Genomic DNA, 70733 nt, shown 5'->3' on the forward strand with positions numbered 1-70733 from the left:
ATTCTCACTAACACTGTACTGTGCCCGGCGGTGCTTAAACACTTCAATACATCCTTTGATGGCACGTGCCAGTTCTGTGGGGAGGTGTCTGACACCTTCCACATGGTTTGGGCGTGTCAATCTAACCCATCTATCCCCCCCAACCCCAACCCCACCAGAGAGGACTGGGAGGCGGCCCTGCTCGGCTGTCAAGACCTGAAGAGCCAAAAGGCCTTGGTTCAACGGACGCGGGCGGCGTTGCTTGCCAATGGGGCCCCGGAATAGGGGCTCCACCTAGTACTGTGAGGGGAAAGGGCCAATAGGGTCCTACCCCAATCACCTTTCTGTAAAAAATTTATTGCTTATAAATGTTTTTCACCACCACCATCCACCTGTTGTACACAGTCAAAGCCTGATGTATAACGTTTTGTGAAAGGAATATTGCCCACAATTAAAAAAAGTTTCGTCCGCCTCCTCGGCTGCGAAAGTATGAAAAGAATGGGAAATAAGTTTTTTTTTTTTGACGTGGAGGAGGTAGAGGCGAGGCGAGCGTGCGAGTATTATATATTAAGACCTGTTGTTGCAATAAAATATATTAAGTTAAAACGTGCCTCATCCATGTTTGTGTCTTTGTACCAGGGCTTCTCTGTGTATGTTTTGTAGCGAGAGCTACACTACGCTAGAACTTCGAGCCTTCAGCGTGGAACCCCTTGAGCTCGATCGTGGCACCCATTGAGGTCGGTCACGTGGTGCGGAGCAGCTGCTGCTGCCGGCGGCGCGGCGCACCGGCGAAACTGAGGGGGGGGGGGGGGGGTGGAGAGGAGGAGAGGGAGGAGAGAGTGAATCCACGACCAGGGACGAAGATGAAGAAGGAACGGCCAGCCAAACGGAGCGGCGAAAGACTGAGTTTGCAACTCCACTGAGCGAGTTCCACTCGGCCAGATGTAGCTCTCGCGTCACTTTAGGTTCAACCAGAGCTAAACCACAGCCAATTTTTCTTTCTCCGTGTTCTTATTTCCTTTCTTTTGGGGAGGGGAGGGGGGCTGTGTGGAAAGGTAGACAAACAGGTCGTAAACTCCGTGCTCTCAAATATGGCCATTCGGGGGTAAGCGGGGGGCTTAGTAGCTCTCTAAGAGTGGTTTCATTCTTCATGACATTGCTTCTCATGTTTTTTTTCCCGGGGCGGCTTTTATCACGTCGTATAAGGCTATCCGCGCGGCTTATACGGCGCATTTAAAAGCTGACCCCTGCCTCCCTGAATCTTTTCACTTACGTCTCACTGGCGGCTTTCTTGCTCCTCGAATTTGTGAAGCGGCGGGCAGCCAGTGATGCGTTCATTTGACGAATTCACTGCTGCTTGCAGTGCTGGTAAGCTCCAGTTCATTTATAACGGCTCGCCTGTGACAGACTGGCGGGGTTTTCGTCATTATTTTTAGTTTTTATTTATGCCTTACCGACATTACCGGTATGGCATTAGATAGAGTAAGGGGTTAATAAATGCGACAATACAAGTGATAGTGCCGATAAATTTCATAGTGCGACAGTGAGCAGATAAATTTGATAGTGCGACAGTGAGAGGTGACAATAGCAAAATCGTTTACGAAAACACAAAATAGTAAATTTTACATGGTCTTAGCTGAAATGCAAGATCAATGAAAGTCGGCAACAAACCGCATGGCTATGAAGCTACAAATGATGCTTTATACACGAAGAAAGCCAACAGTCACTGAAAAAAAAAGAGCACAAGTGAATGTTTCCATCGTTTTTTTTAAATTCTGGTATTAATCAATAGCAAATGAATAGCGTAATCTATTGTCACGCACGCACTCTCACTCACTACCCGGAACCCTCCACTACGGTGTCTCCATAGCCTAAGTCGCTTTGGGACGTTAAAGCCATGAACAATAAGCACACGCACGCGTGCGCACGCACACACACAAAAATAACCATTGCAGATCTCAAACAGCCTTCGCAGTGTTTTCTATTTAGTTTAGTGCATAATTCAATTACTATTTCGGCCGACACTTTCGCTTGCGGGGGACAATATCCCGGCGTATCAAACGTCCCACACGCTTTCAATTTTTTCTTTAAACACGGAAGGACCTCCTTGGCTAATATCGTGGCGAAACGCAGCTAAGTGATTGATGCCTCCGCTCCTGCATTCTTCTCTCCCTGTTTTCTCTCTTCTTTTCGAATTTCGTTCAACCTCGAAGTAACGAGAAGCGAACGCAGAACGGCAACTGACACACACACACACACACACGTACAAAAAAAAGAAGAAGAAACAATGGGAGCAGTGAATTCCGAAACTATAGAGCCACCGGCAAAAGGAATAGGACATTCGTTGCCTATTAGGGAGAGAAGGGTAGCACGGGAGGGACGACGCTGAAGGCTTAAATGACGCCGACGCGGTGTTCAAACGACCCAAATCACTTCGTGCCTGCGCGCACGCCCGTCTGTAAAGAGCCCGTTTCGTTCCCGTATTTTTCTTTCCCCTTTCTTTCTTCACCTCGCAGCAGAGACAAAAGGCTGCCGCGCGAAGGCGGCGCGAAACGAGAAATGGGGAAAATACTGGTCATTCCTTTCTTTCCCCCTTCTTCTTTTTCTCTTCTTCCCCAATGGGCTGCCGCGCCACCCGTCTTTTAACTGCGCTGACTTCCCGCGGAAGCGCCGACCCATTTAGACGCGCTCTCTTTTGGCAGTGGCTCCCGCTTTGCGTGGGCCCGCCAGGAGGATCCCCACGTTGGAGGCGGCCGTATACCGCTGGCGTTCAGGCACTCCTAAGCATTGGCTCGCCAGCGCTCTACAAATGTTGGCAGTGTAGCGCTGCGAGTTGGGAAAGAGAGAAAGGAGCAAAACTGACGAATAGAAGGAAGAACAAATGCTGCAAATGTGTAGGAGTGGAGCATGTTATTTATAGCATCGATTTCTCTTTTGCCGATTTCCAAGGATTTCGGGCGTGTCGCGATGTTTTTGTCGAGTTTGCCCGCTGTTTCGCAGTCGGGTTTCAGGTTCGAGAGGCATCCCCGGCAACGAGGGTTTGTTTTTTCGACGTGCTTTGTTTTTGGTTCGTTGGTTATAGGCAGTCGGCTGGTTCGGTTTTTCGACTTGGTTCTCGTTCTTAGCGACCGCGTTTCCCACTCAACTTATCTATGTCCGCGTGGTTCTGGTCGTGCGATGCGCAGCTTGGAAAACGTATGGAGTTGTCTACCGGAAAACCGGGCCCGTCTTCAATAAATATGCGATGTCACTATTTAGCGTACAAAGTGGTGAAAGTAATTTTCATTTAAGCAGTTCGCAGAGGCTTCTCAGCGCCGTTGACGTAAGCATTGTCACATTAAGCGAAGTAGGGACGGGAACGAGTAAAATAGCGCAGATAAAAAAAGACAACATGGATAATAGCATACAATTAAGTATGAATTTTAATCGCTATTCGTTTTTTTATAACAATATGCCATTTTTGTTTTCAGTTTCTTTCGTCCACCAGACACTTAGCTTCTTTTGGGCTCTTTCATTTTATTCCACGATTTACTCATCCCTGCAAATTTTTGTGCCACTGTTCTTAAACAAACGTTCCCATGATGCATTACGAAGCTTAACATGCAGAAAAAACTTAGTTTGAATACACTGAAGCAAGTATGAAAACGGTAAACGGCTGATTGTTTAAGGTGGCTAAGGCAGTGCGTTAAGATAGGTAGTGGTTAAGGGGGGGGGGGGTTAAGGTAGTGTGTGTCAGTTAGGGTAGTGCGTATGTGTGTGTGACTGTGTGTGTGTGGGGGGGGGAGGTGCGAAGCATGTGCGCTAGAAGGGGTTCAGCGTCTGCCCTCACCAGCGAGAAAGGAGAAAAATAGAAAATTCGGGGGGGGGGGGGGGAAGGCACTTTGTTGACCTAAAGTGCGGTGAGGCGAAAGCCTTTAGCGCGGTGTTGCTGCCTGTGTCACTGATGTGTGGTTAAGATGTTAATTAAGTACCCAATGCTTACTACATACGCAGTGGCAGGTAGTAGCGTAGTCGTTAACACGCTCGGCTGCGGGACAGAAGGATGGTGGTTCGAATCCCGCCATGCGCAAGGATTTTTTGGTGCCAATCGACCAACGTCAAAGTGTGGGTTAAGATGTTAATTAAGTACACAATTGTTACTACATACGCAATGGCAGGAAGTAGCGTAGGATTCCACTTCCGGGCGCCGAAGCGAATGGACGTGTTATCATGTGCTCCGACGGAGCGGTGCCGGCAGTCTATGTCTGGCCTCGGAAACAGGTATTTTGCATGGGATGAGGAATATCAGGTGATTCTGCCTACCCTTCCGACAGGACGTGTTGTGTTAAATAGAGTTTTTTTTTTAAAGTACGCTGACGTGCGGGTCCGCCCTCACCGTGTCGAAGATTTCAGGGATGCTTTGGCTCAGCTGATGCTGCTCCCCGAGGTTATCGCCTTGGGGGCGATCGCATAAGCCATGTGTGGGCTATTATTACCTTTGTGAGTGCTGATGCTGTGATGAAAATTCTTTCTGGCGGCGAACTAAAAGTCAAGGACCGCCACTGTCTGGTCGTCGACCCGGCAAACCAGGACGTCCGCGTCAAGCTACACTGGCTGCTGCACAACGTGCCCGCCGAGGACGTGAGGGTAGCCTTCGCTCCGTACGGCAAGGTGAGCGAAGTCACCGAGGAACGATGGCGCGTCCAGGGTGTCGCCAGCAAGGGGTCGTCGCGACGCGCTTGGTTTAAGTGAAAATTAATCTTGGCGTGGAACTGGAAGACCTCCCTCACGACGTCAGGGTTGGCGGTGAGCTGGTTCTCGTGGCTGCGCCGGGCAGAGCTCCTCTGTGTCGGCGCTGCCACGCTACTGGACACATTCTCCGTGAGTGCAACGTTCCACGGTGCGGCGCCTGTCGCCGCTAGGGGCATCAAAACAGCAGCTGCGTACGCACTTACGCGAGTGCTGTCGTCCCAGTGAACACTGACATCTCGTCCGAGCTTGCCATGGACGAGGCTGGACTGGGAGTGGGTGGCTTTGACGTCACGCAGATGGCCTGGCGGGCTTCCTGGAAGGCTGTCTCTGCTCCACGTGGGGAGGGGAGGGCTGCCGAAGGCGAGCTGCTCCGTGCATCGCGCTTTGTTGCGGCTCCATGTTGTTGGATGTTGCGGCCATGGCCGCCATCGGTGAATCCCCTCGAGGGAGAAGGCGACCGACGGCGCTTACGATGAGCTGACTCATCCATGGCCTTGCTCTCTATGTCCAGGCCCGCCACTGGATTGCCGGAATTAGTCACCTGGGCCCCGTGGGTGGGGGTATAGAAAGGCCCGCTGTCGCTGCCATGGCCGCAGGGAGGTGGGCAGTAGAAGGGCCACGTGGTGGCTGTTGCCGGTTCGAGACAGGTAGGTGGAGGGCCTGTACCTATGCAACCGCCTGCGCCGGGGTCAGATTGGCGTGCTGGACCTCTTGCGTGGCGTGTTCCAGTGCCACCAGCAGCTTTCTAAGGGTGTCTGCATCACAGGGCCGGGCGTCGAGGCTGACGGAGCGTGACTCTGTTCCGGTCCTCAACGAGCTCGGTGGCCGACTAACATGCGCGACGCTCGTGCACTCCGTAACGGAGCCCCTCGGCGCGGCGAAGCCTTAGGCTTAGCGAAGGAGCGGAGAGCTTCGAGAAACACGTCTACTCTCTTCGGGCGCCCCAACCAACCCATCCGTAATGTGCGTTTGTCCTTAGTTCCTCGTTGTGCATCCATTTCTCGAGTGTTCCCGCAGTCACATCGCACAAAACTAACTTCACTTGATTCTGTCAATGCCCCAGACTGTATTATGTGTCCGGTGAGCATCTGACACTGCGACCATCCACAAGGAGGGTACTGTCATCAGCAGCAGTATGGAGACAAAGCTGTGATCTGAATAAACGAAGAGGGGTTGGCCGAAGGAGCAAGTATTTGTACTGCCATTCCAGACTAAAAGAGAGGATGTGTTGTGTTTTGTGGCATATAAGCAACTAAGGCCATCATGTGCCAAACACAAATCCAGGGAAGAAGAGGTGAAATCCCAGTGGAATAACATAACAAAATTTTCTGTCGTCACAACAGATTTCCTGTAATGTACTTGTATTCCCATGAACTTGTATAACAACAGACAACTTTGCAGTTGCTATAGAAAAGTACTACGGAACTACAGACTACAGAAAAGTACTACAGAAAAAATTACAGTGCTACAAAAAAAAAATTTGCGGTTACGACAAAACTTTCTGTCTTACTTTTGACTTTCTTCTGACAAAAACATGGACAGAGTTCAGATGTGAGGTGATGACATAATACAATGAAGTCCACACGCGATGTTCACAGTAAGACCCCCACGCATACACGCACTCATAACACACACGCAGCACCATACACATCTTCATAAATGCTGCCGGGTTGGGCCCCCAGGTCGGCCTCGCGCATGCTTTGCAAAAAGTGGTGGAAAATGCAGCGCCACAAAAAAAAAAACAAAGGAGCCCGCGTGCTGTTTCAACACCAAGCCGCTGACCTTGAATGCTTTGATGTCATTCCATTCGGTTTTATCATATTATACGCCTGCATAACGTGATTGGAAGTCCATTACAGCGATGGCGTGTGCGCTTGTGGGTGATCCTATCGCGACACTACGTTGCAATGCTAGGATGCCCCTGACCATTCGACAAAAGCATAGTTAAAGGGTACTACTAGGTTCGAGTAAACAACGTTGCGTGAAAAACTTCAAAGTTACAAAATAGCCTGCCTAATCTCTGATAGCTGGCGCCAGATTCCATCAATCTTATTTACGCCAGGAGACCTCTAGTCGGGTCGCTAAATTTGTCGAAAGCAAGCCCTACCATCTCCACAAGTCAGATAAAATTGCATGGCACTGCCTGCTAAACACGGGGTAGTAATTCTATCATCTTGCTCCGAGCAGCTATTAGACCTTCAATAATGGGCTTCAAGGATTGCGGCAAGGGAGGCAGCCCTAATGGCACACTACGCAAAGGCAGTCGTCGTGTAGCTACGCTTTTGCCGATGGACTTTCGCTGTGTGCCCATTGGTCGTTGTCGATGGCAGCTGGTGCTGAGCCGACGGAGAGCTATCAGAGTTGCGACCCACAAGTCAGCGGCGTACGCTAATGGTCGAAAGTACGTGGATACGAAAGTGTTTTGAAATATTACATGAGGCACTATGCGTCCGATCTTTTTTAGGTAAATATAAAGCCATGTGCAGGCTTAGAGGCTGTAAACGGCTACGTTTGTCAGAATAATGTGTGTGACCTCGGAGATGTCGTTATTTCTTCCTATCTCGCGGAGGGAAAAAAAATCAATGCAGATTAGTTTGCCTACTGTACATTTCTTAATTCCTGCGCTCATCAATTGCCGGTAAAACGTACCATAAAGAATACTGCAGTGGGAAATCAAAACGAACAGAAACTGTCACATATGCCGCTTGGAGCTACGCTTACAGTGGCTAAATATAGTTTGAATAACAATCTGTCTGAATTCATTTCAACGCATTTGTATTAATTCTATGTGTCTGTGAATCTCATTCAGCAGTTCTGACAAGGGCTGCGTATAGAGTACCTGTGAAAATGAAAGAAAGTAGAACGACTTGAACTTGACTCACTTTTGTGAAAGCGCCAGAAAAATGAGAATGAGATGTAGCGCTTTTAGCAGGTTCTCTCAGATCATAGATGGCAGTTTACCAATATCCTTCAAGAAAATGATAGGTGTAACGTTAACATAGAGGAAGAGGACAGAGTGGGTGAGGGAAATAATGTCGGGAAATGACATCCTATAGTCGAAATGAAGACGAAGAAATGAAAAGGGCGTGGGCAGGCCATGTAATGCGAAGACAAGGTAACCTATGGTTCTTAAGGATAACGGAGTGGATTTCAAGAGAAGGCAAGCGTAGCAGGAGACGGCAGAAGGTTAGGTGGGCGGATGAGATTAAAAAGTTTGCTGGGATAGAGTTGCTCCTGTGAAGTTTCTGTGGAAGATTTATAGCTTTCCTTTGTAGCCTTATGTCTGCGCTTAGGCGGAGGCCAATATGTAATTAGTCCCTTATTATATAACGATATTGCAGCAGCACTAGCGTTGTGACTGAGAACTGATACTAACTTCTGAGACAGGTTTTAATATTCAAATAACACTTTTGAGCGTTTTAAATGCCGCAGTGCAAGAAGTTCCGGATCGTTCATGAACGACACTCGGCGAGTGCAAGACGGAGGCCGCTGGAGCGGCGAAAAGTGAGATCTTTTTCATTACTTTGGTGAAATTCCGTCTCTTCTTTCTCTTCCAAATCTTTTACTGTCACTTCTAACTTTCGTTGCGGAAAAGCAGCGGTAACCTATGATCAATATCGTGTCCTTCAACGTATTGAAGGACTACGTTAATAATATTCATTGCTTGATGTCAGTTTGGGCGGGCCACTCGACAAGCTCTCAACCATACCAACGTCCGTCTCTCCTCTTACTTCGTCTTACAGCACTGAGTACAGAGGTGAATACCGACGGCAAAAAAGTTGAGAACAAGTCTGTGTCATGAAAGTCCAAACGAAGAACATTTAATCTTTCACGCTTTGTAAAGAGCCTTCCTTGCATGTATTATATTGATCGAATGTGGCTTTTGGTCATTTCCCCCCGCTTTAGCTTGAATCGCTGCAGAAGGTAAAAAACACTAGACTCAACCTTGCGAGAATACTGCTTTAAAATTCCCCAAATTTCTTTATTTTTTTTATCGTCTCCAGCCACCAAAATTTTCGCGTTGTGCGCGTACTGCGCGAGCTGCAGAGCCGAGATTGGGACCAAAGGGCGCTATCTTGCTTGTTCGTTGAAAGTTTTTTTCTGAGTACGAAAATAGGAGAACAATACAGCAGTTGTTTCAGTCGTTTGCTTATCAGTACGCTGCCACCTGTGTGCTGCGGTCATAACTAAAGATATTTCACCTGCCTCTACTCCGTGGTCCTATATTTGCTTCCTGGAAGAAACAAAAGGTGTTGCGATATTTTCTTTTTTTTCCACAATTTCCACATGACATACTGAAGGGAAGGGGCTAAGTGATGCAGGTTAGGTTGGTGCAGCTACTGCATAGAATGTTGTGTTTCTCATCCCCTCTGCTGGCTTGCTGTTCTGGATAATCGGTCCCATGATCTAGCAAATTCGAGCATCTCATCCCCTTTAAGCTTTGTTCGTGAACGCAGGGAGACAAGAGTGTTCATTGTTAGGCTAGTTGGTACGGTAGAGTAAGTGTTTGTCACCGTTTACTCAAAACAACAAACAAAGTTTCTTTAACCCACAAGTCGTTTTAATGAATGCATACACTAGGCCCACACACAAAAAAATACGCTTTTCGTCTCCTTTCACATTCAACAACTCTTATAGCACAAGTTCACGGTACATGCATTTGAAACGCGGAATTTTCTTTTTAGCCCTGGTTAATCTCTCAAGGCTTAACATAGATATTGTATCAATGAATAGAAGTTTGCTGAAAAAATGAAGTTCAGTTGATGATGAGGACAATGTGTCCAAGCCACATAATACGACCCGCTGCTACCAGGTGCCAGATTACAGTTGGTATCATTGTTAGGCGGACCAATAGTAGGTCGCTAATGTCGGCTTCGACTTCTCAAAAAACGTGCTCTGGACGCCCTGGGTGAGGAAATAAGCTTCGGAAGTGAGGCCATTTCCGAGTGACAGCCGGAGCGAGGGCCACACTAATTCGGATCCTCTGAGCACGGGTAACATCGTGGGCGTTGGTCTCTGCACATGGGTGCTCAGCTCTTAACATACCGAGCTGAGCAGCCACAAATCCTGGGTCACCACTATACCGTTGAGATCGGATATTCGGAGATATTGAATTTTCACAGAGGAAGTAGGATTAGATACTCTCCTCCGCATAAGTCTCTAACACAGCAAGAAGCAGCTAGTTGGCGGAGGCTGCAAACGGGAGCTTTCTTTAACTTACACTTCCTACAATGTATCCTACACCAGTCAGGGACACATGCCAGTGGCGTGGGGCAACCCCCACGCTATACCATATTACCTGGGAGTGCGAACGCAACCACGCATTCCACCAACACAAAACCCTGAGTGCGGAGCATTGGGAGAGCCTGCTCACCAGCTGCGAGCTCACTGCCCAGAGGGCACTAGTGCAGCACGCAAGCGAAGCAGCTAGGCTCAGTGAAGCCCTGGAATAGGGGCCCAACCTTGCTGATAGAGGTCAAGCGTCGACAGCGATGAAGACGAAGACCGAACCGCCAATCTCTTAAGAGACCTCAATAAAGTTTTATCTCTCTCTCTCTGCACATGGGGAGACCAGAGCACGTGTGCGGCGCCGGAGGCGCTCCCTTTGCGCCAAGAGGAGGGTTATATCGGCTGGAGAATTTTTATAGAGAATTTTTCGGTCCATACAGGGCGAGAGGAACCTATATGATGGTCACAAGAGTTTTGTGCTGCGCCACAGAGGCATCTCAAGTCATGTGCGCTGCGGCCTCGCCATTTGCCACGAAGATCGCAGCCGCTCTGCAACGTCGCAACAACGAACGCCAGACAGTTGAAATGAGCCGTTGGATAGCACATACAAAATGGCTGTGTCGTCTTTCCCCACATGTTTAGAACGGTCCAACGATCTAGCATTGAGACACTACCATTGGAACTGCAGGGAAATATAGATGCTTTCGAAAGCATCACTTCTGCAACAGTTGCGATAAGTGCGCCTTTCAGACGTGTTTCATGTCTTCTTTCACCTCTGTAGCGACTACACTGGGCAGGCACAACAGAGAAGAAACAAGAGTAGCAGGACTTACGTGTTGCCTTGGGGTTGCAACGTTCCGGCAGTCATGGGAGAGCCGTAAACAGGAAACGACGTCATAGACTCTCTTTCCGCTTACGTGAAGGGCTGCTATCTACAGACTGGCGATACACATCTTACCGAAGCAACAACAAGAAGAGCAAGTACGACAAGCATGACAAGAAGGAAGACTGGAGCAAAACAGGAAGCAACATGAGCAGTGCTTCGAGTAGGAGGGCATGCTCTTCGAGGAAGCGTTTTACTGCTCCGGAACCATTCGCATCATTGTATTTGTTTGTTTGTTTGGCGCCCATGACATAAGAGAAACGTGAGATATGTCCGGCCTGTCAGCCGTGGCGCCATCTATCGTCTGACAGGAAAAGCAAACGAGATGAAGTACTGTTTCTCAATTTCCAAGCAGTGCTATCAGAGATACCGGAGGCTTCTGGAGACGCTTCAACAAATGATCAGCGCAGTACTCGGCCAATGTTCGCAAGAGCTAAATATTGGCTAGCAAAGATAAGCAATCATAGACAATGTTCGATAAACTTATATGCAGTATTGGCGAAAATATCTCAAGGTTGCGGACTCGAATCCCGGCCGCGGTGGTTGCATTTCGACGAAGGTTAAATGCAAAAATGCACGTGTGCTGTGCGATGTCAACGCACTTTAAAGAATCTCAGGCGGTCAAAATTAACCCGGAGCTCTCTACTTCGGCGTCCCTCATAGCTCTTGTGTCACTTTGGGGCGTTAAACTTCGTATACTAATACCAATACCAGTATTGATGAAAAAGTTCTTTTCCAGAGATATGTGCCCCAGTTAAGGACTGACATCTCTAAACCTACCCCCGGGATATTTATTTCACCGCACATACAGACCTAATATTGCTTGACGGTTAAAATTCATTAAGAAAAGACACCAAGTCATGAGTGCAATACGAGTAGTAAAGTATAACACATAAGTAGTGGCTGGACAGATCACGTATATCGTATTATTCAATTCCGCAGTTATTCGCTCAGAAGCTCATCATGCAATCTTAGTACTATTCTTCTCGCTAATTGCATGGGCTCATTTTACCCTCATTTTGTCTCTCGACAGCGATCTAATTAAAATGTTTGCGTCAGTGTCAAATTTGATGCGTCGCGAGAATGCCAACGAACTTTATCGCGCTGAGAATTTCCACAAAAACGAAGGCATCACAGTCGCCGAGAAGGGACCCTCATCTGTGCGCAGTGCACATTTCATTACGCAGTCATGCTCTCCTTCTATCTTCTTTCTATGTAGATAATTTTACGCAATGCGAGAATATAATTATGCTCGCAACCTCCTGGCTAATCGACCAAAATGAGAGAAGCTTTCTACACTGCAGCGTATCGAAGATACGTCGACAGTGAAAACTTTTCAGCAACCAATGTACAAAGCTCACTCATATTTTATAATTTCACTTACCACACAGGACTAATCTAAAATTAGGAAGAGAAATAGCATCGATATTTCTCCGTATAGTTAGTGTCGCCATCCCGTACGAGAGGTTTCGCAACCAGCTGTGCCACGCACCGGGCCAGGCTCCCTTCTTCGATTCGGCGTGGGAATCCGAATTGCCGCAATCACTCATGTTCTTTGTTTCAGTCGACAAGCAACGAAACTGAAGTCCCAACTACTACTGGTTGCTCAACGATATAACACGCTGGCCTTTGTCGTGTCGTCGTCTTGCGCCACATGAAAGTGGTTAACTTCCTCCGGTTAACTTATCTTTAACTTTCTCTAACTAAATTTCATTCCCGCCTAACTCGCATGTGACATTTCTGTACTCACTGCAGTCTGGATCAGTCTGGGACGAGCGATCTGGGACGAGCGTCTGGTCGCTTTCTCATTGGTTGTGCTGGTACAAAAACCAAACACTTGAAATTAAACCGCAGTCTCTTCGATGCGGGCCATAATTAAGTAGATAAGGCACGGACTAAATAAGAGTATGCAGAGAGAATAAGCATACCAACGCATTAGATGCGCTTGAGATCTCTCTCTCTCTCGATCTCGAATTTGATGCACTAAACTGTGAACGACTCCTTTTATGAAATGTTTCTATTTACATCGATCCGTGCAGGATTGGAATGCTGAGCATGCAAACACAGCAGAAAACCCGATTTTGTCATCACTGACAAGCACAACCCCTCTAAACTATTATTCTATTAACTCTGTCAAACTGAACGTTTCTTTTTCTTTCTCCGTGTAATGTTAAGGATCTAGTTTATTGTTTCCTATTTCTTTGCATTTTTTTGTTTTGAATACTTGCTCCTCTCAGGTCTCTTCTTTTGAAATGAGTGTTCTAGTGAGGCATTTGTTTGTGCCCATTGCATTGCTACCCTTTGTATTCAATGCGAGGAGCATTCCTGATTTCGACGCTGCCTCTAACTAATCAATACGCGGGCGTTTTCCCTCCCACATGCGTACACAAGTGCTGCGCATTTCTTTGTCTACGTCGGTGTAGCAGTAAGTATTCCGCACTGCCGTCCCGAACCTTTACACAGTTTTGGTGGACCGGCAGTGCCATGCGGCATTTTGCTATCCTGTTTTAATGTGAAAATTCCTCTTGACTTCCGCCCTTTTTTTTTTTTTTGCACTTACCTCAGCGTTGTGAAAATAGGTTAAAAAAATGACGGCCAGTCCGAATGTTCAGGGCGAAACGGTTAAGTAGGAACTAAGAAACGTGAGAGACAGCGTCTGCCGCGCACGGGGTATCGCAGCCAGGGCTGGATTCCTAAAACAAGGCCAGGATCGACGCAAATCTTTGTGATGAAATTTCCTGTATTTGTATCCCCGTTCCTTTACCATAGAAATTAGCACAAGTCCTATAGTGCCAGGTGAGTGCTTTTAAGTTGTGTAAGGAAAAAAAAATCGCTCTCATTATCTTACGACGGCGTGCCTAGCACAAGCGTGACGGTAATAGAACTTAATCGCCGCTGAAGAGAGTGAGGAGCTTTATAAAAGGTGATGCTATCCTGGGAAAGACAGTGTTTTAAAGTTTCATTTGAAGGTAGCATCTTAAATCCGGTTGCCTAATTAAAATAATGCCAGATCTCAAGAGAGAACACTTACTGAACACCCGTTGAATGTTTATCAACCGGCCTTAAAAGGAAAACGAAAGAAAAAAAAAGCGAGCTCGTAAGACGTAAAAGGGTGCTTTGCACGCGTCCCTATTTAACGCCCGGCCCACGCTCATTTCGAGAGAGACAATGACTCAGGCCGAGCAGGGAGTTCCATTAGCCCAACCTGACGTGTACTCTTCCCTCCCTGATTGGAAGGAATGAAGGCTTCCACGAAGGCCACTGGGACGCCTTATCCCTCGACCCCGTGACACGTATTTCGTATACGGCCCCCCGCACTCCCGCGCTAGATGCGGACCGTGGCGGGGCCGTTCGCGACGAGAAAGGAATGCACGAGGCTCTCGGGACAATATCGATCCCCATAGCCGGGGAAAAGGGGCCAACGCTACGACGTCGGATAGACGGCCTTGGGTAACGTCGCGTCGGCCGGCTCCGCACTCTGAATGGGTCCTCGGCTTCCCCTGCAGCTGCGGAAACATAAAAAAAAAAGGTATACGTACGTGGGAAACCGAGCCTGCGCAAAAAGCTCAGAAGCAGTACACCCATCTCTAAATCCTTGGAGAGAGGTCTGGATGTCCTCCAAGCAGCACTGGGTGAGGTCTTGGTAAGTGGAGTTTGTTGAACTCTCGCGGTACGCGCCAGATAAGTGCAGTAAAAGGAGGCTTGTGATTTTTTTTTCTCGTAATTCCTTGTTTGAGACGCGATTCTTTCGCAGCGTCGAGCCTCTTGACTCACCCAGCCTCAAGTTTTTATAAGTGCAACTTAGCCCACAAGAATAACGCGCGACGTGAGCCCGCGCTTGGTCTCAAACTTATACACCCGATTCTTCACTCACCATTTGCCTTCCTTCTTGCGTCAGCTAGCCCCTCGCAACGTCGCGAGTGTTAGTGAAGTCCATTTTTCAAAGACTCGGACTGTACTTCCAACTGCCGTCATTACGATGCCCAAGAAATGTTTCACACGCCTCAATGACACCTGCCAACACCGGCGCTCGTAATTCCTGGGCTTCTGCGAGACATACCCTTCGGCATCCGAGCATTTAGCATAAAGATATGAATCAGATAAAGTTTGTGCAATTTGTTCTCGACAATGAGGTTCCAACTGGCTTTTATTACTTTTCTTTTATACAACGGCGGCCCTAGGAAAAAAACTGCGGCAATCATAATTTTCTTCTATTCCTGAGATAGTTATTTTGCACCTGTTATTGACAGCGTGGGTCGCGGTTCACACGATCGCAACTAAAACTATGCGGGCGGAAGTTTGCAAAATGGTACCTAAGGCTTGCAAAACATTGGTGTCCTAAATTCTTACGGCACTTTGCAACTTCGGGGTAGGGAGCCCACCTTCAAGTTAGCGTAAATAACTGCAGAATAATCAAATAACTCGTGCAATTAACACATCAGCGTTCTAAAAGCGCGTACTAGAACCGCAGACGCAAACGGAAATGACGTATGCAACACCAACGAATTCTATCGTTTAGGGCATTGAAAAGTTTTAACGCTAGCTAGTTGCTGCGTTAAATCCGAAGCGTGCACATGGCTTGCGCACATACAGCACGTATACAACGCCTCCCTTTCCGAACGTGCATCGTGAGAGCAGGCGCCGAACGGCCTGGTCTTCCTCAGCCGCTCGTAAACTCCGGACGGTCTCAAAAACAGCGACCAGCGAGGCTAACGCAGGCAGAGCAGAGTGGAGAGGAGGATAGGCCGCGTGGAAGGCACGCGCTGTGTTAACGAGGCTCACACAGGAAGGCGTTAAAAGTACACCCTACGATGCGAACGAGAAAGAAGAAAGAAAAAGTTTCGTTTCCAGTCAACACCGTGGACCTCAGAGTTGAGTCGTGGCGCAGCCGAGGTCGTAAAGACGGCGGCTCGCACTCGCAAAACGACGAGGCCGACACCGTGGCGACTGGGGCCGCGTTGTGCTCAGGGCGGGGCCGAGATTGGGGTCGAGTTCCGTGGAAAGGAGGACGCTTGCTTTGGAGACGCGAAAAGCGCTGCCTCAAAGCTCATTAAGAAGCTGGATTTCTTCGAGATGAAGGATGCACTGCCGCGCTCTCTTTCTCCTCCCTTCTCCTCTCCTTCTTTTCACCTTCTTAGCGATACGATGGTTTATGGTTTATGGGTGATTAACGTCCCAAAGCGACTCGGGCTATGAGGGACGCCGTAGTGAAGGGATCCGGAAATATCGACCACCTGGGATTCTTTAACGTGCACTGACATCCCACAGTACACGGGCCTCTATAATAATAATAATAATAATAATAATAATAATAATAATAATAATAATAATAATAATAATAATAATAATAATAATAATAATAATAATAATAATTGGTTTTGGGGAGAAAGGAAATGGCGCAGTATCTGTCTCATATATCGTTGGACACCTGAACCGCGCCGTAAGGGAAGGGAGAAAGGAGGGAGTGAAAGAAGAAGGGAAGAGAGAGGTGCCGTAGTTGAGGGCTCCGGAATAATTTCGACCACCTGGGGATTTTTAACGTGCACTGACATCGCACAGCACACGGGCGCCTCAGCGTTTTTCCTCCATAAAAACGCAGCCGCCGCGGTCGGGTTCGAACCCGGGAACTCCGGATCAGTAGTCGAGCGCCCTAACCACTGAACCACCGCGGTGGGGCAAATCTAATTTCGCCTCCATTGAAATCCGACCGCCGCGGCCAGGATCGAACCCTCGTCTTTCAGGTCAGCAGCCGAGCGCCATAACTATTGAGCCACCGCGGCGTCCCTTAGGGGTTGCTGTCGTTATCATTATATTATTATTTATAATAACATCAACGAAATGGAGTAAACCTCTATGTCGCAACCCTTCCTAACATGCTTTTGTTTCGAGAAAAATCCTTTAGAAACCTGTGTTTTCATAGCGAAACAGAATAAGGAAATGCGTACTGCTATAGTTCCCGTCTTCTGGCCTTAGTAATCCTTTGCTGTGCTTGCGCTAAAAAAGGAAAAGAAAAAAGGAAAACGTGAGTTAAAAGAAACAGAAAGAAAAGATCGCCCTTAACAGGAGGGCATATTCGCGCGTGGTGCCGTACTTAGCGTGGGGCTTGCACTTGCTCCTCGAATTTTGTACGCTCGTTTTCGCAAGGCTTAAACCGAGCTGACTTTGGGACGCAAAACCGTCCAGATTAAAAGTTTACGGAGCGTAACTCAATTTTCGTCACTCAGCCGCGTTCTTTAATAAATGCTCCGCTTTCCAGCAAAAGCGCGGGTCGGTACAGCTGGTTAGACACGTTTGCGTCGTAACTTTTTCTCTTCCTTGAGGATGGAGATTTATCGCTTCTCAGGCCGCGCAGACAGCAATATAGGCGTTACCCAAGCCTGCTGTGCAATATCCTTCGCACATCGCCTATATGTTTTGTCATCTTCGCATGGTAAGATAATTTTAATGGCTCAAATGCTTCAGCGGCTTATTAACTAAGATCCAGTGACGAGCTATAATCTTTAGAGAAGTTATCTTCTGCAGCACTTTAATATCCTCTGTAATATATTTTTACGAGAAAGAAAGAGAGCTATGTGCAGATGAAAGCTTGCTGTTAGAGTTAAAAATTATTGAAAACAAATCTAATGTTTAGCAATCTGGCAAAGCAATACATTTTTTGTATGTAGCAAGATACTGGAATTAGTGAAGAAGGATATTAGAGCCAGACAAGTAGGGGGCAGAAGATCAGACTCAGATGATGATACAAAAAATCAGAATAAAAATGAGTTGAGTGCATTTGTCAGGCGCCCTCAGGTTATGAGCCAGGCGCACCTGTTCACCTAACTACACATGGGCACTGCAGTGAAGACAACTCATCAAAAAACCCACTTATCCTAGGTAATTGTTTTTTTTTTTTTGATAAGTTGGTTTCACTGTATAGTACTCGATTGTAGTTAGGCGAACGGGTACGCCAGACTCACAACTACCATATGACCGCACCGCTGGTATAAAACCCGTGATCGTGGGATCAGCAGCCCCACGCCAAAGACACCGAGCCACCGCGGCGAGTGTCCATCTTCCTTGCTGTCCACGGTGTTAGAAATGCCAGTGACACCATGTCTGCCGGCCACGAACGGTACCTGTTCGAAATTCACGCGCAGATTTGTGGAAAAGATGCTCTCATCAGTCGCCCAGTCGGCGTGATTTCGTGGCTTCCCAAGGCTATCCACGCGGCTTAAGAGCGTCGAAACTTCGCTTTGACGGGGCGGTTGACGCACATGTCGAGCAGCTGCAGCATGCCTTCAGGGATTATAGCCCATTATAGCCCATTATATCGGCAAGTCGGGTGCTGACCTGATTAGTCAGGCGCCGTCGAAATCTGTCGAGGATGAGAAGAATCTTGCTTCTCAGTAGACGTCCCGATCTGTTCTGCCACTCAGCCGTTATACGGTAAATGACCACTTCATGCGACATTCAGCCTGTAAGGTTTCTGGCGACAGCCGGTGGTCTGATTCAGCTGCGTATTCGGCCAGGACACCTGCAACCGGGGTCACTGCACGGCGATAGGCATCTTCTTTCCCACGGCCGGTCCTCGCGTGGTTTATTGGATTCGAGACGGAGGATTCCACTGCCGTTTGTAAACCTTGTTCCCGGAAGATCGTGCGGCACGGAGGCAGTTAGCGACCGCCAGAACCGAGCAGGGGGTGACTCACCCCTTCAACTGTGCCTGCTCGCCGGCGCCTCGCCCATTCAGACTTCCCGGAAGACGTGTCCGGCTGGAGCGTGAAAACTGTCGTTCGGACGCGAAGACAACGCTCTCTCTGGTGGGGGCGATTGTCCAGCGGCACCCTCTTTCTCCGGCGAGGCATGCGGCGGGGGCGTGTCCCTATGTGCAGTGGTGTGTGTGTGTGTGTACGACAACGCAAGTTAGGCCACGCCCAACCTGGCGAAGACTTCCTCGAGCCTGGGGAATCCTAGGGACCGGACCCTTTTTAAACCGGACGACGAGTGCCGTGAGAGAAGAATCCTCGATCATCCTCAGATCTTCTCAGATCCTCCGACCTTCCCCTATCACCCTCCAATGGGTTCCAAAATCTTGTAAATAATGTAAAATAAACCCCCTGTACAGTTTCCTTCATAACCAAGTCCGACAACGTCATTCGGAGAAGGGACCTGCGGCGCTGAAAGAGTCAGCTCACTCAAGGACCCCTCATCTCTAACAACTGGTTGGCAGCAGCCGGGATGGACCGTGCGACATCGTGATTTATGAACCGGTAAGCGTTTCGGCATTTTGCTATAGGATTCGCCAGGCTTCAGATTTTGAGAGAATAATCTAGAATCACTGGGAAGTGTATGTCAATTGAGAAAGGGTAATCTCACGACATTTTGAAGATAGCATTGCCAAAGCGGAGAAGGCATTGTCATGGACCTTATGAAATTGTCAAAGTCGGACTTGCTGTTGTTATGCGAGGAACTGTCAATAGAAGTACAGGGAAAAATTGCAAAACTTGAAATATGCAAGACAATTCAAAAGCACGTAGATGACGATCAGCTGGTAGATACGTGGAATTTGGTACAGGAAGAAAAAAGAAAAAGGGAAGCGGAATGGGAAAAAGAGAAAGAACGGCAAAAGTGGGAAGCTGAAAAAGAGGAAAGAAATCTAAAGCGATTGCAGCTTGAAAGCGAAAATCGAAAAAAAAGGCGACAGTTGGAGAGCCGGGTCTCCTGAAAGAGCAAGCGATGTACAATCATATAGAATGAACAGATTCATGCAGCCCTATGAAAGTGGAAGGGACATAGGATTGTACCTGGGAAACTTTGAGAGAACTTGCGAAAGGGAGAACTTTGCTCGCAGTACATGGCCGCAACGGCTTCTGACACTCTTGCCATGTGAAGTAGCTGAAGTCATAGCGAGACTTAGCACACAAGACGCAGCTGACTACGAAAAAGTCAAAGCCAGCCTGCTAAAAAGGTACCGGCTGTCAGCCGAAGCTTTCCGACAGCGCTTCAGGAACACAATGAAAAACGATAGCGAGGGCTATCCGGATTTCGCGTATGAACTAAAGACGAATCTGCTAGAGTGGCTAAAAGGAGCCGAGGTTTATGAAAGCCGAGACAAAATCATTGAGTGTTTTTGCCTTGAGCAATTTTACCGAAGCATTCCCCAAGTGGTGAAACTGTGGGTTCAAGACAGGGAAAAAGTCGACACAGTTGAAAGGGCCGCTGAGCTAGCAGAGGAGTACGTTTCGCGCAGAAGGCTGAGCACTGAAGAGGGTGCGTCACACGCTCGAAACGCGATGCGAGATAAAGGGCCTAGCAGAAAGACGCGAAGTGCTAGAAGTTCGGAGCAATCAGAGGCAACGAAGGTAGCGCCAGAAAAGCGTGAAGAACAGGCGAAGAGACAGGGAGCAGACAAAGCCACGAAAAAAGAGTTTGAGGCTAGTAGGCCATTTCGTTGCTACAACTGCAATGGTGTCGGGCACTTTGCAGCCAAGTGTACAAAGCAACGTTTGGTGTTCTCGTGCGTCGAGGATAACGCCGAGAATCTAGAGCTCCTTAAGCCATACCTGCACGAGCTGCACGTTAACGGGAAACCGTGCAGGGTGCTTCGTGATAGCGCCGCGACGATGGACGTTGTCCACCCGTCTTACGTGTCAGTGGACGATTTTACGGGAGAAGTCTCGTGGATAAAACAGGCAGTAGAAGAACACAGTGTATGCCTTCCCATAGCTAGAGTGATAATTTGTGGACCGTTTGGAGAGCTAATCACTGAGGCCGCAGTTTCGGAGGCAGTGCCACTTCAATATCCTTACCTCTTCTCGAATCGATCAGACCAATTGCTACGCGAGAGAGGCTAGAAACTCGGAAGCGGGGTGATACAAGCTTTGACAAGATCGAAAACTCGTCAGCTCGCATCTCAACTAAGTCAGATTCCCGAACCTCAGGTAGCCAGAGACGCACCAGCCAGCATATCGTTGTAATCAAATGAGGAGGGAAGTGAACCAACGAGGAATGAAAGCCAGACAGCTGACCGAGCAAATGAGCGACGAGGGACTTCAACCACTAAGTCGGTAGAGGAATCAGAAAACGCTGAAGGATCCGTTTTATCTCCAACATCGCGTAGTTTTGATCGCCTTCTGCAGGTGAACAGGGAGTCCCTAACAAAAGAACAGAAGCAGGATCCCACTTTAGAAAGACTGCACCTTACAGCTAAAGAGGGCACCGCGAGACGCAACATAACGATGCATGAGAAGGGAGGCTTACTATACCGACACTACCAGGACAGAAAAGGCAAAACATTTGATCAGCTGGTCGTGCCCGAAAAATACAGAGCGGACATTCTGAGTCTCTCCCACGGAAATGGCTGGGCAGGACATCTGGGAATCAATAAAACAAAGGAGCGCCTATTAATGGAATATTATTGGCCGGGTTGTTTCAAAGATACAGAACGCTACGTAAAATCATGCGATGCGTGCCAGCGCGTGGGCAAGCCGGGAGAGACATGGAAGGCTCCACTGAAAATTGTTCCATTGATCTCGGAACCTTTCCGCCGGCTTGTAATAGACACAGTAGGCCATTTGCCTAACACGAAATCAGGCTATAAGTACTTGCTTACTATGCTATGTCCCGCCACAAAATTTCCCGAAGCAATTCCGTTGAAGGACTTGAGCTCCACAGAAATAGTTGATGCCCTTTTGTTAGTGTTCGCGAGAATAGGATTTCCGGCCGAAATCCAAGCCGATCAGGCGACGGTCTTTACAAGCGCCTTGACGACCACATTCCTAGAAAGATGCGGAATAAAACTGTTGCACAGCTCGGTGTATCATCCGCAGTCCAACAGTGTAGAGAAATGACATTCGGTGCTGAAGCGGGTGCTACGCGCTCTTTGTTATGAGCATAAAGCAGACTGGGAGGATTGTCTGCCGGCCACACTTTTCGCTTTGCGAACAGTCCCCCACGAAGCTACGGGGTTTACGCCAGCAGAACTCGTGTACGGAAGAGCCCTCCGCTCTCCCCTCCGAATGCTGAGAGAAATGTGGGAAGGGACAGGAGAGAACCAGACAGTGGTTGAGTACGTGCTTAAGCTACTGGACCGCCTTAACAGCACGAGGGAATTAGTAAATCGAAATATGAAAGCTGCCCAGGAGGCCGCCAAGGTCTATTATGACAGAAACGCTCGCCTTCGAGGTTTCACCGCGGGCGATCGCGTGATGATCCTCCGGCCATCGAGAAAAAACAAGCTGGAAGTTCACTGGGATGGTCCAGTAGAAGTGTTGCAAAAACTTTCGGAGACGAATTACGCGCTAAGGGTTCCAGACAGGGGAAAACAGGTGAGAATCTATTATTGCAATCTGATGAAGCCGTTCGTGGAACGCAGCGGGATCGTCAATCTGACTCTAAATGAACCAGAAGAGCTGGACAGCGAGAGTCAGATTTGGAAGGGAGGTGCGGACGCTAGTGACAACGTGGAAAACATTCTGGCTCACTTCGTGAATACAGATTTCCTAAGCGGGACACAGGTCGACACGCTAAAGCAGTTGTTGAGCGAATTCGCTGACCTATTTAGCAGTCGCCCGGGAAAGACACACCTCCTGACACACGAAATCGAGCTCACCTCTGATGAGCCGGTACGGTCGAAACCCTACAGGGTATCACCGCGGCAAAAAGAAATAATGGACGCGGAAATTCAGCGCATGTTGGAGTTAGGGGTTGTAGAGCCAGCGGAAAGTGACTATACCTCACCGCTAATTCTTGTTGAGGCCCCAGGGAAAGATCCTCGTCCCTGCGTGGATTATAGAAAGCTTAATGCAATTGCCAGGGATCAGCTATACCCGATTCCCAACATAGAGGAAAGGATAGAAAGGGTGAGCGGCGCGAAATTCATTTCCACCCTCGATCTCGTACGGGGATATTGGCAAGTTCCCCTCTCAGAAAGCGCGAGCAGGTATGCCGCTTTCATCTCCCCATTGGGCACCTTTCGACCCTTAATGCTTAATTTTGGGTTGAAGAATGCCCCCTACAGCTTCTTGAAACTCATGGACATCGTATTAAAGGACATGCAGTGCTTTGCACTCCCTTATTTAGACGATGTGGCAATTTTTTCGGAAACCTGGCAAGAGCATCTAGAACACCTAAAGACCATGTTTTCCAGTTTACGACAGGCTGGACTGAGACTGACGGCAGAAAAGTGTAGATTTGGTTGCGCACAGGTGACGTACTTGGGCCACGTTGTAGGCCAGGGAACTAGGAGCCCATCCGAGTTAAAGATTGCCCCGATCGCAGCATTTCCTCAACCACGGACGAAAACGGCCATTCGCTCATTTTTGGGATTAGTTGGGTACTACCAGCGATATATTCCTAACTACTCACAGCGGGCTAGTCCCTTAACTGACGCCTTGCGAAAGGGAGCACCTACTAACGTAAGTTGGGATAACCAAAAAGAAAACGCCTTCAAAAGCCTGAAGGAAGCACTCGTGTCCCGACCCTTGCTCAGGACCCCTGACTATGGGAAAGAGTTCATAGTCCAGTGTGATGCCAGTGATAGAGGGTTGGGTGCTGTCTTAAGCCAAGTTGGCTACGACCATGAAGAACACCCAGTTCTGTACATCAGCCGCAAACTGACCAGTAGAGAGGAAGCGTACAGCGCTTCCGAAAAAGAGTGCGCGTGTTTAGTTTGGGCAGCGCAGAAGTTGTCGTGTTACCTGTACGGAGTAAAGTTTGTATTTGAGACTGACCATTGTCCTTTAACGTGGCTGCGACAGATGTCCCCCAAAAATGGTCGCTTGCTCAGATGGAGTCTGGCTCTCCAACAGTACAATTTCTCGGTGCGTTATAAGAAGGGGAAACTGCACGGAAATGCTGATGGCTTGAGCAGACTGATGTAAGCGGCAGAACTAAGAGGAATCTCCTCCTGTGTGAGTGTTTTTTTACTTTGTTCCGAGTAATCCGGCTGTGGCAGTTTCAAAAGGAGATGTTTCGCGCTCAGTCGGCACAACATTAACCCAAATTTGAACACAATTTTTTAAAAGTATATTGTTGTCAATGGAAGAAGCCTGGTGATTCTTTGGCGAAGTCCGAGCGCTTGCGGGTGGGGCAGTGCTTTGCTGTTTGGAACGTCCCACCTGCGTTTTCCTTTGTTGGTGGTGCTTTGGGTTCTGCCTTGGGGGCGATGATATTGCAATCCAGGGGACCAACACGGACGCCATCTCATCTCTTCCTGCCCAGCCGTCGTCAACGCTGGACATTCGAGATTTTTCGGGCCGCGGAGGAGCTGTAAGGTTTCTGGCGACAGCCGGTGGTCTGATTCAGCTGCGTATTCGGCCAGGACACCTGCAACCGGGGTCACTGCACGGCGATAGGCATCTTCTTTCCCACGGCCGGTCCTCGCGTGGTTTATTGGATTCGAGACGGAGGATTCCACTGCCGTTTGTAAACCTTGTTCCCGGAAGATCGTGCGGCACGGAGGCAGTTAGCGACCGCCAGAACCGAGCAGGGGGTGACTCACCCCTTCAACTGTGCCTGCTCGCCGGCGCCTCGCCCATTCAGACTTCCCGGAAGACGTGTCCGGCTGGAGCGTGAGAACTGTCGTTCGGACGCGAAGACAACGCTCTCTCTGGTGGGGGCGATTGTCCAGCGGCACCCTCTTTCTCCGGCGAGGCATGTGACGGGGGCGTGTCCCTATGTGCAGTGGTGTGTGTGTGTGTGTGTGTGTGTGTGTGTGTGCGTGCGTGCGTGCGTGCGTGCGTGCGTGCGTGCGTGTGTGTGTGTGTGTGTGTGTGTGTGTGTGTGTGTGTGTGTGTGTGTGTGTGTGTGTGTGTGTGTGTGTGTGTGTGTGTGTGTGTGTGTGTGTGTGTGTGTGTGTGTGTGTGTGTGTGTGTGTGTGAGTGTGTGTGTGTGTGTGTGTGTACGACAACGCAAGTTAGGCCACGCCCAACCTGGTGAAGACTTCCTCGAACCTGGGGAATCCTAGGGACCGGACCCTTTTTAAACCGGACGACGAGTGCCGTGAGAGAAGAATCCTCGATCATCCTCAGATCTTCTCAGATCCTCCGACCTTCCCCCATCACCCTCCAATGGGTTCCAAAATCTTGTAAATAATGTAAAATAAACCGCAAAAGGGCGACACAAGCAGGTTGAAACAGGTTCTGGACGGACTCACTCTGCGCTTGATTTTGTGTGCACAAATAAAGATACGATGACGAGGTCAAAGAACTGACATAAACGTACAAACATGAAGCAGCAACGTTGCTTTTAAGGCTGTCGCGTTCCACTCTTAGGGTGATTTAACCGTCCCCATAATTTTTTTCCTCGTTTCTTTTTCCTGCTATTTTTTTGCTATTTTTTTTCGCTAACAACAGAAACAAATATAAATTACGGCGTAGACAGGCAGTGAACAGTTGCTAAGAGGCGGTTAGAGTTTACTAAAGGGTAGCGTGAAAATCGGACGAGTCGTTAATTCGTCGCGGTAAGTATATAATTTGTAAATATTCGTGGTGATTTCCTTACGGCATATTTCTGAGTCTTGATAATGCTCTGTAGAATAAAAAAAAACACCTTAAGCAGCTTGTGACCAATACGCCCTGCTGGTATAGATGATTATTGTAAACGCACAAAAACATTATTTGTACGAGCGTAAAGCAATTAGTAGGTCGCCTACAAAAAAAAAATTAAGCAAAACGCAGTTCTGTGTTCAGCAGCTGTCCAACATCCTGAAATTCGTAAAACGGGCAAGAATCGTGCTTTCTTTCTTTATTATTCCCAATGAGGGATTAACATAAATTTATTTCTCACGAAAAGCAAACAAAACAAGTCCATTTTTCGCCTATTTACAGGAAGCCCATTCCAAAACAGACAGCCCGAATCCCCCAAATTGTCAAACTTTTCCGCGACGAGCCTCGAAACAGCGTCACCGCCATATAATCACGCCTAAAATCGATGTCTGACGAGCTCGAGAAATAATAAACACACACACACAGAAAAACCCTCTCGGTCATTTACGGGCCATCACGCAGCGATCGCCAGCACTGGCTGCTGGCTGGAAGCTTGTGCCCCGAGCAAAGTCGCTGTTGACACCGAGGTTATATACCAAGGTCTCGCTGCTCGGACCATGGCGACATCCCGGGTCAGCCACGCCGCGCTGTCAGATCGCCCCCCCCCCCCCCTCCCCCCAACTGGATCTGGGCCCCCGCGCGGGTGTTCTCTACACAAGGCCGTTGCCGGCGGCATCCCTTAATTAGCTCTCCGTTGGCCGTGCCCGCTGGTCGAAAAAAAGGCTTAGCTACACAAGCAGCCGCTGCTTCTCCCTCCCATTGTGGAGACTTCGCTCGGCTTGCCGCGAAATGAGCTGCTGCGGCCGGCGTTCGGGCGAGTCCCCCCTCCCGACGAGTGCGCAGCTACGAGTACTCTCGTTCTGATTGATGCACCGGCTAATAGTTTAAGACCGAGTCTTAATTACGGGGCTGGCGTTGCCACGCCGTAGGGAGCGCGCCGCTTCCGGGACGGACGCAGACGACTCGAGAATCGGAGAGATGCGTGGCGTTTTGTTCGCCTCTTCTGCTCTCTGCTTTTGAATGCCATCTTTGCCGTTTCTCTATACCATGCCCAACAATTATGGGCAAAAGCATTTTTGATCGGGAAAACCATTTATGAACGAGTTTTTTTTTTTCATATGATGTAAGATTTCACTATAGCAATCCATATATCCGCAGATCACCCGACAGCAGTCTAGAATTTTTTTTCTATTTATGTTCTTGCTATCGTCAAAAGCGCTCCCCGATTGGTTTTCGATGGCAGTCTTAGCTGCTCGATGCGATCGCTGGAAATGCTTCAAAAGAAAGATTTTGCGACATATCAGAAGAATAGATCATTACCTTCAATATTTCTAAAAGAGTATCTTACGATTTTTCAGTTTTCAAAACTTTTGTCTGAGAATGTTTGACATGAGAGCACGGACGGTTTTGAAGCAAGCCTTGGCTGACCTCTGAAGTGGTCGGCATCGACTGGCTATTCAGTATTGCTCCGGCAACTTGCTTTCTGCTCTGAAATGCATTTCGTGACTTCTAGAAAGTAACAACAAGAACAAAAAAAAATCATCGAAAACTTCCCCTTTTCTCTGAGTCGAACAAATTAAACAGAAATCGTTAGTTACCTCCATCTGCCCGCCTACCTTTTTCATTTCTTAAATGCACTGTATTATGACCAACTGAAAGTTCTAATTAAGCGCGTTGGGGATGTCTTGGATTCTCAGCGGGGAATTGGTCTTCGGTTAAAAGTATTTTCTGTCTCTTTCTCTTCCATTGACTTTATCATCTTAGCGGCCCTCGTCAGATCGCATTACCCAAGGGGTGGGCTGCATAAGAACGAAAAAAGAAACCGGCACAAAATCTTTTTTAAGCGCGTTATACATACAAAATACTTTCATTACGAAAGAGCGCGTGTTATGGGATCAAGAAACATAGATGGCAGCAAGTTTTCGGGGAGGGCCGTTCCAGTCGCCAGCAGTGTGGAAGAATGACGAAAAGAATGTTGTGTGGGCGCGTGGTTCTGATACGTGCTGCTGACTGTCGATGCATGCAGAGAGATGGGTGGTGGCGGTGCGCAACTGTAAGGTTCCTGTAGTAGCTGAGAATAAAATAACTTATGAAACGAATACAAACTATCAATTCTGCGGCGATGTGCGAGAGCTGGTCGCTTGGATTGCGATTTTAAAGATGATAAGCTGACATGAAAATAGTACGACGAATGAATGAATACAGTTATTCCATTTTGAACTGCCTCAAATGTGTCAGCGATGTATGCTTCTTTCGGAGACGAGATGAGAGATGAGTATTATAATTTTGACATGGCTTGTGATCTGTACGCGAGTAGCTTAACATGCTGAGGGGCAGAACAGAGATGGCGCTTTAAAAAGCCGAGTGTTCATCTGACGTATGATATCACGCTAGAAATATGCGCATTACACCTAATATCATTACAAAGATGAACACCAAGATATTTTATGATTGAGGCAAGTTGATACGAACGTCAAAGATGACGTATTGGAACAGGAGCGAATCACGGCGATGGCGAAAACGCATACATCTGCTTTTATTTATATTAAGTGTCATTAGCCAGTCGTTGGACCACTTTTTTACGGGATTTAATTCACCTTGTACATATGGTTTGTAAAATGTATCAGGAATGTAGCGACACATTCGTCAGCAGACATCCCAATATGGTAGTATAAATTATGTGGTAGGATGTTAATGTAACTTAAAAAAAATTTTGAACAAGGGGACTGTTTGCGGGTACCATTGACAAGAAACCAAACAGTCTGAGCTCTCGTGACAGGTTGCCAATATCTGCACATTATGAAAAGCTGCCTTCCATATACGAGGGATTGAATAGGAACGCAATTACTGCACTTATTGCAATTACTGCAATTACTGCACGAACGTCTTGTTGACATTCTGCAGTCAGACAGGTTAAAGCGTGGGACGTCATGCGTACTTCCGCGTAAAAGATCCGGCTCTACGCCTCTAGCGCACGTCCCTCGTCTCAGTAGGTCACTCTGCGGGATGTCCCGTGGCCGCTTGAAAAAGTAAGTACGTCCGAATGTCCGACATCGACGTCTATAGGACGTTCCTCGGATCGCTAATTCTTTCTTTGGGCCGGGCATCCCTCAGACAGCTGACGAACATCATTTGCACTTTAGAGGACCTCTACAGATGTTTGAACGACGTCCGAACATCCGTCTCCAGGCATCCGCTGGATGTTCGACGGATTTTTTGTGGTCCAATGAAATCACGTACTTTCAAACATTCACTAACTATTCTTCAATTCATGGGGTTAAAATCGGGCGGTAAGGAGACATCACAATGATGGATTGCCATTGGTGTGGTTTAATGGCCTGAAGCCATTAAATCATACCATCACCATCCGTCATGAGGTTCTCTGTCCTTGCTGTCACGTAACTACTGATGCCCAGTGTGACTGCCATTGTCTCCGCATCTCCTGCACGCCTGGACGCGTCAAGAATTATGGCTCCTGTTGTGTTCGGAGACATTGCTTTATCTGTTTCCTGGTTCCTGAGGCTTGAACGGCGGTTCTCATTTTGGGTGTCTGGTTAAGACCTCGGTGCACGGATCATCACAGGAAAATCGAAAGAAAAGTCACAAACTACCACATGTTCGCCTTACGAGTAAACACCCCGACTATCCAGATATGCTCCGTTTTGCAAATGTAAACGACAATATGTAATGACTAAACAGAGGTGCAGAATTTGTCGTTTTTACTGCATCATATTTCGTAACTACATCGCATAGGAGCAACTATTTACTGTTTAAAAAGTGTTTACGGACCAACTATGGTGCTACTAGCAAGCACTGAATTTATTCCGCCCACTGTGGCCCATTCATTTTCGGCTACGCAGGTTGATTGGTTTGGTTTGGTTTATGGGGGTTTAACTTCCCAAAGCGACTCAGGCTATGAGAGACGCCGTAGTGAAGGGCTCCGGAAATTTCGACCACCTGGGGTTGTTTAACGTGCACTGACATCGTACAGCACACAGGCCTCTAGAATTTCGCCTCCATCGAAATTCGACCACCGCGGCCGGGATCGAACCCGCGTCTTTCGGGCCGGCAGCCGCGTGCCATAACCACTCAGCCACCGCGGCGGCTCTACGCAGGTCGAGTATACAGGTTAGCATAGCCGTTGTTAAATTCCCTTGGCGTAGTGCTTGGCGCAGGAGTAGTGACATTTACTGCAGTCGACGAACTAATTGACAGCGCAATATAATGCCATGAAACGTTCTCTTTGTTCTTTGGCTCCCTCCACCGGCTCGAGGCATCAGCTATCTTTGCAACGCGACCAGCGTGTTTTTGAAAAATAATCACGAGTGACCGTTTCTTCCGGAGCTCAAGATCGTCGTCGGCATTTTAAGCTCGTTATCTCGAAATTCCGCTGCCCTCTTTAAATTGAGGGCGGTCGAGAACGACAACCATTGCGTTCTCAACAAACGCCGTGCAAAAGTGGTCATTGCTGCCGCCAAGCTCTATTATACTGCGGGCGCGAGATCACCCAATGAAGAGATTTTTTTTTTCAAATCCGCTTGCTGTCTACAGGCCTATCTGAATTCCCTCATCGCCTATGAGAGTATTTAGAGACAAATTCAGATAATTACTCATAAATTAATTAATCGTTCAGTGATGGTGGTGATTGTAGTGAATTTTTATGGTGCAAGAGCACTTGCGGCCAAAGAGCGCCATGGAACATAGTATTTTTGTTTTGTTCGAGGTGGGGTCAGAGACCAATTTCCCAAGCATTCCGCCCTTAATAAGCCGATCACCAGGCCAGGGCAAAGCTTGTACTCATTGTATCACTGGTGGGTACACGGCGGCTCTGGGGATCGAACCCCGAACCTGCCGCATGCCAGGTGGATGCTCAAACGGCTAGGCCACCGCTGCGGTACCTCACGCACTAATCCAATGGGTACCAACCCCGAACAAAATCGTCCGTTGTCTGTTCGGACTGTCTGTTCGGACATGTCTGTTCGGACTTGTCTGTTCGTCTAGCTCGAGGTGGTGGTGGTGAAAAACTTTATAAAGTAGAGCAAGCCTTAATTGTTACATCCTATTGATGGGATTGCTCTTGGATGCGTGACGTGGCCGGAAGGTGATGCTTCTCAGCGACTTCCAAAGCCCAGTCCACTAGCTGCCGTTGGGTAGCCGGGTCAGAACTGGACACCGCAGCCTCCCATCGCTCGAGGTCTGTGAGTTGCCAATCGGCTGGTGGAAGGAGCTCAGAGCAAGAATAAAGAGTGTGTGCAAAATCCGCTTTCGGAGCGCCGCAGAGGGTGCATACTGGCGTGAACAGTCCCGGGTGAACCAGGGCTAAGTGGGCAGGGGAGAGGAAGGTGCGGGATTGTAGCTGTCGCCACGTCACCTGCTGCAATTTGGCGAGAGTCTTGTGCGGAGGGGGATACGTCAGCCGTTGCTCACGGTAGTGTAGAGTGATCTCGTGATACGCGATCATTCGATCTCGATCGTCTCCCCAGGCGTCGGCTGCTCCTGCTCGGCTGACGAAACCTCGAGCTAAAAAATGAGTCGCCTCGTTACCTGGGTGGCCGGCGTGGGCCGGTACCCAGAGAAGCTGAATAGGTCGGGTAGGGGCGGGAGACCGGCCGCCCCGTCCCGCAGCACTGCCAGCTCATCGTCGTCTTCAACGTAGCGCAAATCCGTGATTTCGCTCTGATTAGAGTTCAGTAACCGTTCTGCGCAGTTTTTTTCTTGAACTTATATAACATACGGCCAACACAGTAGCGCTTGCACAGTCAGACCACGGTGTCACACGAACAATAAATTGCGCTCGTATTACTCCCAGCATGTTTTGTACTGCTATCATAGTAACAAACAGCACAAGCAATCTGACACGAAGCGATTTTCCAGCAACACCAAAGCCGGGCACAGCCATCAAAACTGACAGCGAAAAAGCCTTCAAAGGTATACACAGCAGGACAATGACAGCACCGAAAGTTAGCCACAACAATCCACCAAATAATGTGGTGAGAAACACTGCCTGGGTAATTATACAATGTTAAAGCCACGGAAACTTGTTAGAGCTCATATTAGGCACTATTTATTACAACAACCGTTTCTTATTGCCAATTTTCCAGAACTTAAATGTTTTGCTGGCTGTGTTGATGAACATTGGAAAAGGCCCAAGCTGATACCAAAGTGGACGTATTGTTCCAAGTCGAATATGAAATGCAAACTAAAATTGCAATTTTTGTACTAAAATAACCTAACTAAAAACTAAGCTAACTAAAAAAGAAGCAAAGGACAAACACCTCTCTTGGTTTTCATCCTTTAGTATGAGTTGCAGAATAATTTTTGAGTTCATTTTCTGGCTTGATTGAAGCGATCCAGTAAAACAAAAATTGTTCTTGAACACTAAGTGGTAGTACATCCTACACAATTGTGCAATTCGGCAGAAGGTTAATGCTCAAAGCAAAGATTACAACAATACAGGGATAAATATGCAGCGATCGGGCTGAAAAGCATTGTAAAGCGTACACGCCCAAAAGACAACCTGGGCGATGAAACACCGTCGCCGATATTCCTCCAGGCACAGATTCGCACCAAAGGCCTCCGTCGTCCCCACGTGCTGCTTGGCTAAGTGCAAACGCACAGTGTATATACCGTGAATCCAGACCCCGATCACAAAAAAATAGCATTTGCAAAAGTACCGAGCCAAACTGACGGTGTAACGACTGGTGAAACGCTTCACTACCAGCATTTCACGAAGATACCCAAACATGACTATACTGTTCCCCAACTACAAGTGACCCATTATATTGAATTTAGTGGTGGAGAAGAAAACCAGTTAGCAGGTGGATAGAATCCACGCAAGCGCAAACCCATTATCGTGAAGGCCCTGGCAAAGAAAAAAAACTAAAACACGTCCACATGCTAAAGCACCGTGCGACGGCTTGAAGTAGTTGTGAAAAGAGAGAAAATCAAGTTGAATCGGGAGTTCACTTGCAAACCTTGATTAGTCAAAAAATCTGCATCTGCGTACAGGGTTCATATTGGAGCCACTGGGACAGGAAAACGCCTTCGCGAACTCGGGGAAATTTTGCAGAGCCTTATTACAGTCCACACTGTAGGGGCTCGGCACATACCTGCGGCGGCATGTCATGAAGCAAAGTGTGATGAAAAACACCTTCTCCTCGGTCATGTGCCCCGCAATCCTTAAGCGGCGTCGGGCTTTCTTCAGTGCCTCTTGGAAAGCGGCGTAGGCGACCTCGACGGCTGGAATCTCGGGAAAGACGCTGCTGTGTCTTCGCAGCTCGGGACAGGCGTCGCGGACCGCAAATTCAAGAGTCGACTCGGCCGAGAGAATCGAATTCACAAAGCTGCCATTCGGGTGCCACCGTAAGCCGCTTCTGTCCAGCGATTTGATTATTTCCAGCGCCATCATGAAGCCGATGCCTCCGTACAGCATGCCATTTGTGCCGTTCCTGCTGTACAGCGGACGGACGAGTGAACCTATGGCGACCAACACGTGGTTCAGAAAGGCGTCGTAGGTCATGTATGGTTCTAGGCCACCGAGAGGCTGAGCGTAGATCCTCTGGTACATCGTCTTTCGCTTAGCTCCGGAAATAGCCTTGTGAGATAGAATCCAGTAGGCGGTGAATGAGGTCTCGTTCTCTGGAAAGTCTTCGTAGATGTTTTCTAACGATTGTGTGCTTGGGATCACCTCGTCTGGCCACAGTAACTTTCGGATAGCAAGGATCTTTGAAGCGGCCAAAACTTTGCTACCAGGGTCCAGCCACTCAGACGACGTGACCATTGCAACAGCTGTCGCAACCAGGCTGTCGAAGCACGCGTCCACCAAAGCTCTGTCATAGGCGGAAACCGTTGATGTGTAGTGCAACGCTGAGACCAGCGACTTGTATGGCACTTCGACGTTCAAGCCACAGAAGAGAGGGCGCGCCACTTCGGCCATTTCAGCGTCTCCGAACAGAGCAAGCAGCAGCTTGGGGCTCGCCGCTGGGCCGTACATGAGCACGAAGAGCCAGTAGAGGTGCCGGAGTAGCTGTTGGTTGTCGTGCTTCTGAAGCAGGCTTGCAACGACCCTCATGTAGTCTACATCGGTTATGAACACCTCGGTAGTCATTGTTGGACGGAAGGGCAGGTTCTGCTGTAGGGCTTTGAGCCAGGCTGCGGGTGAAATGTACGGGATGTAGTTGTTGATCTCAGGGAGGGTCAACAAAGCTGACTCCTGTGAAGATTCTTCGAGGGTGCCATAAAGTCGCTTCACAATGTCGACAGCTTGTGTTACTGTCTCGCGAATGGCGCTCTCTAGCACGTCAAGCGAGACCTCAGCCGTGGCTGAGCTCAGGAGTTTAGCCCAGTATGAGCCATAAGCGGCAATCTCATTGGTTCTCTGATGGAAGTACATAAGAATATGCAGGTAACGAGAAGGAGAAATGATCACTCTCCACGCTTGCTGCCCTAGCGAAGGGGCTATTGCGAGCGAGAACCAGAGGGAGGCTTCGTAGTTGAATGCCAGCGACACAAAGACGTCAAGGGCGTCCACGTCTCGCGTACTCGTGAAAGGCGAGGCTAGGCCTATTTCATTCATAAACCGCAGGAAGTCGACCGTACCCCTTCCGTACTTAGAGTCGTCTCCCATGCACAAAGTGTGCATGTTGAGTGGTTTTCGGCCAATGGGCAGGGTGGAGGTGCCTCTGTGAAGCGTTTCTGCCAGGGTCTGGAACCAGGTGTAGATCGCAGCGTCCATAGCCGACACGTACTGACCCTTCTCAATCCTAGGCGGTGCATAGGCAGAGCAGACATGCTTTGCGAAGTCTTCGCAGGCGTCCACGTCGTTGGCAGTGAGGTAAGCGAGCAGTGCAGCGTGGCGAACGCAGTCCGTGGTCTGGCACATGGGGTCTTCGGACTGCTGCGTGGGACGGTGGAACATAAGCGGCGCCAGCACGACGCACACAACGCAGAACGCGCAGAACACGGCGATGATGACCACTGCACGGCCCCACGGGGCTCCACCTCTGGATGCTGTGACGGCGCAGTCGGGAACAGGCACCTGAAACGTCAGAGTACGAGCATATGTTGCTGTAAACTCGCTGCCAGGAGAGTTGACTGCTTGTTCATGTTGTTTATTTTATAGCTTTCGCTGTTATAAGAAAGTTTTGCCGCAGTCATCGTTCCGGAAACAAGTTCATGCATACCGCAAAGCTCAATTTCGGTATTCTCACAGTTACGTTGCAGCAAAAGTCGCATTTTTTAGATCTGATTTTGCAGGTAGGAGAAAGAGTCGGGCATTACGTTCCCCATGTTCGCGCAGTATACCTCAGGGTTCTCTAGCTTTCCCAAATTGCCAAGTTAAAACATCCCCCTGATTCACACGGTGTTCGGTGCTCGCGGACAATAGATGGCGCTAGTTGCTGAATGACGAACAAAGCTGGTCATGTTCGGCAAGATTCTATTTCTTATTACGTAACCAAAAAATAAGCAGAGAGGTTGCGTAGGTGCTTTAGTGACGACCGGAAGTTTGCATGCTCTATGGCGACCGGAAGCCTACCATCCATATCTCAGTGTTGTTGTCCCTAGCGGTAGCACAGCTTCCAGAAGCAGATGGAAGTTTAGGTGTCTTGTTCGTATCGTGAGTGGCCAGTCTGGCGCTACGTTAGCAACATTGTTTGCATACGTATTGAACTGCGTTATGGCGTATGTCTGTGGTCAGCACACACCGTCCCAATACGCGACTGAGGAGCGGGAAAGGAAGGCTCCCATATGGCTCATAATTCTTGGTGTGACGGACCCTTTCTGCGACACTTCTGTGCTGACAAGCCAGAAGAAGGCTCAACGCGACGTAGTAAACTATAGCTTGAAATATCCCACTAAAGGATCATACATCCATTTATAATATTGCTCTTGCCATTCTGCGGTTACCACGTTATTGAAGCGTACAGCTGCATCGTATATTCTTGTAGAACAGTTCGCATTGATCATTTATGTCCCCGCGGCCTCAATTGCGTCATCTAATTTTGCGGCTAACGCTCACCCTAACACAATGGATTTCGCTTTGTCTGAAATCCTCAAGAGTGTTTCGAAGCTCTCACTGCTCGTAAAGCACCACCCCTTCTCTCAAGATATGAATTAAACAATGACTTTTGTTTTGCCCCAAGAGGTCTGAGGTTTTCAGCAGCCACCAAAGATTTCATCACTCACGATGTTTTTCAGGTCTTCTGCGAGGGGCAAGGCTGTCAAAAGCGTTTCCAGTCGTGCGCTATTGCTGACACCGTAGTGTGGGCTCGGCGCAGGACTCTTCGTCGTCATAGCAGGTGCGAAGTCCTGTTGCCAATGCTTCGGGGCTGAGGCTCCCGGTTCAGTCTTAGTTCCCGCTTCCGATGCTGCGACCGCAGAAGCCGCGACTCCACGCTCGTGGAGTGGATTTTGCAGACTGGCGGTCTGTTTGAGAGGTGCGCGAAGAGGGTTCCTGCAGGAGGAATCGGACTCCCGTTGAACCGCGGAAGACAGCACCCGTACGCTGTCGTCGCCACGTGACACCGCGCAAGGAGACATGTCCTTCGCCGTCATCGGAGTAGTGACCACCTCGGCCACCTCCACGGCCGGCCCAGGACTTCGCGACTCCACCGACGGTGCAGCAGTGCACGCAGCGAGGAGGTCGGACATCAAGGCAAGGGAACCATCAACGGCTGACGACTCCTTGACTTTACCCCGCGGAGCCATTGCCGGTGCACGAACATCGCAGAATAGTCCGTCGTTTTCAGGAGCGAAGGTGTCGGGGAGAGGCGCGCGAACTGCGGCCATCTTCTGGTTCGGCCTCGGAATCGACCTTACGTGTGGAACACCCTGAGATGACGGTATTTTCTCGGCGGTGCCTGTCATGTTGTCGCTGGAGCCAGCTTTTCTGCGCTGTGGCCACATGCTTCGTGGCACCAAGCTGCGAACAAGGCTCTTTCTCGGTGCCGACGACGTCTTTGCAACCGGGCAGGGTGCCCCGGTGTTGGCGTTCCCATGAACCGCTGCCTGCGCTGTAGACGCGGGCAGCAGTAGAGGAGGAGGCAGAGTAGACGCCCGTGAGGCGGTGCTCGAGACACTGCTTACAGACTTAGACGAGAGCTTGTCTCGGTGTCGCCTCTTCTTCTTCGCTTTTTTCGAGGTGGCGTCTTCCATGACATCTTTCGTATTGGCCGGAACGTAGCTGCGAACAAAATGGTGGTACTACGTCAATCGCTGTGAATTTCATCGTCTGTGCAGGGACTTTAGGGATGGAACATCGGCTAAGATTGGCCTCGTGTACTTTCATGATGCCTCACTAATGATCTCCAAGCGCTAACAAGAGACGAGTTTGCATAAACGCAAGACGTGGGTTCGATATCGGCCGGGGGTAGGGCGGATGGCATATAAATGGAGGCGAAATTCTAGAGGCCTGTGTACTGTGCGATGTCAATGCACGTTAAAGAACCACAGGTGGTCGAAATTTCCGGAGCCCTTCACTACGGCGTCCGTCATAACCTGAGTCGCCTTGGGACGTTAAATCACAATAACCTAGCCTAAAGCCGTCTTACCTGTTTCGCAAGCAAATAATCTCACCTGAAGTCCTGGAGCTTGTTCGGGTCTTCAGCCATTGCCAGATTTTTTTCTTCTCGTGCTCACGTGCTTGTTGTCTTCTTCTCGTTCTACTTGCTATGTTCCTTTTTCTTCTTCCTAGCTCTGTCTCACTGTATGTCGCCAAGGCCATAAGATATAACCATGAAGTTAGATTTCATTTATCTGAAATCCAGTGATGTAATCTGCGATCACAACCCTGTCTAATACTACGGACATTGCCGTGTGGGAAGATGGGAACCCTGGCCACCTACGCCATATTCGCTGTACGAAGTTTGCGACACTCAACCCATTACGACAATACATTGCACACGCCAGGAAAAGCAAGCCCACTTCTTGTAGCACCTCATTTCCACGTCTTAAATCACTTAAATAATCGCATCGTAAGAGAACTGCTTTAATTATGCAGAATGAAGTTTCTGTTAGCAGCCCCTGTAGATGACTGGAGGTTGTTGGGGCTTCCTAAATTTCGATTGTTTAATGTAAAAGAAAAAATGCAGATACACATGCCAAAGGTTATATGCAATATGAAGAGAAATGTGCTGCCACTGATTTTATATAGAAACCCCTTCCTTTCGCTCTTCACCGACTGCCTCATGTTACTCTTCTTGTCCTCATGTTTGCAGGCTCACCGGATAGCTCAGGTAACCTGTCTTCTTGCCTACGCAGCCATGTTTTGGAGTGTACGCTATAAGCGAATAATATTTTACTCTGTGCGCTTTAAAAGATACGGATGGTTTTTATCGGCAGCCAGATGACCATGAATACCCAGCGACAAAAATATTGGAAGGAAACTTCTGTGCACGTTAAAGATCCCCAGGTGGTCGAAATTATTCCGGAGACCTCGACTGCGTCACCTTTTTTCTTTCACTCCCATCTTACTTCCTTCCCTTGCGGCGTGATTCGGGTGTCCACCGAGACCCGGGTTCGAACCCGACCGCGGCGGCTGCGTTTTTATGGAGGAAAAACGCTAAGGCGCCCGTGTGCTGTGCGATGTCAGTGCACGTTAAAGATCCCCAGGTGGTCGAAATTATTCCGGAGCCCTCCACCAAGGACCTATTTGTTCCTCTCTTCTTTCACTACCTCCTTTATCCCTTCCCTTACGGCGCGGTTCAGGTGTCCAACGATATATGAGACAGATACTGCGCCATTTCCTTTCCACCAAAAACCAATTATTTTTATTATTATCACCGAGATATGTGAGACAGTTACAGCGTCATTTCCTTTCCTCAAAAACCAAAACTCATTCCAAACACTTCAATTTACTTCCATCTGTAGTATGCAAGAATCAGATGATGAAAAAAGGCTGTTTCGCGATGCAGTGCCACTTATGCGAGCACGTCTTGGGCTGTGACATGCGCAGTGGTCGCCTTGAACACCCGTGCATATGAAGGTGCACTCCTCCACAGCATACAAGGAGTGTTCCTAGACGCGAATACCACATGCATCCAATTGTCGATTATGAGACAAAAAAGGACTCGAGCCGTTGAGGCTCAGGCCGCGCATAAACTTTCACCTTGTCATCGTGAAATGGCCACGACGCAACGCGGCTGAAAAGAAATATGGAAAAGGTTTCTTGAAAAATCCGAAAATGAAAAAAAAACAACCGTTGTGAGACAACTGCAATTTTTTCTTTGAGCTCCAATAGTCTTTTATTTAGAGTTGTGTTCTGAACTTTACTAACAATGTTCGGTGGCTGTTTTGGCAAAGTAACGGCCAAAAAAGTGCTAATGCTGCAATATCACACAAGTAGTAAATACAAAACTGTTGCTTAATATATTATTCGTAGTAATAAACGGCAGCATTATTGTTTCAAAAAACGATTTGAGAACGTCACCAAAAGCTGGCACAGGCATCTGTATTCTTTAGTAGAGAGAAGATAACAAACGCTTCAGACCATGACAAAGAAAGTAGCGAAATCTCGCAGAACAGTGGTTCTTGGGATAAAGAACAAACGTATTTTGTTTATTTATAAGCAAAGCCACCGCCAAGCACTCTTCCACGTTAGGCAACCCTGCTATAGCAACGTTTCTTACTACGAACGATCAGAAGTTCATCAGCGCTAACAAATACCAACGTGGACGTATTGTTCAAAATCGAAAGACAAACACCAATACAACATCCTGAGAAACATGTGGTCAGAGAAAGAAAACCACCACATCCCTTAATGTTCGTCTCGTTCTGGCTTGAAAATCAGCTGCATCATTTCACTACAAGGTCAATGCAGAAAGCAAGATGAATAATATACAGAGTGCATACAAGTTTAACGCGTCTCAAGCATAGTGCGATTGTTGAGCCCCTGACTGGCAGACAGCCTTCTGCCTTGCACTCGCAGCATGTGTAGGTTGTGTACGACTAAATGCAACATATTCAGCAAGTTTGTCCAGAGCCCGCCCTCTGGTAGTGACCTTGGTGAAATCAAAAAGCGAATGCGATTCGGAAGCACTGCTGGGAAGCTATTGCACCAGCATTACACACAGCGGCCGCCACGTCACCAGTCGCGAAGTTTTGTAGGACTGTAAAAACCAGGCGTTTAGTGGGGAATGAGAACCAAATAGTAGCCGCAATGAATCCCACCAGAGTAGACATACATTAAGATAAGACGACGGAGAAATGCATGCCGGTACCTGTAAACACTGTTTGGTATCATTTTATGGCTGGACAAACACAATGAATTAATTTTGCCGTGGTTAGTCAAAAAAAGCTGCATTTCATTGGAGGGTTCATCTTGGAGCCGCTGGGGCAAGAAAAAGCCTTGGCAAACTCGGGATGGTTTCTCACGGCCTTATTACAGTCCACACTGTAGGGACTGGGCACATACCTTCGGCGGCAAGTCATGAAACAGAGCGTGATGAAGAACACCTTCTCCTCTGTCATGTGCTCCGCGATTCTGTAGCGGCGTCGAGCTTTCGTCAGCGCCTCTTGAAAAGCAGCGTATGCAACTTCCAGGGCAGGAATCTCGGGAAAGATGCTGCTATGGTTGCTTTGGGCGGGACAGGCGTCGCGCACCGCAAACTCCATCGCCGATTGCGCTGACAGAATCGAATGCACGAAGGAACCATTGGGGTGCCACCTTAAGCCAGTTTTGTCCAAAGATTTCACAATTTCTAGCGCCATTAAGAAACCTATGCCTCCGTACAGCATGCCATTCGTACCGTTCCTGCTGTACAGCGGACTGACCAGCGAACCTATGGAAATTAGCACGCTGTTCAGAACGGCATCATATGTCATGTATGGCTCTTGAGAACTGAGAGGCTGAGCATAGATCCTCTGGTAAAACGCCTTTTCTTTCGCTCTGCGAATGGCTTTGCGTGACCGAATCCAGTAGGCCACAAAGGAAGATTCCTGCTCCGGGAATTCCTCATATATGCTTTCCAACGAGTGCATATTCGGGATCACTTCGTCCGGCCACAGACGCTTTCGAATGGCAAGGATCTTTGATGTGGCCAGAAGCTTACTACCAGAGTCGAGCCACTGGGACCTGCTAATGAATGCCGCCGCTGACGAAATTAGGCTCTCGAAGCAGACATCCACCGAACTTCTGTCGTAGCTGGAGATTCTTGAGGCGACGTACAAGGCCGAAACAAGTGACGCGTACGGTATCTCGACGTTCAAGCCGCAGAATAGAGGGCGAACGAGTTTCGCCATTTCAGCGTCTCCGTGTATGGCGAGAAAAAAGTTTGGGTTCGCCGACGGGCTGTACAATTGCATGAACAGCCAGTACAAGTGCCGGAGCAGATTGTTGTTGTCTAGCTTGGCAAATAGGCTGCCAACGGCTCTCATGTAGACAAGATCAGTTATGAACACTTCAGTAGACATCGTTGGAAGCAAAGGAAGATTTTTCTGGAGCGCCTTCAGCCAGGCGATAGCCGGAATTGATGGTATATAGTTCTCAATTTCGCCGAGGGTTAACAGAGCAGACTCCTTTGGAGGCTTTTCCAAGATTTCATAAAGTTGCTGCAAAACGTCACCCGCCGTCGCAGCTATCTCGTTGACTACTTTCTCAAGCACATCAGGCGTGGCGTTGCCCCCAAAAGAGTGGAAGATTGCTGCCCAGGTTGAGATGTAAGCGCCAATTTGCTTCGAGTTGCGATGCAACATGGTAAGAATGTGCAAGTAACGACTAGGGGAAATGATTAGCCGCCATGCTTCCTGTCCAGGCAACGGAGCGATTGCGAGCGAGAACCAGAAGGACGCCTCGTAGTTGAAAGCCAGCGATACGAAGGTATCCAGGGCGTCCACATCCTGCGTCGCCGTGAAGGGTGTGGTCAGACCAGACTCATTCATGAAGCGGAGAAAGTCGCCCGTACTCTTGCTATACGGAGAGTCGGTGCCCATGCACGATGAGTACATGTTGAGAGGCTTTCGGCCGATAGGCAGAGTGGAAGCGCCGCTTTGGAGCGTCTGCCCCAGGGTCTCGAACCAGCTGTAGATCGCTGCGTCCATGGCTGACGCGTACTGGTCCACTCGAATCCTCTGCGGTGACCAGGCAGAGCAGACGTGTTTTGTGAAATCTTCGCAGGGATCCACGTCGTTGGCAGTGAGGTAAGCGAGGTGTGAAGCGTGGTGAACACAGTCGGCCGTTAGGCACATCGGGTCGCCGGGCTGCTGCGGGCGCCGCTTGAATAGAAGCGGCAAAAGTGCGATGCCTACGACGCAGAACACGCAGAGCAAGGCAATGACGACCACGGCTCGAGCCCACAGGGCGGGATGTCTGGGGGCTGCGGAGGCGGAGTCGGGAACAGGCACCTGGAACGACGGCAAGGGAACAGATTGCGCTGTGTTAGAAGTTCGCCTTGGAAGAGTTGACAGCCATAAAACCTTGTTTTGTTTTTCTATTCTTCAATGAAAAAATCGTGAAGCCTGGTAGCGACTGCTGCTATGCAACTCTTTCCCGGCGCTTCACTGTAAGGTTCGTGGCAGGAAAATATAACGTCTTTTAAAATTTCCTTCGAGAATTTCTCGCATTTATTTTTCTTATATAAAAGTAAATGGAGCAGTACCTGTCTCACATCTCGGCGGACACCCGAAGCGTGCCGTAAGGGAAGGGATAAAGAAGGGGGTGAAAGAAGAAAGGAAGAAATAGGTGCCGCAGGGGGAGGGCTCCGGTATAATGTCGACTAACTGGGGATCTTTAACGTGCATTGACATCGCACAGCACACGGGCGTCTTAAATTTTTGCGTTTCGCCTCCGGCGAACCGCGGCCACCGCAAACGGGTTCGAACCCGGGTACTCAGGATCAGTAGCTGAGCGCCCTAACGATTGAGCCACCACGGCGGGTATGCCCTAAGCCGGTAAGCTTAGAGCCAGACATTTTTGTGTTTTTTTTATGTGTCACGCGCATCCTCTACACGGGCTTTCTCGAAAACCATTTAGGCTGGGCTTTTTCCTGGACTGCGTGCCTTCTCACTTATTCATACAGTAGAACATTAGGGTGGCGTCTCCTGTTTTGGTGAGGGAGTGTATCTCGCTGGTCACACAGTTAGCTTATCTAGGTTGCATCTTGACTAGCGTAGTCTCACGGGGGCTTGGAGGTGTTGACCGGAATTAGGAAAAGGTCCTGATTGGCTTCGAGTCCATCGACGCTCGATACATTTACGGTGGCACTAGGATCCCAACCAAGCGGCTCCGGAATAGAAGGGTGATTTCTTACTATCACGACTTCGGTGCAAAAAAATTGAGTATCACAGACCGATTTGTTTGCTGTCCCTTACTTACAAGGTATAGACTGAGGTTACTGCAATATAAACAAAGCTATACTATATGCGGCAGTCTACCAATGAGAGCAGGCTAGTTTTCGGTAAAGTAGCTTCTACAATGCGCCCTATTAAACCATCGATTTGGTTTTAGAGAAATTTGTAGAATGTAACCAGTGCCTATGTATGACCATCCACGTATACAGAACAGGATTATAGTTTACTAGAGCTTTATACACTGCGGAAGCGTGGCATTTAGAAAGGGCAAATGTATTCGAAGCAGGAGTCCACAAGTGAATCCCGGTGTGGCTTTAAGCTCTTTATTCGAAGCCCTGAAAGGGACACACCTGTCTCGTGAAAGAGCGCTTTAGAGCAGCGGAGATGTGTTAGCTTAGATGTATACCGGATTAAGACATGCCGCACACGCAGTGACAGATCCACGCCCCAACCTTGTTGCCGACCGCGCATCTGCGGGGATTCAGCAGGCGTACGCTAGTCCGGTACACTTCGACACTAAAGCGTTTCCGGGGTATCCAGAGAGCCCTGGTTCCACACAAGTATCGTCGTTCCCATTCGAATACAACTGCGTTACGCTGCCTCTGATACCTGCGTCCACTTTCCATAATATCGGTGCGCGTGAAAAGGAATCAAGTGCTCGTCGTCTTACAGGTTTTGAGCGACAGAGGCTCTTATAAATTTAGGGGGGTATAAGCTACACATATCGCAATGAGAACAAAAATTGGAGGGGACACAGTTAAGCTTCGCCTTAAAGGTATGTCGCGATAGTGTAATGCATAAATTGGTATATATGCAGAAGGTCATCCTCTACTTTACATTCATAGATCCCTGGAGGTCCTCGTACCCCTCCTGGCGTAGTGGTGCAGGGGTCAAGCGACGCGCCTCTGCCCTGCTATGTCAGGTGCTCCCAGCGGTGGGCCTTGTGCGACTCAGGTTGCTCTTCCCGTGCGACCAATAATTAATTTAACGGCCACCTGCCACGGTGGGCAGTCCGCTCACTATCCGGTGGGCAGCATCTGATGACGTCGCAAGGTCACGTGACCAAGGCGGCCCACCTGCCTTCTAGGTTACCTCTCTGGGGACCACCTGCCAGAGAGAGCCATCCCCGTGATTTTTCGCTCACAACGCCCACAGCGGATTTTCTGGGGAACGGGGCGTTTAACGGTGTTGTGTTAAAGAAAATCTCTTATGTTAAGCTAATGGCCTGCTGCAGTTGCCACGCCAGTCAGGCGCAGTCACAACCGTGTATTCTAGGAGTCGAGTTCGTCGTGTTCATGATGTTCCCGTGGCATGCAGGGCGTCGTTTAAGTCTACCGCAAACACTGGGCACCACGGAAGCGTTGGATATGCTTTAAGTCTTCTGCACTCTTGTGAAGCCCCCATAGCCCTAAAAGCAGCGTCATGCATCCCAATATAGGTCTAAGACTGACTTTGTTCCGCCCCATGAGGACCAATGACTCCCGGAATAGGCAAAGCTTTCGTTCTTTAAATTTGAACGGCGCATAGCAGACGGACACAAGAAATACAGGGTGGATAGAAGGAGCGCCTACCACCAACTGCTGGCAGTAAGCGCTCTTTATGCCCGCCTTGTATTTCCTGCATCCGTCTCCTTTGCGCCATTCACATTTATAACATGAACCACCTAGCCCTACAGCAAGTACTGCTGCAAATCTTTCGTCACTCACGATGTTTTTCAGGTCTTGTGCGAAGTGTAAGGCACCTAAAGGCTTCTCCGGTCGCGTGATGTCGCAGATCACGTGGCGTTGCCTCCCCGCGGCAGGCCGTGTCGTCACACCAATCGGAGTAGCACTCATCTGCAGCAGGTTCTCGGTTGGAGCCTCCAATTCCACCTTAGCCCCCACATCCAGAGCTGCGGTCACGGGCCCCGCCACTCTTTGCTCGTCCAGTGGCTGCGGTGCACTGGTGGACTGTTGGACAGACGCGAGTAGCGGTGTACCAACGGTGGAATTGGACTCGGGTTGCGGAGCGGAAGCCAGTGTACGCAGGTTCTCGCCGTCTCGTGAGGCCGTGCCGTGAGGTACATCGTTCGTCTTGATCGGTGGAGTGACAACCTCAGCAGCCTCTACGGCCGACTCAGGGTTTAGTGACTGCGTAGCGGTGCACGCCGCTAAGAGGTCGGACATCATGGCGAGGGAAGCATCGACCACTGACGAGGCGCTCATTCTCTCTCCTAGAGCCATCGGCTCAGCCCCGCCTCCCCAGAAGAGGCTACTACCGCGTCCACCAGGAGGATCTGCAACGACTTCAGCTCCCGATTTCTGCTCCGGTCTCGTAGTCGCACCTGAGTCCGGTACGTCCAGAGGTACCGGGTTTTCCTCGGGTGCGCCTGTTTCGCCCCGTTGTGTGGTGTGGCCTCTGGCGTCTTTTTTCTTGCGCCGAGGCCACATGCTTCGGGACATTAAGCTGCGAACAAGGCTGGTTCTCGGTGCCGGCGGCATCTTTGAGGATGGACAAGGTGGCCCGGCAGTGACGTTTTCCCCTACCGGGTATTGTGCCGTAAACACGGGCAGCAGTGAGAAACGCTTAGTAGACGTCCGTGAGGTGGAGCTCGAAGCGCTGCTGTCAGACTTGGACGAGTGCTTCCCCCGGTCTCTCCTTTTCCTCTTCGCCTTTTTCGAGACCTCCTTCTCATCCGCGTTGTCTTTCGCGGCGGTCGGTACATTGCTGCGAACAAAATCGAGATAAAATAGGTGTTCTAGAATATTGTCGTTAACGTTAAGAGTTTGTAATTTCTGTAACAGTAGTGGTGTGTTTTGGTTTTTACGACAAATGTGTTCTTTTAAGAAGCCGCAGCCCAAGTCCCAAAGTGTTAACAAGACAGCGCTGACATTTAGATAATAATTGATGAAAGGGATGGAGGGACACCTTCACACGATGGCACGCCTCGGGTCTCCAGAACCACACTTCGAGGTATGCGTTGCTCAGGACACTTTCTCACAAAAATATTTCTAAGCCGTCTTTCTCACGTGGCGAAGAAATATCCTCACCTCGATTCGGGCAGCTTGTTCTGGTCCTCAGCCATCGCCAGAATTTTTCTTCGTGGGCTCACGTGCAGGAGATTCTTCTTCTTATTCGTCGTTCATCACGTTCGCTTCTTTTTCTGCTTCACAGCTGGTCGTGATTTTAAATCACCAAGACGACTGAGTTCAACCGTGGAGCTAAATTAAACTATTCTACACTCGGACTCCGCTTTCGGCAGTTACCGTACTCTATCATTTTAAAGTACTCTATCATTTTTTTAGGAAGAATATCTAACAGCTGTTGACCTCAGCTTTCCCTAATCTTCGTGCAGATCTTTCTAACTTGATTTTTTTTCAAAGGCCGTCTCCGTGGCTGGCTACGGCCGAAATTCTGCTAAAGCCTGCCAGGACACCCAGCATTGAGCGGTGAGGGGCTAGTTGGTATGACATGATTATGAAAACATAAAACTACGCACTGGACAACGCGAGCGCAGACCTAACAACTGATTTATCGGAGCGTATCCCTTTCCTTCAACGACAAAACGCATGCGCGGCAAACACTGACCGCACTACACCCAACGAAATCATCTTATCAAGCCTAGAAAGGTGTATCTTGAACAGGTTTATCTTTTCGTTATCCTGCCAGGACATCTGCAGTGGCAGGTTAAGAGGAGGTATAAGGAGCTGCCGTGAATCCATCAGCGCTTGCATTCAGCGCACCAGGATGTCTATTTAGCAAGCTCACAAAGCACGAAGCCACTATGATTGCCAGTGAAAATTACGCTACTGATTTTACACTTTGATCAACACCACCGTTATTTTTTTTGTTTTCAGCGATTGTTGCCTTCTTTCAAGAGTGGTTTTTAAGCTAACGTGCGATGAAGAAGAGGGATGCCATATCAAGGAGGACGAAAAACAGACGGCGAGAGAAAGTAGGAATAGAATGATGTAAACGTCCGCAAGCGACCACAGTCTGCCACAGTGTCCCCAAGCCCCATAAGTGCACTGATCATGGCAAGAAGTGCACAGTGGTCCTACATTCTTTGCCGCTTGTGGCGCCGCTGTCGCTGGCTGTGCTTGAGATCCTATACACAAATTTCGATAGACAAGCTATTGACTGCACATGAGTAGTCTAAACCTGTGTAAAGAAATTTTCTAGGAACCTTGGTAATCATAACTCCGCAATAGGATTTGTGTCTCGCCTTTCAATGGAACATAACTTCATGCATGCATTGCCAGCACACGCATCTGATACCTTTTCGTTTAGAACTTCCTACCACTTCTACCAAAATTCCAACGAAAGGTACTGAGAAAAGGTGTTAATTGTAAACAATGCTCCAGATTTCTAAAACAGTAACTTTAATTAAGTATGCACATGATGTAACACCGTGTTCATCACAGAACAGCAATACAGGCAGTACAGAACGTAAAGTTATATTTGCACAAAGTTATAGTTGCATAAAGTTATATTTAATGCTCCTTGTCGAAGAGGCAAACGTGTAAGAAAAGTGAAAAAAAAAGCAACGCGCATTTCCTCATGAAGACAAATATGAAAAGTGAATGAAAACTCAAAGCAACAGTGGAAGCATTTTTAAATTTTAATTTATAGCAAAAGTTATCCGCTTCGCCACAGCTGACGGCAAAGATCACAAAAAATATGTATATATTCGGCCAGTACTTCTGCACTCAAGTCGCCGGCACATGCTCGTACTGTCCTGTCAAAGGCGGGTCGTTCTGGCCAGTAGTCGCAACGATGACTACGCCCACAGGAATGTTCTAAAATAAAATGCGAGGGTGCAGAAGGTGGCCACCAAAAGTATAAAAAAAACAAAGATTATTCTTCGCACTCAAGCACCGTAGCATCAGAACGCAGACAAACCTGGCTTCATACAACTCCCCACTAAAGTAGGAAACAATAGTCCTGGCACCCACAGAGCTGCGAGCGCACTAATGAAAGCAGCTCTCGCACCAACAAACGCCCCGAGAGTTTCATTTCGACACAAGATTTAAGTACTAAAATGATGGCAGTATTCCCTTCTAGCTGTCCGGTTTACGCGAAATAAAAATTCCTTTTTTTTTCTGTCGCACAAGTTACGCCTGGAGAATAGCTCCTATAAAACATTCAGTTAGCCATTCGCAGAATACACACACATAATTATGAACACGGAGGTTAGGTTGCAGGTGGGCAAACGTAACATGCAATATGCACGACAGTCATCGCAAGGCCTCACAATCTCCTAGTCCATCTGTCAGACACCTATCGAGCACGCATGCCTATTAGTGTCCTCTAATATCGTATCTTCATTGGCTAAACACAAGGATGCTAATGTAATGGAGGCATAGCAGATCCCGTGCTCCAGCGAAATAGCCTTCAAAACCATCGAGACTTTCACGAAATACTTTAGAGAAGTTTTTGATCCTGTAACGTCTGTAACCACGAGTAGCGACGAAGAAATCCAATTGAGTCATAGAAAGATAACAAACTTTGGCAACGAGGAATGCGTTCATGTAGATAAGAGGCGTCCTAAATGTCTTTAAAAAAATAAAAGATTGTCTTCCGTAGCGTCGGTCTTCATGTTTCGGTCAGTTGAAGAACTCGCACTTGACGTACGGGTTCATCCTGGAACCGGGATCGCAGGAGAACGCCTTGGCAAATTCCGGAAAGTTCCTCACCGCCTTGTTGCAGTCGGTTCGAGTAGGGCTCTTCACGTACCTTCGCGGGCACGTCATGAAGCAGAGGGTCAGAAAGAACACTTTTTCCTCTGTAAGGTCGTCCGCGATCCTCCACCGACGCCCGTCTTTCCTCAACGCCCGTTGAAAAGCCGCGTAGGCGATTTCCAAGGCCGGTATCTCGGGAAACACGCTCCGATTGTTGCCCCCTCTGGTGCAAGAGTCGCGAATCGCGTACTTCTGCGCCGACGCCTCTGAGAGGAGCGAGTTTACGGCGCTGCCATTAGGGTGCCACCGAAGGCCGCTCCGGTCCAGAGACTTGACGATCTCCAGCGTCATCAGGAATCCGATGCCGCCGTAGAGCATGCCCATCGTGCCGTTCCTGTAATACAGCGGCCTGACGAGAGCGCCTATGGCGATGAGCACGCTGTTGAAAATGGCGTCGTAGCTCAGGTAAGGCTCAGCGGAGTTTTTCGGTTGATCGAACAGTCTAAGGTGCAACGCTTCTTCTTTGACCTTACGGATGTTCCGGCGAGACTTGACCCAGTAGGCAGCAAATGAAGTCTCGTTCTCGGGAAAGTCCCTGTACATTTTTGCCAAGTGCGCCATCTTCAGGCCGATCTCTTCAGGCCACAGGCGCTTCCGAACGGCGTGAATCTTGGCAGCGCCCAGCTGTTTGCTCTCGGAGTCAAGCCATTTGCAATTCGTCACCTTCTTCACTGCCTCCGCAAGTAAGCTGTCGAAGGTGTCATCGATCAATGCCTTGTCGTAGTTGGAAACGCTCGTGACAAAGTACAAGGCCGAGAGGAGGATCTTGTACGGGACCTCGACGTTGGAGCCGCAATACAAAGGGCGCGCTACTCTGGCTGCATCGGCGTCCCCGAAGTGGTCAACGAGGGCAACAGAGTTAGCAACCGGTCCGTACATCTGCGCGAAAAGCCATGATATATGCCTGACGAGATTCTGGTCGCCGTACTTGCGGAACAAGTTACCGACGGCTCTCATGTAGGTGATGTCAGTTAGCAACACCTCAGTGGCCATAGTAGGACGCAGCGGCAAGTTCTTCTGCAATGCCTTGAGCCAGACTGCGGACGAAATCGCGGGAGTATAACTGCCGATTTCGCCTAGTGGAAACAATGCGGACTGTTTCAGCGGGTCGGCCAGTGCAGCGTGAAGCGTCCGCAGGACATCGTCTTCCATAGCAGCTGTCTCGTTGATGAGCTTCTCGTCGTCTTCGCGAGGAAAGGCGCCGACCGTGACAGATCTGCTCAGTTTCTTCCAGTACTGAACGTACGCGCCGCTCTTTAGGACTTCCTCGTGATGGAACAAGAGGTGGGGCAAGTAACGATCTGGGGAGACGACCAGTCGCCAACCTGTCTGGCCAGGCGATTCGGCAATCGCCAAGGAGAACCAGGAAGGGACTTCGTAGTTAAAACCCACCGATATGAAGAGATCTAGGGCTTGTACGTCGGCTGGTGGAGTGTGCGGCCAGCTGAGCCCTGTTTCGTTCAGGAAGGACAGGAAGTCGCCCGGGTTTGTGCCGTATTTCGAGTCGTCTCCCGAGCAGGACTCGTACATGTTGAGCGGCTTCCGAGCGATGGGCAGCTTGAAGAGGCCGTCGCGAAGCTTGCCCTTCAAGCCCTTGAACCAGCCGTAGATAGCTGCGTCCATAGCCGAAACGAAGTGGCTGAGAGTGATCCTTGGTGGGGACCACGCCGAGCAGACGTACTCGTAGAAGTCGAAGCACGGGTCCCCCTCCTTGGCGGTGATGTTGAAGAAGAAAGCGGCGTGTTGAATGCAGTCATCTGTTCGGCACAGGGGATCACCGGACTCTTCTGGAGGGTGGTGCTTCCAGAGCAGCGTCAGTATGATGACGAATGCCACCCAAAACAAGCAGAAACCGGCGCTCACGACAGCAGCCTTGCCCCAGGCGACTTCACCGTGCGGAGCGGTGACAGCAGCGTCAGGAAGCCGCATCTGTAAAGACGTCATGACAGCGGTTAGACACCCTTACCTTTATAATGGGTTTTTGGGGGCAAGGAAATGGCGCAGTATCTGTCTCATATATCGTTGGACACCTGAACCGCGCCGTAACGGAAGGGATAAAGGAGTGAGTGAAAGAAGAAAGGAAGAAGAGGTGCCGTAGTGGAGGGCTCCGGAATAATTTCGACCACCTGGGGATCTTTAACTTGCACTGACATCGCACAGCACACGGGCGCCTTAGCGTTTTTCCTCCATAAAAACGCAGCCGCCGCGGTCGGGTTCGAACCCGGGAAATCTGGATCAGTAGTCGACCGCCCTAAACACTGAGCCACCGCGGCGGGGCCACCCTTACCGTTGCGAAAATGCATTTTATTTTACTTGATCCTGCACTGTCACCTTGCAACTAAAAGGGGAGCAGTCGGGGCCTGCTTTATTTACTGCTGCTGTTGATAAAACCAAAACTGTATTTGTGCATTTAGAGGAAACAGCAGGGGAATAAATAAAAATACCTTGAGCAAATTCGAAGTTCATGTGTATTTGTTTAACACCGGCTGCAAGGTCAGGCCTCGGTAGGCTTATGGCAGCGCTGGGAGAAAAAAAAATCACTAACATATGTAAGCTATTCCACCGGGAAAGAGTATGACGCCACTTGGAACGTTGTACGACAAACGGTTGCGTCACAATTTTGGCACAAATGTAGTTGGAAAAACTGGCACCAGATGGAGGTCAGCGCGAGCAACTGGCGCGTCGGAGGATATGGAGGGTGGGGAAGAAGAGGAGAGATGGCTGCTACTGGCATCTACAGATTTTGCGCGCCGTCGTCGCACTCACCGTTTCGGTCGCTAGACGACGGCTCTCGCGACGCCATCTTTTTGGTACCATGTTAACCTCAACAACGGTCGCCGAAGGAATTCCGTCTAATGGGGGTTAGTTAAGCTTTTTCACCTTAAACATTCTTTCCTGCGCAGTCACTTATCTCAGTCGCCCGACATGTGCCTAAGTATGAGGGGACAAGTATTCCTTATACGCTGGCATTAATACCACTCGACTGTGCCACGAGATCGAGCTGTAAATAAACTGTTTTCCAAAAACATGCGTCCCGTAATATTTTGTTCGTGATAGTGCATGCATATGCTGCAGAAAATAACTGTCGTCCCAAAAAAGCGATCACATCCCGTAATATTTTGACCGCGATAGTACATGTACACTTTGCGCACTGGCACGGTAGCAGAAAACAACGGTCATCTTAAAAAAGCGGTCACATCAACGAAACATCCGAAGACAAAAATGAATGTTGGAGAAATAGCAAAGCTTTGTCATGTTAGAAAACATTGATATTTATTCTTGTCAGTTAAAAAGCTGGAGTTCACTATCGAAAACCGGTCGGACGGTACTCAAGCGTCGGCAGAGGGAAACCAGAGTTGCGCTCGCACGCTGTTTGGTGCCATATATATTATCTCATTTAGTATCATGGCGAACCCGTGAAGACGGCACACTTTTGGAAGTACTCACCTCCCGGCCATATATGTACTACAACTCCGCTAAGAATAACTACCATTGGCATGTAGATTTTGTTTTATGGTTTATTGGGGTTTAACTCCCGAAAGCGTCATAGACTGTGAGGGAAGTCGTAGTGAAGGGCTCCGGAAATTTCGACCACTTGGGGTTCTTTAACGTGCACTGACATCGCACAGTACACGGGCCTCTAGGATTTCGCCTCCATCGAAAATCGACCGCCGCGGCCGGGATCGAACCCGCGTCTTTCGGGTTAGCAGCTGAGTGCCATAACCAGTGAGCCACCGCGGTGGGTGGCATATACGTTCAAAGTACCGAAGCAGCAGCGCCTGTGGAGGACGACATAACGGAGCGCTACGGATCGACCGCCTACGATTCTTCAACGTGCTCAAAAAACGCAGAGCACTCGGCCGTTTTCGCTCTTAGCCTATAATGGAAAATCCAACCTCCGTGGTTGGGATTTCACCCCGAGACCACTAGCTTAGTAGAGAATTCCAAAGCCACTGAGCCACTGCCAGCCGCGGGTGCGAACTAGTTGCGAGAAGCGTAAAGTTTGATTTAAAAAAAAACATGGGTTTCTTTCTTACAATCAGCTCAAAGGCCTTAGACGCTTTATAAACGGTAGGAGCGCATATGCAAGAAAGCGCCCTTTAAACTCTGCACTGTGTTCAAGCGATCAAGCCCTTGCGGTTTTACAACCTATTGTGCATTTTCGTGCAGCCCAAATTAGCACAGTGCTAGACCGCTAGCTAGAATGCATCGTCTTTCACCTTCCTACGATTGGTGCTGAGCACTGTGTCCCAACTGCGAATCAAGTTATTTTAAAAGCCTGCTTAAGGATGCGGCAGTGAAACTGGAAAGTTACCCTCAACGGCAATATGGCGAAAAGTTGTATTTCCTCATTTTGTGCTACTTTGATTTTAACTTTTAAAACATTGCAGAAATTTGAACAAGCTCCTTTACAAAATTTCTAAAGCGCTATTCTTGGGCACTGCAACAGTGCTATACACGGTGATAAAAATGAAAGTCTTCTGATTTATTAATATTAAGCGCCGAAAGGTGGACCAAATGCATCTCCGCAGATAAGTTATGCGGTCATGGGTACACGAATTCATAATTGTAACTGTCGCTCATATAATTAACAAAATATATTATTGAACTTTCAGCTGGCGCGGCTAGCATGGCTGTTTATATTGAAATTATAGCGGCGGCCGCAGTTTTAGACTAATCCAATTAGTAGAATTCTTCTAGAGCACGCCCCCAAATTTTCCACTGATTTTGTGTAATTGACCGTGCAAGGCTGTGGCAGTCGACGTCAAACTACTCCCTAGCATGACACAGCTGGTGCGTTGTAAGTTTTGTGCCATTTCGATGGCCAAAAGTCAAAGGGAAACAGTTATCGGCTTCACCAGTCGCTCTGCACCTTTGGCAGACGAAACGTCGCGTCACGAGGGGAGGAGTTTCACGCCGATCTGCGACTCTTTGCTGGAGCAATTACATGTAATTTACAGCAAATACATGTAATTACAACATGCAATTACAGCATGTCAAGCAATTTCGAAAATATTGAAAATTGAAAAATTGTAAGATACTTTTACGTCAATAATGAAGGTAAAGGTCCATTCTTCTGATATGTCGCAAAATCTTTCTTTTAAAGTGTTTCCATCGCTCGCAACGAACAATTAAGACTCCCATAGAAAACTAATGGGGAGCGCTTTTGATAATAGAAAAAAACGTCAATAGAAAGAAAAAATCAAGAATGCCGTCGGGTGATCTGCAGATATGCCAATTGTTATAGTGAAATCTTACATTACACGAAAAAAATTGCCCTCATAAATGGTTACCCGTTCAAAAATGCTCTTGCCCAGAATTTCTGGGTATGCATACCTGAACACACGGATTCTAGAAAAATTCTAACGAATGAAATTGTGTAGGAATATAACTTCCTCTAAGTTTCCAATATATACATTCACACTTGCAAGTTACTAACAAGATCATTAATTGATTTATTTAATTAGGCGCCTGGTGGTGGCTATTTCACTTTATGTCCCCCATGACCGCGTAAATAACATAAGATGGTTTCCCGTACCTATAAGCGCCTAATTTCAGAATTCTGTAAAGCTTAATTTTGATTACCCTGTGTCACTTTATTTACATTTCAGAAGAGGAAGTTTATTTTTTCTTACTTCATATACATCAAGCGCCCTCGGGTGAGGGCTTCACATGAGGTGTGTGCTAACAATACGGTGTTAATAAAACAATAGTTCGATGGCTTTCTTGAACTGATCCGGGTTTGAGGTAATGTTAACAGTTATGCTTATGTTTTCAAACGATAAACTTTAGCAAGCTGATAATGTTCGATTTTCGTCTTTGAAGGAGCGTGTGGGAATCATTGCAAGCTTTAGGCTTTTTATTGGTACGCGTTGTATCTTACATTTCTCTTATAGGAGAGAGAGCCGTCTTTATGGCTGCAGTATACAGGAAAAAAAATTGCGCTGGAGTGCGCTGGAAGACTGAAAAAGTCCTAGAATCGCGAGGTCAACACAGAGACGCAAGTATAAGCCGAGAAAAACATGGACCCTGTGAACGTGAGCTCTTCTCACTCACGATGTTCTGCAGGCCTTCCAAGCGAACCAAGCTCAACGAGGGCTTGCTTTTCCTCCCGGCACTGCTCTCACTGCGGCCGGCGAGCGCCGTGGTGGAGGCCGAAGTCTGACTGCCAGGAGCGACTCCCAGGGCCATCGTCGACATGCTTCGCCCGTCCGAAGGCTGCACTGAGCCCAACACCCGCTCAACAGGTGGCCCACCACTCGCGTTTTCTGGACCCGCTTGTGCGACGTAAAACCGCGAAGGCGCACTTCGACCCATAGTCAACGCGAGCTCCTCGTCGGCCGATCTTCGCGTCGCACCAGGCATGGTGGTCGTCATGGGATCGTACCGACCAGGATGGCCGGAATACTTTGCGTTCCACGGTGCAAATGCTTCGGGTATGCTTGGACGAGAAGCGTCGGCCATCGAAGTCGATTCGAGTCTGCTGCTCGGGTAGAAGTCGAATAGGCTGCCGCCCCAGAACAGCTTCAAGGACTGCCTAGAGGAGGTCCGCCCGCTTGGAACTAACGTGCCCGGCGAAGTCGTGAGGCAAAAGGCGTCCGATGGATGGCGCTCCACTACGGGAGCCGACCGCGCATCCGGAAGCTCCTGGACTGACGTTTCGTTATCGGTGGCGCTCTTCGGTTGTGGCAGCGGCACATTGCCACTGTCTTTGTCGGTCTCTTTGCTCTCGGTCCCGGACTTGAGGTTCGTGGCCTCTGAAGGTGTCCGCTCTCGCTCCGGAGTCGACCGTGTGTCTGGACGTTGTTGACTTCGAGTTTCGCTCTCAGCAGCTGGGCTCGGTAGTTGCTGCGTGTCACTGTCTTTGTCGGTCACTTTTCTCGCGGTCCTCGAATCCTTGGTGTCCGAGACTTCTGAAGGCTGGCCTTTCTGCAGTGGAGTCGACCGTGAATCCGGAAGTTCTTGGCCTGAGGCCTTGCCGTTGGCGGCGCCAGCGAGTTCTGGCTGAGGCGCGTCCGTGTCCCTCCCTTTGCGCTGTGTCCTATCGGTCGGGATGGAACGGCTCTGAAGTGAGCCGGCGCTGGAGACAGACTTCACCCCTTCACTCGTCTTGGACGCTATGGTGATGGAATCTTCGTCGGCCGGAGTACAGGTGCAAGTCGACGGCACCAACGCTTGCTCAGGCATCGGCTCGGGTGCCGAAGCGGCGTCGCGTTTTTGAGCGTGAGGGTGGTGACGTTGTTTCTTCTTCTTCGGCTTGTTCTTGTCCTTCCTTTTCCTCGAGGAGTCCTGTTCCGGTTCCACCACGGTCGTGTTGGGACTCCTGCGAAGAAAACGATTGCTGAGTGTCGGTTCGCCGTGCGGAAGCGGCATGCAAAGAACTTCCAGCAAATATAAGAGATGACGATAAGTAACTAATGGCACCCACTCCCACGTCCGCCTAAACCAATGGACACATAGGGCACATTGTCCCTATGTCCTCTGTTTTCCTTTTGGCTCCGGTGCATCTAGACAAAACACGCCTTAAGCAGGCGTGTGAACGGAAAAGTTTAGGTTTAACGATTTTGTTTGGCACGGTACGACGTGGTGTGGCAAGGCATGGTATCGTATGGTGCGGTACCATACGGTATGAGGAATTTAACCTTCCTTAATCACTACCGACGAGCAGTGGGAGACAGCGCTGCCCAGCTCGGAGCCGGGTCCCCAGGCTCGGCTCGTCCAACGGGCTGACCGGGCCTCCCGGGCGCATATGCTCTTGACCATCCAGCGGGGCTGACCTGCTATGTTATGAGGGGGTCTGTCCCACCCATTCAGCTAATGAAGCTAATTGTCAGTCCCAATGCTTCACGCAGGCTATGAGGAAAGCCGTAGTGGAGGGCTCTGTGTTAAGTTCTGCTACGCTGGCGCCGCAGAGCATAAAAAAATTCTTGTAACTAAAGCTATAAAACAGATTACGAGGTGAGACACGCAATTGCGGAGTATTGTTGTGGTAACGTTATTGCTCGCAACCTGCTCACTGCACGCTACGAGGGCGCCCGGTGCCGAGACACTAGTACCGGAGCCGGCAACCGAGCGCTCTCGTACAGCCGGCAAGAATTTTTCACTATCTACGCAGCCTGTGCAAGCAAGCTGTCCCCGGTGTGCGCCGAATTTGCTCCTTGTTACGCTGAAGAAGGGCTCACCTGCAGTCGGGAAGCTTGCTCTGCTCGGAAGCCATGGCGAGAATTCTGCCCAAGCACGGACGACTGTGAGGCACGTTCTCACGATCCTGCCTCAACTTCTTCTCTGCTCACTGCCGGCAGGTGAGCTGTTCCTTTTTTTCTTCATCCTGCAGTCTAGTTACAACATGAATCGCGAAGAGATGATACATAAATACAATTACCGTTCGCATCTACACAATAAAGGTTAAATATAATAATAACGTTCGATAACAGTACATTTACTTTCATAATAAGTATAGCGTCGTAGAATTTGCTGTGTTTTTATTTAATGAACATAGGGCTATATCTATCATGTGCGCTTTATGTTTAATTAAACGATTATTAGTGGCAATTGAGTTATGTTTATCCCCTTACTGGCCTATGTACTTGTTCATCCTTGCTGGATGAAACTGCATTTCTGACCGAGCTTGCACTGGGAGGCTTAATCACTGATCCAGAGAGCAGAAATTTTCTCTGGAATACAGCGAAACCGAACGTGTTGTCCGCGTTCCCTACAGAACCCCCAGCATTAAACACACATCGGCTGCGCGCAAACCGGACGGCACTATTTGCCTAGAGGCATGCAGTACGTATGCGAAGCATCGAGAGCTACAGCGTGCTGCAGCCTGGATGATGATATGGCTCGGCCTAATGGATCCCAGCGTCTTCTGCAAACAAACCGGCTCTGCACCGGAAACTGCCAGCAGCAGGGACGCGCACACACACCGAAGATTCCATTCGGATCACAGAGAGAGAGAGAAAAATAAAAAGCGCAGAGAAAGTGGAGCGTGTGGGTTTGCGAGGGACAGGTGATCCCGTAGTTGCCATTTCTCTTCAAACACATTACCGCAGTTCGTCCTCTCGAGTTCCGCGTCCGGTGAAGATCATTTTTTCCTTCTCCCTGATCGCCCACGTCCGAAGACGGAGATATGAGAACCTGAGATGTGCAGTGATGCCCTGGCCTCGTCGCGGGGGGAGGGTCGTCGGTTAAGAAAGAAATAAGCACAATAGAAAGAACGCCAAGAAGGTGAGCCTAAGGACAATCTCTCCTGAATTTACATTTCTACAAAGTGTAGCTTGTCTTCGCGCGAACAACGAAATACTAATGCTCGCATTTGGTATTATCTTTGCAAGGCTGAAAATCGTTGCTCAATAATGCAGCCTATCATATTAATTCATCTACTTTTCATTCAGATTTTTAAAGGTCTCCCGGGTACCCTAAATTGTGGTAACCTTGTATTTTTCGTGGATGCAATGCCTTTCTCTTAGGTTCATCCACATGACCTGTGCGCCGATTATTCTACCGGCGGCTTTTTTTCTTATTGGTTTCGTTAGTCTAGCTATAGTTCTTCTTTCAAAAAAGCCCACAATTACTGCAAAATTTTTGTCATTATTTGTTCAAGAGTTTGACAAAAGTTCGTCTTGTCACGATGGTACATGATAAATTATGAAACATGTCCTTTCGCTCAAAGAGTATTTTACTGATTGCATATTTGAAAGTCCCTGTACATATGTATTAGTTTGAAGAACTTGTATGTGAAAGTTTTATTGTGACTAACAGGTGGCAGTCCCTCGTTGCATACGTCGCTGCATTCATTCAGTATGCGTGGTCCCATGGCCACTATGGTTGGTCGTTGTGATATGAAATTTCATATAAATCGAGCTAAGTCGTCTAGGATACTTTTTCTCGTTCAGTGTTCAGAACAAAAATTGCCCGCTCGACGGTCGGGCAGTGCACAGTTTACTCTGACCCACGCACAGGGCCCACAGCTCCTCGTGTCACCACAGAAACTGCCATAAAAGCGCACCGGCTCTGGTGTCAGGCATGCCCTGGCCATACTTCGGAATTCGTCAGCATGAACATTAATTATAAATACTGGGTTATAACGAAAGTACAAGCGTGCTAACTGTCTCGTTCTCTTTGGCTACCTCAACAACTGCTATACGAGGTAAGGGATAACGGGACGAGTGAAAGAAAGAAGAGAAATAGGCACCGTAGTGGAGGAGATCCGGATAAATTTCGGCCCCCGGGAATTCTTTAACGGGCGCTGATATCGCACAACACACAGGAGTTTTTTTTCTGCGTTTTGACTACATCAAAACGCAGAGCCAGAAAATATGGATACATGAGCTCGTACACCCAGGAACCGCAGGTGTGTCACACTCTGCAGACCCGCCGAGTGTCCTTCTTGGACGCAAGACTAAACACTGCGGCTGACTTAAAGCAGGTGCATTTAAACAGGGCGGTTTTTCACGTATGTTGCGCCTTCGAGCAGGAGGCGATGATGACTGGGGGCAGGTTGCCCCAGAAAAACCGCTAGTTGTCCCGTTGATCTAGCTCACTCTTACGACGTATGGTCTGCGTAAACATGGCCGCCAGCAGACTCGTTCGCCTGTACGCGCAGGAAAGCACGTGAATCTGGATCCAGAGTTGACAGCTGTGTACATCTGGCTGTTTGACAGGACGTGAGAAGCTTTCGATGTATTGTGGCAAGAAGCTGTGTAGAAGGCAATTTCCAAATCCCTCCTGATTACTGGGACATGAAGGAAATATAAATCAAACGGGCTGTCTAGGTTAGCTAAGGAGCTCTACGCGCATTTGCGAAAAAATTCAGATTCGATACATAACTGCAGTGTGATCAGGCCAGCTTAGTCGCACACACTATATGCACATAGACTGTCACGTGTGTAAACACATACGCACGAAACGAACTTTTTTTCAGAAAATAAACCTGGCTGTGCTTGTCAAGTTGATAAACACAATTTATTGTCCGTCGTCCCAGGAGCCATTTCGATAACTTTCTCGTTTATCACTCGACAAAGACGACAGTAAGTAAAAGCGCAGGGCTGCCCTACTAACGTTCTGGTAATAATAAAATAATAGTAAGGAGGGGAAGACTTACAAAATGAACTAACTTTGAAGTTAACTGACTTTTAACCAACTATACAGGTTTGGCTGTCTGGTCCAAAATAATCTCTCCCCTCTCCGTCTCCCCTACTCCAACCAAAGAAGAAAGACTTCTGCACTGCCACTGATGTAGCGCTATACAGCTGCATCAAAAGCAGGCTTCGTACTTTTCTTGTTCCTTTCCATTCATCCGAGTGGCCTATAAGATCGAAGCAAGTTCGATCAAATTTGGTGCCTGCCGACCAGTCACACTCAAACTGAACGCTAACGAGAACACCAGTCACTTGCACAAGAAAAGACAAAACCAATGCGCCCGCGCGCCAAACAGCGCGGTCTAGGAACGACGAAGAAAATGAATAAATCAAAAGGAAATCAAAGAGGGACCATAGAAACAGCAGTGGCGCGTACCACCCGGCGTTCCTATTCTACGCAACACACGTCGAGTGAAGAATGTAGCTCCAAACACGAGGTGCTCGGAAAAGAACATAACCACCTCAGCAACAAGAGCTCTGTATGAGCGCGTCGGGATTCTCGGCACGTAGACACCGAGATCCCTACACGGAGAACCACCCGACCGCACCGAAACGCTCTCGGCCATCTTGTGTTTCTAATTTTTTTCCTTTTCTCCCCTTCTTTTCTTCAACAGCTATCGCAGTACTTTTCTTTCTCTTCTCGTCCTCATTTCAAGATCTAGTCGACCCTTTATTCGAGATTCCGTCGCGCGTATTGTTTGCTGTGTTCTATCGTTCTTTCATTTTTGTTTGCGTTACAGCCGAATATATATATGAACCTTGTTTACTCCCAGGAGCTCTTGGGCTCTTCTTTTTCGCTATTTATGGGTTATCAAAGAAACGCGGTGCTGTATTTCTTGCTTTTTTTTGTCTGTTGGTGTCTGTTATACTTCTACTGCGCGTAACAAATTGCGAGTGTTATCGAGCGCACCGCCGGTTCCTGATAACTCGGTGCGAAGGAAACCCGTCGACAAATTCGTTTAGCGGACCCTTGCAGTTCCTTTCCCAAAACTTCGGACGGAAAAAAGTAGCTTGCGATGGTCCCCCCTCTTTGCAGGCGTATCTGTAACATTTCCTTCTGCGGTCTTGTAAAGCCCTTTCATTTCCTCCGGGGTTTACCCTTTCAACGAACACAGTGAGTGAAGTTGAAGCCGTGGTAGCGGTCTCGTTTCTCTAGTTGCGTGCACCCCTTTATATATGTCGAAAACTAGCAGGGGTTAGACTGTGCGGCTCGAGCTTCGGCTAAAGCCCGGAGTATAAATTTCCGACTGGGACGGAGCAGCCGACGTTTAAAAACACTCACCGAAACCGAAAACACTACGAACCAGTAATGTTGGAATGCAGAAACTCGTTATGGTGTTATGCCTGCACGTCTTCCATTTCGTTCCGCGTCTAGAAGCTGCTGAATTACACATATTGCGAAGTATTTGTCACGCCTCTGTTCCAAGGGAACTGCACGCCGTATGTCTTAGGCTTTAAAAATCTACGGACAGTTGCATCATCGTTGGCTCGAAAGGCACCTCGTAAGAAAATGATCTGATTTCACTTTTCGTAGCTGACGACAGAACTGAGGGATATTTTTGGTTACTTCTTGAGCATAGTGTCACCCACTTTTCTCTTAAACTGAGCTATTTGCTTGGGAAAAAGATGGCTGGTTATGAAAATGAAGTCGCACGACCGTTAAAGTTTAAACCAGGACTGTATTTTCGTCTGCCAGCATCACGGCAGGCTCCCTCGCAGTGTCGTCTGCTCAAATCACCGTCTGCTCTCACCGTTGTCTGCATCTTGCCTTGAAGCCGTCTGACGAATCTCTTCTACGCAGGAAAAAATCTATCTGTAGAGTAGACGACGCTGCGAGCGAGCCTATCATGATGCGGGCAGACGAGAGTACATTTCTGGTTTAGACTTCAAGAGTTGAACGACTTAACTTTTTACCTTAAGCGAGAGGTCGATGGCACTGCACGATCAATAAATACCCAAAATACCCCGCAGTTCTGTCGTCAGCTACAAAGAGTGAGGTCTGGTAATTTTCTTGAGAGGCGCCTTTCGGCCCAAAGGTGATGCAACTGTCCGTACGCTTCTAAAGTTTAAGACATTCGGCGTGTAGTTCCTTTGTAACGGAGACATGACAGATGTTTCGCCACTTGTATAATTTAGCGACTCTAGAGACGAAACGAATCAGCAGACACGCACTTGCAGCACTCGAGCGAGTGTCTGCATTGTTTGTTTCTATCTTTTCTATCTTCTTAAGGGTCGGCGGCGGCTGGGGGGGGGGGAGAAGGGGAGGAGCGCAGAGGAGGGGATAAAGGTGTTCAACTAATGGAATGCAGAAGTGTGTGGAAAAAGAGCAAATAAATAATAAGCTTCTAGAAAACAGTGCGGCCGGCGAAAATAGAGTGAAAATGCGGAGAACAAGCGAGGACCACGCAACCACGACAGCTGCTGATATAGGGCCCCTTTGTGTGTGCAAATGGCATGTGGGGTTCTGAGAGGAGCTACGAACAAACAGAAATTAGTTTTTAGCTTCAGAGCGAAAGCAGCCACACTCATGTGTTAAAACAAAAGTAGGCTAGAGAAAAATAATTGCATGGTCGTTTTCAAGCAACGACACTAATTTCAGCGTCAGCATTTAGCGGGGTTGTGTTGTGTAAGGGAGTTGGAATTTGAGCTGATTAATGGGGGATGTGATCAATATAAAGAGGTCATGTCACCTGTTCCCAAGGTCGGACCACTGCGGTCAGCAGTAGTGGTAACCTTCATTGATAGCGTTGTTTGAGCGATCATGCCGGGCCGTGACTCCCATTTGAGAGTTACTTCAGTTCCTCTGCCCAACCTGCGCGAAGGATTGTAGTCTTCTTGTCAGGTTTGACAATTAAATCGCTCCATGCTCCTCGCTAGGAAGCTGGTAGAAGTTCTTTGGGAGGAGGCTTACCCTTGTATGCTTAAAGTAAATATTTCTGTGTAGCAATTTGAGATGTGAGGTAATGTTGGCATGTGGAATCGAATTCTGCTATGGAGATGGCATGTTATCTCTGAAGACTCAGGAAAGATCTTGTTTGAATCCTTCTGAGTGTTGAGGCCTGTGGTATAGTGAGCTCTTGAGGAGGCGGAGGACATGGTCTCCTTCCTTCGTTGTAGCCTCTGGTTGCTCATTAAATGTGTTCGAGATTTCGGTGTAGTTTGAAGGGGGAGGGGGCTGGTAGTCGGCTTGGTTGGTCAGGCCTCGAGCCTGCCTATCCGCCTCCTCTTCACATATTTAATTTCTTGCACAAGTCATGTGACCTGTTCACTTCACTATGACGTCATTGCTTGCGCACGACGTTAGATTTCCACACAAGTGTTTAACAGCTGATGCTTAAAAAAATAATGTCGCGAATCGGCTGTGATCAAAATACCGTGGGAAAGGAAATTAAAGGCAAAAAACAAACAGAATAAAAAAATGCGGCTACAAATCAGCACAAATAGGGAAGAGCGCGACTCTACTCGCGACTTGGCGCGCCGCGTTCGAGACGGAGTTGTTGCGCCAGATGAGAGGCCGTCGCGTCGCACCCTGTTTTTGTCGAGCGGCGGAGCGGGCGTGCTCAGAAGGCGGAATTTGTTTTCCCATCTCGGGCGGCTGACTTCGCCGCTTTGTCCCGCCGTTGCATAAGCGGCAGCTTTCGCACGGCCCGGTTCTGAATCGACCCAGGCTCGGAATTCTCGCTCGGGAGCTTCGCGCCGAGAAAAGAAACAAAATCCCGTTTGCTTATCAAGGGCGCCGGAGGAACGCAATTTATTCCTGCTGACTGTCTCTTTTCTTCTCTCATTTTCTTTTCGTTTTTTTAAGCGTTTGCTTCTTGTGTTTCGATGTGTGGCTGATGTAGTGAAAGAAAACTTATTTTGGAAAGTGTCCTTTTTGGACACATAGGTGATGAGCTTGACGCATTTTGAGCGGTTTACAATGCACTTCAAACAGTTTTTAGCGTTTTCAGTTTTTTTTATTACTGTATCTGAGGCACCAGGGCCGATTATCACCCAAAAATAGTGCACATGCGATGTGACATAGGTGGAGGTAAGCTTGTGGGGAAATTAGTGGTTTTTGAGGAAACGAAATAGCCCAGTAACTGTCTCACGTCTCGAATGGCAACTCAGCCGCGTCGTGAAGGAAGGCAGGAAGGAGGGAGTGAAAGAAGAAATGAAGAAAGAGGTGCCGTAGTGCAGCCCTCCGGAATATTTTCATCCACCTGGGGATATTCAACCTGCACTCACATCACACCCGCCGCGGTGGCTCAGTGGTTAGGGCGCTCGACTACTGATCCGGAGTTCCCGGGTTCGAACCCGACCGCGGCGGCTGCGTTTTTATGGAGGAAAAACGCTAAGGCGCCCGTGTGCTGTGCGATGTCAGCGCACGTTAAAGATCCCCAGGTGGTCGAAATTATTCCGCCGCCCTCCACTACGGCACCCCTTCCTTCCTTTCTTCTTTCACTCCCTCCCTTATCCCTTCCCTTAAGGCGCGGTTCAGGTGTCCAACGATATATGAGACAGATACTGCGCCATTTCCTTTCCCCAAAAAACCAATTATTATTAACCAATTATTATTATTACTCACATCACACAGCACATGGTCGCCTTTTGCGTTTCGCCTCTATGAAAACGCTGCCGCCACGGTTCGGGTTCGAACCCGGGTACACCGGCTCAGTAGCCGAGCGCGCTAACCACTGAGTCGTCTCGGCGGGTGCCTGTCGCACGATGGCGTGCGGGAAGACAGATTGTAGAAGAGAGACAATAAACTTAACTGCCCACCTTGTATGATCGCCGCTAAGTTGGTAGCGCTCTTGTCATACGAGTAGCCCGTTATACTTAGTGGTACAGGCAGGGACACATTCTTTTTCGTTCTTTTTTATCGTCCCACAATAATTTTTGTACGAGGGCCAGCTGGTCATGTAGCCGGTCCGAGGCGAGCCAAGCACTTCATCAACGAGGGGGTGGATAGATGTCGACTTGCACCTTGCGCCCTTGCGCTGTGTTTCACCAGGGATGGCACAGGTGAGCTGGATGAAGACGCTATATTCGCCGCTAAACCGTCACATATATCTGCTGTGGACAAAAAGCGCCAAGCCGTTCCACGAAGACGACGAGTTTATGCAGCAAAGAAACCCACGTTAGAAGATGGTATGCGGCCGTTGAGAAAGAACGAAGTGGCCAATGAAAGGGATCACCATCATCTGATAAAGGACAGGCAGATGATGGTCAGTGTCGCTATGCTTAATAATTCTCGAATGCTGAACACGATATTGAGAACTCTATAGACTACGTCTTCGCAGCGACCTAAGTGTCCCCAAAGTGACGCTCTAAGTTTCCTACTTCTGGTATGCTTCTACATTACCAGCTGTAGGCTGAGTTGCAATGAAAAAAAAAAAGAGGCCACTGTTACGTTGATTCTCGGTGAGGTTTAACGTCCCATAGCGACACACGGGCTATGCGGGATGCAGTTCTAGAGGGCTGCGAATTTATTTAGACCATCTAGGATTCTTTGTCGTGTGCTGACACCGCATAGAGCATCGGTATTTTTGTATTTCACCTTCATCGAATATGCGGGACGCCACGGCCGCGATTCGATCCCGCGACCTTGGGTTCAGCTGTACAAATCCAAATCCACTTTATTTCCAACCTACAAGTTGGGGGTCCCCCGGGCAAAAAGCTGTCTCAGACAGCTTGACTGGGCCCTGGGAGCCTATAGGCAGCATGACGCAGTGGACTTTACAGCACAAAGCCACTGAACCACCGTGGCGGGTTGAAAAAAATAACGATAAAGGGTCAAATGAAACAGATGAATAGAATATTTCTTAGCAACACAATAACCCCTTACTGTTGTCTTCAATTGTTGGCGCTGAGTGGGTGGATTCAGCCCAAAACTTCACTTCTGGCAGCAACTTCCCGCAGTGTCCGCACGAAGCCCAACACTTCGCGAAACGTCGCCCAAACTAGCATGAACTGTTGACATACTTCATTTCGACATCAGTAGGCCTCAGCGCAGCCAAGGTCTGCTGTATTTTTTCTATCTTAATGACAGGTGTATCGTCATAATTTCTCTTTCCTGACATTCACTAATTTCCCTTTCTTAGAAGGACGTCGTCTCTGTCTCTCAGAACCCTAAAATAATGAGATACTTCTGATATTAAACCATCCAAAGAAGCCAGGAAGGCTTGAATAGAGAATGAGGCTTCGTTGCTGACCTCATCTCACGAGTGCCTAACCGCTTCAGTAGGCAGCTACTTTTCTTCTTGCAATAAGGGGTTTCATTCAGTACTTAAAACGAAGCGCTATGCTAAAATATAACCGTCATCATTCAGCAAGTAAAGCGCGCATTCATCCAACCTTGAAGCGATGTGAGGAGTACCGCATCCTGGCTGCCTCCCTTCACGGTAGCTGAAGTTTCTTCCGTCTTGGACGCGTACGGATGGATAAAGTATAGTGCCGGTGAAACGACCAGCGCCTTTACATTTGAATACGCAAAGCCAGAAATGTTGTGGCGGCCTCATTCGCAATGCAAATCCACCGCCGCATAATGTTCCAAAGCACGCGAGCTGCTGCCCTTCCATCTCATTGTCCCACTCTCCTTTTACCCTGGCGGTCGCGATAAAAAGACGCAGAAACTAACTCGATGCCGTTAACTATCCCAATTCCCCCGCTTCTAAGCCACCTAAACGCGTCCCAGCTTTCTTTTAATTAGTTGGAAAGCGTAAAGCTATTACTGTCTCGCGGGAGGAGAAAACCGAGCAGGGCAAAATTGGGCGAGGAAACAGGACGTTTGAAGAAGACAGCGTAAAGAAGCACACTTTACAGGGAAAGCAAGAGGTCATTGGCTAAAGGCTGTGCCATACCGAAGAAAAATGGAAAGAAAAGGCTCGCAAACGCCGCCTTTTTGAAGCGAAAAGCTTCACTACACTAGGTAAAGAAGTCGTCACGTAGGCCGGAGAATGACCTTAAGCAACCTTCAGCCCAACCACGCTAGCCGTGTAAGACCATATGTGGTACAGTTATGGTGTCGAAACCTTGGCCCATGACTTTGACCAATGAACTGTAGTTGACCTTTGACATTGGGTGACCTTTGTGTTTGCCTTTGACCTTAAGAACATCCGATGGGGTGATGTGATGCCATGGGATGACATCTGATGGGGTGTCGTAAGACCATGCGAAACCACGTCATAACCACGTTGTCATGCGCGTATACATAGAACGACTGTCGCTAGCGAGTATCGGACCTGCCATGGACGAGCCTCAGACGCTTAGCAAGTCTGCTTGCTTATCGCTGAATTCCAGGGTTAGCCAAGTTAAGCCACTGCAATTTTTTAATTAGGAAGCGCAAAGCTGGGACTGTTTCGCGGTTTAAGCGGAGAGAACTGAGCGGGGAATAATTGGGGGAGAAAACAGAACGCTCAAGAAGACAGCGTCAAGATGCACACTTTAGAGGGAAAGCAAGAGGTCATTCGCTAAATTTAAAGCAGTACCATACAGAAGAAAAATGAGAGAAAAAGCTCGCGAACGCAGCTTTTTTCTTCTTTCTTAACGCGAGGACAGGGTTCTCCAAGGGGATTCACAGCGACTCAACGCCCCCATGACTCAAGTTGCGGAACGCTAAAAGGGTAACACGTGTTTCTTGCCGCAGTTAAATGTCGAAACGCAGGGAGGTCACTGGCCGCCTCTAGATGAAGCAACCAAGCGCGTCTCTTCTGGGAGGCATCGATCTTGGGAGGACGAGATCTGATACGTCCGCATTTTTGAGAGAACAAGACCTTCTCCTTTTATTGTTCCTGGGTGCGCATGCTTGCATCACAGCTTCAGATTTCACAGGTTCGATCTGGGCATCAGGCCGAGTTTGTGCTTAGCGTCGTGTTTCGAGCACTCATTAAAATCCACTCCATTTTTTTTTCTTGTTCTCAATGTATCCGCATAGGCGGCAGTAACGAAGGCAAGTGCTTTAAAAACAGTTTTAGCGCAGCCTGCAAAGTACCCGGCAAAGTGAATTAAGCGCGAAAAGCTTCAGCTTGCGGCCTGAGCTTACATTCCTTAGCGTTTATGAAAGTGCACGGAATAAAACAAACTAGTGAAGAGGATGGGATGATAAAAATAAAGAGAGGAGTAGTATGAGTTGAGGGAAATCAGCGGTAGAGCGAACAGCTGGCGCGAATTTAAATTATGCCGACTGCACGCATCTCCTTGTTTACTTGCTTCTGACAAGTTCGCCTTGTCACGGTATCTACTTTGAAAAAGTTTGAGTAAATTTTCACTGTAAACTTTCCCCTAAACGGGGAATAGCGGACGACGCATCGTAGCACATAGTTATCGATCATCATCTCTGACTACACTTGAAGTAAGGATGTTTTCAACTCGGGATTAGGTGTGGAGGCCCCTCAGACACCATATACTTTTTAGTAAAGGATGATAACACTCTTGTGTTCACTGATCCATCCGCTATTCTCTTTTTTTGTTTTCTTAGCCACCTAGTCAATCTTATGTAATAACTTGCTTCTCAGTGCGCGTGAGCATGCATGCAAAAGCGTTAAATTTGATGCAAGCGTGTTAACGCTACTCCGTGGTATAAATTTACGCAGTTAAACCTCTTAGTCACGTGACCGTTAGAAATTCATATCTTCTCAAAGAATCAGGCCTCGTGTGTAATGCAGAATTGGTCGAATAATTGCCCATTGAATACTGTACAGATATGTGCAAACATTGCGGCTCGGCGCTTAATTATGAAGGCTTATATACCTAAGTTCTTATGAAACGATTTTGTAAAAGCTGCTTTTTTTAAGGATGCTTTTTGTTCGCTCTAGCATACAGATCATTATTTTGCTCATTCCCTCAGTAAAATGATTTCCTGCTCAAGTCAGTTATTTTGAGCTTTCACTTCATGGCAGATAGACTGATCCATTGATTGGTTAGTTGATTCACTGATTGAATGACTGACTGACTGACCGACCGACCGACCGACCGGTTGACCGACCGACCGACCAACTGACTGACTGACTGACTGACTGATTGACTGACTGACTGACTGACTGACTGACTGACTGACTGACTGACTGACTGACTGACTGACTGACTGACTGACCGACCGACCGACCGACCGACCGACCGACCGACCGACCGACCGACCGGTTGACCGACCGACCGACCAACTGACTGACTGACTGACTGACTGACTGACTGACTGACTGACTGACTGACTGACTGACTGACTGACTGACTGACTGACTGACTGACTGACTGATTGACTGACTGGCTGACTGACTGACTGACTGACTGACTGACTGACTAACTGACTGACTGACTGACTGACTGACTGACTGACTGACTGACTGACTGACTGACTGAATGAATGAATGAATGAATGAATGAATGAATGAATGAATGAATGAATGAATGAATGAATGAATGAATGAATGAACTATTTCCAAAAAGATGCCGGTGGACGGAGCTGCCTTGTTTGGCTCTCCACAGCAGCTCCTACCATTTCACAGGACAGCGGAATCTCGCCTGGCTGGCAAATTTTTTTTTTTCAACCTTGTCTCAAAAAAAAAGAAAACAGTAACCGAAGCACCGCTCAGCATCCGAGAACGCTGGGCCCATCGACGTGCGTGGCTTTGTTCGACGACGTCGACCCCCGCCGTGCTTTTAACAGCAGGCCTTGTCGCCGGCGACGCCATGTCCGGCGCTATCACCGCCGGGCGCGTTTAGTCAGCGGCCCTTTGTGTGATGAGGCGCCTAGAACAATTACGGCGATAGCAGGGAGCCATACTGAAAAGAGGCCTGACGACGGAGTTTCCCCGCTCTCCCGCAGCTGCTCTCAAGCGACCTTGGTTGTCGTTTCGGGCATTTACTCTTTCTAACGAGCTCGTCTTTCAAAACTGCACTCGCATCTGTTGCTCTGGCGATAACCGCCTCGCCATTCACCAGCTGATAGACCAGCTTAGATACTGCCTCGACAAGCAGTATGGCTCCAGAGGCAGTTAACACGTATTAGCAAGAAAAAAATCCAAGCCTGAATGCGCAATCATCCAGTCAACCTCTGATTTCTTTAAGCGTGTAGCATAACGCTCATCGTCGTGTTTCTGGAGACTCAAAAGGCGCACATTAAAGGTTCGTTCTGCCAATAAAACCGAAGCATGACAGTGATTAGGCACTCTACCGGAGTTGCATGAATTTTCGTATCACTATGAGCTACCGAACGAGAGAAAATTGAGCTTGTGAGCCTTAGTCCTCACGATAGAGTCTACAGATGGCAGAGAACGCATATTTTGGGCTGTGGGACATTGCGATGAGAAAGTATTTTACGCATCTGGTAAATTATTTGCGTTATTTTCCGTTGTGGGTTTATATATGAACACATAAATGTTCTTCAATCCAAGCTGTAAATAAACTTCGAATAAAAATCCAGGATTGAACTATGGCTATTTCCTGCCGGCGATTTGACGGAACCGCTGTTTATCTGCCGGGCGGTTACCTATTCGTGGTGCCCTGCTAGTTTTCTTCCTCCACCAGAATCATGTCTTGAGAAGCTCTGAGCAGTTCAACTCAACTCCGCAAGTGGCGCGACAGTCACCTCAGTTCCCAGTTTTAAGATCAAAATAGTTACACAATGTTTACGCAATGTCGCGTAATGCAGCAAACTCAGCGAGAACTGAGCTGCATTAGCGCGCTCTGTAGGTTTTTCGCGAGTTCCACTCGTTTCCTATTCCCAACCGTGCTTTCCCTCAACCGCATGGAAAAGAACAGTTACGCATGATTGGCGGAGAAAGTTGTCCCATAAGGAGCTCTCGCTGTGAAAGTACTTAGATTCGGGCATGCGATGCCAATGCAACTTTCGCAGTTGATGTGATCAGAGAACTCTGGGACACGAAGCACCGACTTCTCACTGGCTTTCTCCTTGTCGTATTCTCGCTTATTGGTTGCTTGGCATCTTACTGATCCTTTCATTCACGTCACCTGTGAAACGCGAAGAAGGCAACTGAAACATAAATAGCCAAATGAGACGATCTTAGCAGGAGGAAGCTTAATAGTGGCGGAGGTTAAATTCATTTCGAAGGCGCAAAGACTGCCGTTTAGAAGCGTTGATGAACTTCGTTTGTATTCCGCAATTAGGGCCTAATATATTTTTGTCTTTGTCTTGACATTTCAGTTCTCTTGTTCATGTTTCATTTGTTGCTGAAAGAACGTGTTTAATATGATTTTTTTTCTGTGCTGAATGGGGCACCGTCAAGCAAACGAGTGAGTGAAA

At 48.5% G+C, this 70733-nt stretch overlaps 4 protein-coding genes across 4 annotated transcripts; all 4 read right to left on the bottom strand.

Moving 5' to 3' along the window:
- Positions 1–31830: 31830 nt before the first annotated feature.
- Positions 31831–36959, bottom strand: LOC144119586 (neprilysin-2-like). The gene is made up of 3 exons (XM_077652162.1): positions 36925–36959; positions 35536–36532; positions 31831–34387 (listed from the first exon to the last, which is right to left on the bottom strand). Exons 1-3 carry the CDS (start codon positions 36957–36959, stop codon positions 32330–32332), a joined length of 3090 nt encoding a protein of 1029 aa, XP_077508288.1. The 3' UTR covers positions 31831–32329.
- Positions 36960–39564: 2605 nt separating this feature from the next.
- On the bottom strand, positions 39565–44925 carry LOC144118399 (endothelin-converting enzyme 1-like). Its single transcript, XM_077651344.1, has 2 exons — positions 44340–44925; positions 39565–41688 (listed from the first exon to the last, which is right to left on the bottom strand). Exons 1-2 carry the CDS (start codon positions 44853–44855, stop codon positions 39634–39636), a joined length of 2571 nt encoding a protein of 856 aa, XP_077507470.1. The 5' UTR covers positions 44856–44925; the 3' UTR covers positions 39565–39633.
- Positions 44926–47345: 2420 nt separating this feature from the next.
- On the bottom strand, positions 47346–50297 carry LOC144119587 (endothelin-converting enzyme 1-like). Its single transcript, XM_077652163.1, has one exon. It carries the CDS (start codon positions 50295–50297, stop codon positions 48219–48221), a length of 2079 nt encoding a protein of 692 aa, XP_077508289.1. The 3' UTR covers positions 47346–48218.
- Positions 50298–54287: 3990 nt separating this feature from the next.
- On the bottom strand, positions 54288–56618 carry LOC144118400 (uncharacterized). The gene is made up of 2 exons (XM_077651345.1): positions 56537–56618; positions 54288–55677 (listed from the first exon to the last, which is right to left on the bottom strand). The coding sequence occupies exons 1-2, from the start codon at positions 56569–56571 to the stop codon at positions 54342–54344; spliced, it is 1371 nt and encodes a 456-aa protein (XP_077507471.1). The 5' UTR covers positions 56572–56618; the 3' UTR covers positions 54288–54341.
- Between the last annotated feature and the right edge of the window lie 14115 nt (positions 56619–70733).

Source organism: Amblyomma americanum, chromosome 2 (genome assembly GCF_052857255.1).
Source record: "Amblyomma americanum isolate KBUSLIRL-KWMA chromosome 2, ASM5285725v1, whole genome shotgun sequence".
Lineage (NCBI taxonomy): Eukaryota > Metazoa > Arthropoda > Arachnida > Ixodida > Ixodidae > Amblyomma > Amblyomma americanum.

Excerpts from the sequence above, each read along its gene's own strand:
- LOC144119586 (XM_077652162.1), bottom strand. The coding sequence starts at position 36,959 with ATGGCTGAAGACCCGAACAAGCTCCAGGACTTCAG. Across the intron at positions 36,533-36,924 it reads AACAAGCTCCAGGACTTCAG|CTACGTTCCGGCCAATACGA; the intron begins GTGAGATTATTT and ends TTTTGTTCGCAG. Across the intron at positions 34,388-35,535 it reads CAGAAGACCTGAAAAACATC|GTGCCTGTTCCCGACTGCGC; the intron begins GTGAGTGATGAA and ends CTGACGTTTCAG.
- LOC144118400 (XM_077651345.1), bottom strand. The coding sequence starts at position 56,571 with ATGGCTTCCGAGCAGAGCAAGCTTCCCGACTGCAG. Across the intron at positions 55,678-56,536 it reads AGCAAGCTTCCCGACTGCAG|GAGTCCCAACACGACCGTGG; the intron begins GTGAGCCCTTCT and ends TTTTCTTCGCAG.
- LOC144119587 (XM_077652163.1), bottom strand. The coding sequence starts at position 50,297 with ATGACGTCTTTACAGATGCGGCTTCCTGACGCTGCTGTCACCGCTCCG.
- LOC144118399 (XM_077651344.1), bottom strand. The coding sequence starts at position 44,855 with ATGGCTCTAGGAGAGAGAATGAGCGCCTCGTCAGTGGTCGATGCTTCC. Across the intron at positions 41,689-44,339 it reads CACAAGACCTGAAAAACATC|GTGCCTGTTCCCGACTCCGC; the intron begins GTGAGTGACGAA and ends CCGTCGTTCCAG.